At 45.6% G+C, this 72,089-nt stretch overlaps 2 protein-coding genes across 2 annotated transcripts; one reads left to right on the plus strand and one right to left on the minus strand.

The window, feature by feature from the left end:
- Window positions 1–12,850: 12,850 nt before the first annotated feature.
- Window positions 12,851–56,872, minus strand: LOC124722191. Its single transcript, XM_047247389.1, has 3 exons — window positions 56,714–56,872; window positions 54,934–55,458; window positions 12,851–13,264 (listed from the first exon to the last, which is right to left on the minus strand). The coding sequence occupies exons 1-3, from the start codon at window positions 56,870–56,872 to the stop codon at window positions 12,851–12,853; spliced, it is 1,098 nt and encodes a 365-aa protein (XP_047103345.1).
- A 1,170-nt stretch (window positions 56,873–58,042) lies between these two features.
- LOC124722192 (skin secretory protein xP2-like) lies at window positions 58,043–59,651 on the plus strand. The gene is made up of 2 exons (XM_047247390.1): window positions 58,043–58,114; window positions 59,316–59,651. Exons 1-2 carry the CDS (start codon window positions 58,043–58,045, stop codon window positions 59,649–59,651), a joined length of 408 nt encoding a protein of 135 aa, XP_047103346.1.
- The last annotated feature ends 12,438 nt before the right edge of the window (window positions 59,652–72,089 follow it).

Below are 72,089 nucleotides of genomic sequence, written 5' to 3' on the forward strand. Positions count from 1 at the left end.
CATGGTATGTATTCTGAACAGACGATAGCGAATGATTACATTCAAAATATCTAAGTGTCAACTGCAGTTTCACTCCTGAGGGTAAAATACCTCGCACGTGAATGTTCAATTTGGATCTCGTTAACTGTTTCAGCAATTTTAAGAATTTTTTTTAGTAATTAAGAAATAATTCGCGAATGCATCTCCGTATTCCACCGTTGTTTATTTTACAAGTGTTTTTGTTATCCCCATATAAGTTCTGTGTGAAATCCTTTTTCGCATAAAAAATCTGGGTATTGCTTCACGTCACGGCTCATCTCTAATGCAATAACCGGAACGACAAAATTACTGCTAGCTCGAATCACTTCAGGAGCTGAGGTATCGAAAACTGCTACCAACATTGTTAAACCTGAAACAGTAGCTCACGCCACGTCAGAAAGGGTGGCACCACTTCCCTGGCTTGTCACTGCTCCACTCCACTCCGTATGGAAGTTTCGAGGTAAACAGAACTCGATGGATGTCTGCCAAAACAGGACTCTTGCTGCCTTCACTGACACGTGGTTAATAGTTTCGGCTCTTTCGTAAATTAAAGAAATGACACAAAGAGTTTTTCACCATCTGAAAAAATGAAATTAATAAATGCCGTAGAATGAAATGACGAAATGTGGAAGTCTTGACGCAACACATTCGTTTTATAAATGCTTTGTATCTAAGTTTTTACTTCACAAATTACCTTTCAGTACGCGCCGCAGTGGCAACACCGGTTCCGTCAGATCTCCGAAGTTAAGCGCCGTCGGGCTTGGCTAGCACTTGGATGGATGAAAATCCGGTCTGCCGAGCGCTGTTGGCAAGCGGGGTGCACTCTGACCTTTTAAGGCCAATTGAGGAGCTACTTGATTGGAAAATAGCGGCTCCTGTCAAGAAAAATTGACAACGACAGGGAGGGCAGTGTGCTGACCACATGCTCCTTCGTATCGGCATACAGTGACGCCTGTGGGCTGAGGATGACACGGCTAGCGGTCTATACCGTTGGGCCTTCAAGGCCTTTCCGGACAGAGTATAGCTTTATGCACCTGAAGCGGCGTCTGATATCACTATTATCTTCCCCTATTGTGTTCCACTCACGAATGGTACATGTGCAGCCCCAGAATGATCTCTTATTACTCTGAAGATGCTCATTTCGCGAGATGTAAGTGGACCTCTTCATGATGCACAACATCTCCCCTGTAGCGCTTACCATTGAAGATTGATGTGCATGCCCTTAACCCTCTCTAGCTTACATAACGAGCCAGCGTCGAAACACGGCGCCCTTCTGTTAAACTTACCTGTTATGCTTCCAGACTGACCAGCAACACTCAAGGTCCAGTTGAACGAGTGATATGTAAACCTCTTCTTTCGTGTATGAAGGGCTTTCTGATGAATCTGAATCGCGCGACCGCTACGGTCGCAGGTTCGAATTCTGCCTCGGACATGGGTGTGTGTGATGTCCTTAGCTTAAATAGGTTTAATTAGTTCTAAGTTCTAGGGGACTGATGACCTCAGAAGTTAAGTCCCGTAGTGCTCAGAGCCATTTTGAGTCATCATTCCAGTTTAGCTCTTTGCGGGCGATTACTGCTAGGTATTTTTGGATTGTCGCTCGTCAATAGCGTACGGCTCCCTCCGTTCTTCCATGAGATATACAGCACGGCAGACAACGGTGCTCAGGTTGATACCATATCCCTCGACGTCAGGAAGGCATATGATACAGTCCCGCACTGTCGTTTAGTGAAAAAAAATACAAGGTTATCGAGTATCGGACCAGATTTGCTACTGGATTCAAGACTTTATTGCAGATAGAGCTCAAAATGTCGCTCTTAACTGTACAATATCGACAGATGTAAAGGTAATTTCAAGGGGACCTAAAGAAAGAGTGATAGAACTATTGTTGTTTACAGTGTCGATAAATGATGTAGTAGAAAGCATCGGATGCTCTTTAAGACTGTTCGCAAATGATGCGGTTGTCTATAACAAAATAGCAACGTCTGAATACATTATCGATTTGTACAATGACCAGCAGGGGATTGACAGATGGTGCAGGTTGGGGCAGTTGACCCTGACCGTAAATAAATATATCATATTGCGCATATGTAGGAAAAAGAAAGTCACAACTACACTATTGATGAGAAATTGTTGGAAACAGTATCTTCAGTAAAATATCTAGGAGTAACTACCCTGAGCGGCCTTCAGTGGAATGACCACATAAAACAAATAGTAGGAAAAGCAGACGGTAGACTCAGATTTACAGGAAGAATCTTAATGAAGTATAACTTGTCGACGAGGAAAGTGGCTTATAAGGCGCTTGTTCAATCGATTCTTGAGTGTTCTTCATCAATATGGGATCCTTACCAGGTAGGACTGTTAGAAGAGATAGAGAAGATCTAATGAAGAGCGACACGTTTCGTCACGGCATCGTTTAGTCGGCGCGAGAGCGCCATCGACATGCTCGACAAACTCCATTGGCAGACATTACGAGAGAGGCGTTGTGTATCACGGAGATGTTTTCCATTGAAATTTCGAGAGGGCACTTCCCGGGAAGAGATGGACAACATATTAATGCCTTGCACATACATCTTGGTAATGAGAACGAAGAGAAAATTTGAGAAATTAGAGCCAGTACAGACGATTACCGACACTCATTCTTCTTACGTGCCATTCGCAAATGTAACAGGGTAAGGATGAGTTGGGTTGTTTTGGGGGAAGAGACCAAACAGCGAGGTCATCGGTCTCATCGGATTAGGGAAGGATGGGGAAGGAAGTCGGCCTTGCCCTTTGAAAGGAACTATCCCAGCATTTGCCTGGAGCGATTTAGGGAAATCACGGAAAACCTAAATCAGGATGGCCGGACGCGGGATTGAACCGTCGTCCTCCCGAATACGAGTCCAGTGTGCTGCCACAGGGTAAGGAGGATCAGTTAGCTGTACCAGAAGTACTTCCGTCACACTCCATTAGGTGGCTTGCGGAGTATGATGCAGATGTTGTATAACAGAACAGTAACAGCTCTCTCCAGGTATTTGGGCAGAATATGATACATACTGACAGTCTGTACACTGAGCGCAGATCAACTGCTGGTCTTCCAGTGTTCGTTGCAGTATTTTGTTTTTGCAACCTTCTTGTAGACAACAGCATCACAAATGATCAGTCTCACAGAGATTCTGTCATTATCCAATTGGTCAGTAATGACAATACAAAGCTCCTTTAAACAAAAAGTTAATTTTACATTCTTGCGTTTCATCCAGTTAAGAACGACGAGTTGAGTTCTATCTGCTAGGAAGTCCCTATCGGGTCACGAATCTTTTCCGTTCTCAGTTAATCTTGTCTTTTATTCTCTGAACGACAGTGTACAACTATTCTGAATACTTTCTGCAAGGTACGAATAAGCATCATCCTGAACGCCGATGTCTACAGCGCTTTGCATCGCATCGACGAACAGGGCGATTTGAGATTCACGAAATACTTATTTTCAGAAAATGTGTGGCCGTTTTTATCAAGGAGATTTTTCCGTATACTAAGTGTCACGAATCATCATACTGTAAAGTACTGCATAATTATATTGTGGATTGAGTGTTACGTGACCCCACTTAGAGTACTCAAACGGTAAAATCTATGCGTGGCATATTTCCAAATAAAAACGATCGAAGTAGCTATACTGTAGTAATTATGTGAGATACACCAGCAGACACTATAGGCATGGATAATCGGTTCTGTCCTATTGCAGATCCGAAGATGGCAACATATGTTTGCCCAATCAGGTTGTCTGAATCTAATAAATGCTCTACTAACCATCTTGGCGTTGGAAAGTTTTTTCAGAGTCTGCAGAATACGAGAGAACTTTTCCGATCGACTTTCGTTCTTCTGTGAACGGCTGGCTATGCAGATGTCCCGAGAAAGAAGGATGAGCCAATTTTAGCACTTCCACGATATTACGGAACAAATCTCGATTGGAGAAATTAGATTCTTTATTATCTTAGGAATTGTCTTGTCGTTCCTAGGAAGCTGTGGGGGTGGGGTGGAGGGGGGGGGGGGAATCTTGATAATTCTAAAACGGAACGAACGAACGGGTTTTGGACGTTGTTCCTCGTGAAAGCGCATCAGCTGTGTTCACCAGCTCGATATCACGCTCAGGGGGAATGTGTAGCTTACTGTACAATATCTTGCCGAGTTACTCTGAAACACAACATCAACCAGTGATATACTCGTAGCTACGCAAGTATAGGAACGTCACATCACTCCATCCTCGGTCGGACGTTGCAGCTGCCATTGAGTGACTTACCTGTACGTCTGAGAGTGTTCCTCGATTATGCATTTCTAAAGATGGTCTGTGGGCCTTGAGTAAACCGGTATGTGATTCTTTTAGCCGGCATCGAAAACGACACTGGAAATGGTTGTTTGCGGTTACTTGGAGACCATCTGCAGTCATTCGTGGACTTCAAGTCCCAAAACAACGATGGAACTTTTATGGATGACAATGGGCCGTGTCACCGGCCCACAATTGTTCGTGATTAGTTTGAAGAACATTCTAGACAATTCGAGCGAATGATATGGCCACCCACTGAACATTTATGGGACATACCCGAGAGGTCAGTTGGTGCACAAAATCCTGCACCTGCAACACTTTCGCAGTTATGGACGACTATAGGGGCAGCATGGCTCCGTATTTATGCCGAGGACTGCCACCGACTTGTTGAGTCCATGTCAGGTCGAGTTGCTTCACTGAGTTTCGTCACCTCAGTGAAGAGTAGGCGGTGTTACGTTATGGGTTTATTTTTCGTTGTTAATGTGTGTTCCCCTTATTGTGCTTAAGCGAGCATTAAATGCATAAGGAGATGAAAACGTTTTACAGCTTTGTGGGCTGTGTACAGCGCAAGAGTACTTCGGGGACGATGATTGTTTTATCAACATGACGGAGCATCCTGTCAAGAAAGCAGCAGTTCTTGTAATTTTATAAACAGCCATATTCAAGATGAATACCGCCTGTGTTATAAGGTTTCCCAACCGAGCGAGGTGGCGCAGTGGTTAGCCCACTGGATTTGCATCCGAGAGGACGGCGGTTCAGATCCTTCTGTCCATGCAAGTTTAGGTTTCCCTTGATTTCTCTAAATCGTTCCAGGCAAATGCCGGGATGGTTCCTTAGAAAAGTGCACCGCCTATTTCCTTCCTCAACATTTCGAAATCGTGGTTTGTTCTCCGTCACTAATGACCGCCCTGTGGACGGGATTTTAATCTTCCTTTATTTTATAAGGTTTCACATGAGAGTTCGTTGAGAAGCTTAAAAAGCTCCTGCGCTCTTCAAATAAATATGTTAGTGATGAACCTTTCCCAATTACGTGGTTTTGATAGCACTAGATTCGCATTTAGAATGAGCTGAGCTTTGATGCCGGTTGCTCCAAATTTAAATTTTATGTAATTTCTTAAAAAATCACGTAACGTGAATTCCGTTATTATTCTTCTGAAACTGTAACGGGAAATTTGTTGTCTCATCTTAAACCAGTCCTAGGTTGTGTCTTATCACTACAGCTATACGATTACCCTGCAATTCGTTCATAAGTGTTTGGCAGAGCATCGAAGACACTGCATCCGAAATAAATCTCTACTGTCCCACTCTGGAATAGCGCGTATAGAAAACACCTAAGTCTTTTGATGAAAGCTCTGATTTTTCTTATTTTAAGTTGATGACCATTCCTCTGTATATAAGTAGGAGGCGAAGAAGCATTTTGGCAGTCGGAGGAGAAACTTGTTGGCTGAAATTTCGTGAAATGATTCTGTCTCTATAAAAAATATTTGTGGTTTTAATGATCTCCAATCAAATTAACTCATTCCCCTATATCGTGATAACACAAAATGGGACTGCCCTTCTTCTGTCAGTGGTACCTGATGTTGATTCCACAGCCCCCTGAAACACATCAAAAGAGAACAGAAAAGTGTAAACAGTTCCTTTATTGGAAGTTTTGCTCCTTCTAAGGGTCTACCAATGAAACGCAGTCCTTGGTTCGCCTCCCCTATAACTTTTTTCTGTGTTATCATACAAATTTTACACTAAAGCGCCAAAGAAACTGGTATACGGACGCGTATTCAAATACAGACATATGTAAACAGGCAGAATACGGCGCTGCGGTCGGCAACGCCCTGACAACGGATGTCTGGCACAATTGTTAGACCTGTTACTGCTGCTACAATGGCAGGTTATCAAGATTTAAGTGAAGTGGAACGTGGTGTTATAGTCGGCCCACGACCGATGGGACACAGCATCTCCGAGGTACCGATAAAGCGGGGATCTTCCCGTACGACCATTTCACGAGTGTACCGTGAATATCAGGAATCCGGTAAAACATCATATCTCCTACATCGCTGCGGCCGAAAAGAGATCCTGCAAGAACAGAACCAACGACGACTCAACAGAATCGTTCAACGTGACAGGAGTGCAACCCTTCCGCAAACTGCTGCAGATTTCAATGCTGGCCATCAGTAAGTGTCAGCGTGTGAACCATTCAACGAAACATCATCGATATGGGCTTTCGGTGCCGAAGGCCCGCTCGTGCACTCTTGATGGCTTCACGAAACGAAGCTCTTCGCCTCGTCTGGGTCCGTCAACACCGACATTGGGCTATTGATGACTGGAACATGTTACCTGGTCAGACGAGTCTCGTTTCAAATATTATCGAGCGGGTATGGAGACAACCTCATGAATCGATGGATACTGCATGTCAGCAGGGGTCTGTGCAAGCTGGTAGAGGCTCTGTATTCGTATGGGGCGTTTGCAGTTGGAGTGATATTGGACCCCTGATAGGTCTAGATACAAGTCTGACAGGTGACACGTACCTAAGCATCCTGTCTGATCACCTGCATCCATTCATGTCCATTGTGCATTCAGATGGACCTGGGCAATTCTAGCAGGAGGATGTGACACCTCACACCTCCAGAATAGCTACAGAATGGCTCTAGGGACACTCTTCTGCTGGTCATCAAACTCCCCAGACATGAACATTATTGAGCATATCTGGGATGAATTGCAACGTGCTGTTCCGAAGATATCTCAACCCCCTCATACTCTTACGGATTTATGGACAGCTCTGCAGGATTCATGGTGTCAGTTCCCTGCGGCACTTCTACAGACAATCGAGTTCACACCACGTCGTGTTGCGGCATTTCCGCGCGCTCGGGTGGCGGGACTACGCGATGTTAGCCAGGTGTACCAGTGTCTTTCGCTCTTCAGCGTAGTTCTTCTTTACTGTCATCCCTAAATATTTATCTGAATCTACAAACTCTAAATTTGTATACTTGATCGTGTAACAGACATTAAAGGCCATTATCTTAGTGGTAATATGGATAACTGAAACCGTTTATTGTTAAGGGTCAGTTGCCACTTCGCACACTATTCAAATATCTGGCCTAAATAATTTTAAAAATTTGTTTTGATCTTCTGTTGACTTCACTATTAGGTAAACGACGTCATTATCTGCAAACAATCTAAGATCTGCTCAGATTGTCAACTAAATTATTTATATACTTTAATAAGTGGAAATTTAAGTGGAAAAACTTCTGTCACACTACCTTGGGGAACGCCATATATAACTTCTGTTAAGTTATAAATAAGTTGAACATTTAACCCTGATCTTCCGTCCTTCTTAAAAGTTTTCATTTTCTGGCGTTATCCTACTTGATAAATATTTCAGCCAGACGAGAAAAGGTTATGAATGAAAACTGTTCTACTCTGGTTGAAGTGAACTTTTGTGTGCCATATGACTTCTCCCATTTGTGGGACTGCGAATGCTGTAGTTGTTGTGGTCTTCGGTCCAATGACAGATGAGAGACGACTCTGGATTGTCATGGTAGAGTTCCAAAGAGGACGACGAATATAAATTACTCTCCAGGTGATTGAACTGATAATGGCTAGTCAAGCTACTCTGGCACTGAAACTCTGCAGAATACAGTGGCTATCTAATTCAGTTAATGTACTGAATACTAATCACCCTTACTCCCTGAGGTATGATCTCAGTCGATATCACTTCCCCGTCTTCTTTGACTTGAATTTAAAATTTTGGAAATTTCCAGCGAGTCTGAGTTTCATGCCATATAATGCACTTGAAGAGGAGATGTATCGACGAAGGTCTAATCTCATCACATCCTCGTATAACTTGTAGGTAATATGGTTGATATGAAATTAACCTCCTATCACAAGGAAAAGCTACCTTCCAAAGAAAAATACGATGAAGGGGAACTTTTTTCAGTACTTTTGCTTTGCAAATTCACTATTATTTTAAAACAAAGTATTAAGCTTATCGAACTTTGGGCTGTTGGATAACTCACCGTGGCACCTTATACTTAATTATCCTATAACGACAATTTTAAGACATGTTTCCGGAAAGGCGAAGTTGGGACATTTCATTTCGGTCTTCGTACATTTACAAACTAGAGAGTAATGCTACTTGCGGTTCGAAACTGTAACATGGCTGATAGAGAGCTACCTGTCTGCTATGGCCATACGGGGGTTAGGTGATTTGGGTAGTAACCCTAACAAAACAGTTTAGAAGATTAAGCAAATAAAACTGCTAAAAATTATTTTTCGGACAAGGAGAAGTACAATAAACACGAGAAAAGTTCATATTACAGATGACACTAGTCTTAGAATAATTAAAACGTAGAGGGTTATTAACGCAGCGAAATAAATTATTTCGGAATAAGTGACTGTCGGATAAAAGAACATCGAAGATGCTGACAAGCGGAAACAAAAGACCGTTGCTGCAAGAGAGAAAATAAAGTTAAACCGTGTCAGTTTTAAAATTAAAATAACGTCCTGGTTTACTTTCATCTTCTTAGAAAAGCCGTCTACGAGGTTTTATTTCAGACAGACTTCGGTGAAATAACTGGCTAACGGCGAACACGCAGAGGATTTTATTAACGGCGAACCCGCAGAGGCTTTTGTTAAAAATAACCAAGTGCTATGTTTTAAGAAAGGAAGGAAGACTGGGGTTTAACGTCCCGTCGACACCGAGGTCACAAGCTTGGAATGATTCAAGGATGGGGAAGAGAGTCCTTTCAAAGGATCATCTCGGCTGTTGCCTTGAGCGATGTAGGAAAGTCACGGAAAACGTAAATCTGGACGGTCGGATGCGTATTTGAACTGTCGTTGCTAGCGAAAGCAGAGTAAATAAAGTTAAATAATTTAAAAAAAACGAGATAAATTCTGTGAACAAAATTACTGAAGTAATTACTGTAAGTGCTCTAACGATGCAGGAAGTCGATACGCTGCTAAGAAATGATAACAATTATACGATCGTAAAAATATATTGATGATGATGTCATTACTAAAATGTAATATGTCACCTTAAATATAAGTGCAGAACTCACAGGTGTCTATAGTTCGCATTTGTTCAGAAATAGAAAACACCGTGAAAACTATGCGGAATACAGTCTCACTTAAAGTCGTAATTATAAAATAGTGTTGCCTGAAACAAGCATTTGCAATAAAGCGATAATTGTTTTAAGATTCGTAAAATGAATTATGTAAGCAATAAAACTAACAATGCAATTTTCTCATTACAAAAACGTCAAAATGCGTAACTTCTTCTTCAAAATATTTGTCACCCTTGATTACGGCCGTTGTAAGGGAAGGAAGGCATCAGTAACCGACAGTAGTCTAGGACGGGAGAAGAAAAATACAGAATATATTTCCGACAGGAAATTTTAAATGATACCCGGGATTATCTGTACTCATCAAATTGGGTGGCTGAGCCATTTTATGTTTTCAGAAACTGAAAAGTGGGAAGTTTTCGAAAAGAATTTTTCCATAGAAGTGCATAATTCAGTCGGATATGCTACATCCCATGAAGCTCGATGAACGTCGTTCCAGCTGAAATAATGTGAAGCATCCCCCGAAAAAAAGTGTAAGCTCACAAAAATGGTGTTTTTTTTTTTTCGAGAAGAGACTACTCTGTATCAGATCACAACACCGTGATCAGTTTTTTGTGTATTCTTGAAAAGATTAAATCTGTATGGAAACAATTTTATTTGCATTTAATCATAGAAATACATCAATCTCTGGAATATTTTCCTCGAAGGCTGCTACCTTACTTGATCCCCCTAGATTGTCTAAGACTTTCAAGAAAAACGGAGCACCAACATGGCAAGAACGTTAGAAGAATTGCAAAAATGGTGTTCCGGGATACAAGCCGCTATGTGGCGTGAGATAGAACAGTATTTTATTGCTGTTTTTCAAAAAGAAATATAATTTAAGGAAAACCTGTCCTGTGAAAGAAAGTCTTTGACGCTTTAGTGCGTTATGTAGCGTAAAAAATTTTGTGGTTCATTAAAACAGAATATTATTCAGCCGTATTAGATTTGTTCTTGAAGATCCTATGTCTTCTGAGACGAAACTATAAGAGTTTGTCTGTTTCCTACGATCTTCGTTGATATGAGTAAAGGTACTAATGCGTTATCTACGACATTTCGAAATAAATTTTGAAATGATGTTGCTTTCCCTACTACTCTGTACTTACATTTTATAATATGAATTTTTGTTCTTTCTACATAAAAATGATTACTGTAACTTACGAAAAGGAGAAAAACGAATGACAAAAATATTTAGGAAAATATGCGTGTAGTTGTGGAACGTGTAACATAACTTAGCGTCGAAATTTATCGAATTTCGTTGTTAAACGATAATTAATTTCAATGACACTGGTGGAAAGAAACAATATTTATAATAATTTTGGGGAAAAGAAACCACTAGCCTCAACCAGATTGTGTAACGGTTTCACTCTTCCGACCTTATCTCATATTATATCAGCGGTAAATGGTGACTTAATTTTCGGTACTTTCCTCTATAACTTACTCAACTAGACATGGGTCAGCTCTAACCATTACAACCGAGAGGTTTACCCAGAAAGTAGTGCAATATGTTCCGAAAGATGAATCGGAAGTCTCAATGACCATATTTCACATCAAGTTTGAAGTGTTAAAATTATTTTAGCAGTTGTCTTCATTGTTTATAAATACGATCAATTATCCGGGGTTTCTAAAGCTAAAGTATGTTGAAATTGTAAAAACATCAAAATGCTCGCTCCAGATTATTTGCCACTTTGATGTGCAGTTTATTGTATTACCTCGGAATGTGGAAGATAAAGAGAAATTATGGTCAGAAATGTCATCTGATGTTATTAGACATTTTTTACAACTGAATCGTTGAATTTGTATTTAACAAACAGCGCATTACTTGTCATTACCGTATGTTGTATGTGAATAGGTATTGGCACCTTGTCAGTTTATTTGGATGTAAATCTGCAGCAGTCATGTAAACTTTTGAATACGAGAACGTGCAGGAAACTCTGTCCTGATTATGGAAATATATATTATTATAATTAGGTAGGGATTCGCTGCACATTCTCATATTCAAAACTCTATGTACACACAAACACACACGACATATATATATATATATAATATATATATATATATATATATATATATATATATATATATATCACTTGTAGTACGTGACAGGGAGGTGACATATGAAATACACATTTTTGTATGTTGTGCGTAAATCTTAGCAATAATCATAGCTCTTGTTGGCGTAAAATGCCACATGTAATATTTACATTTTACTTGCATATGCTTTAATGAAAATACTGCAGCTCTGTTTCGAAACGTAAATTCATTAGTGTAACGGAACAGCTTCTTTTCTGATTATGGCCCACTGTTAAGAATGTCATAAACTTTAGTTATTTTGTAAACAAAAAATAATTACCACTTTATCAAACACAGAAGGAGTAGCGTTTAGGAATGAAGTGTTTGATATTCTACAACGGAATTTTTCTCATTTATTGCACATAAAGTTGGGGAAGATCGTAATTAGTGCAATAAAAGAACTGGTAAATTTTTATACAAATTTTAGCATTTTATATACACAGACAAAGACTGCGTATGTAGTTCCCCCACAGGTTATAACAGAGCTGTAGTGTTAGATATACATACATACTCCGCGAATAGGTAATATTACAATTTATCGAAACAGCCGTAATTACGTGTGGCGCGAAAACGGATGCCATTTCAAATTGTAAGCGCGTAGCAACTTGCCGCTCCGCCACAAGGTTCCGAGACGATATTACAGGACACTGTTTAATTAACTTACCTTCTTAGTGACATTCACACACAGCTAAGATCTTACCAGCATCTGTGTCACCATGTACGAAAAATACACGACGATTGTGGTTAAGATAGGGGACGATTTGTATCGAAACTACGACCAGTCTGTTTACTAAATTTTTATTTACCCATTAGGTAGCTTTCGACCGAATTTCGGCCGCCCGTTACATGTTGATATTTACAGGAGTCTTACATCTGCTCCCCGGGAGCCGGGTGACGTCACATAATCCCGAAAGTAATGAGCAGCCAGCAATGTCTCAAAAGCTGGTTAATGGACGAAGGGAAGTTTTTTTTTAAAAAAAAAGCATTAAAAAACGACTGATCGCGGTTTCCACAGAAATCATTCACTATTGAGAGCTGTATATTTAAACATAACACTCTGGAGGGAATTTACGAAAGCGATATTTAATCGCAAAAATTATAAAACATTGGTTACTCTGTATTTACGCTGCGTCGTAATTTCTTGTTTTCCTTCGCGAAACGTATAGTGTAAGAGTAATTCTCAAATATTTATTTCTGCGGAACGCAGTGTGAAAATTGAGTATTATGGTTCGAACATCAGATAATAACACACCTTTTGAAGCAGGTAAAAAATATGCAATAAACAGGACAACATTACTGAGTAAGCAGAAACCCATTACGTACATGAAACAGACTACACACGTTATCGCATTGCGCTGTGAGGTGCTTACTAGAGAGCGAAGAAAGCTGCGGCGCTACTCGCTACGCGCGGCTTGGCGCGGCGGAGTCGGCGCGCGGGGCTGGTAGCACTTACCCTTCCGCGTTCGCACCCGCGAGTGAGGCCAGGCCGGCTGCGCCGACCATCGATCCCCGCCCCTCCCCACCCCGTCGCCGCCACCGACGCCGCCCCCGCCACCCTCGCCGCCCCCACCGCCCCGGGGCCACCGGCAGCCGCGCCGGCGCGTGGGCGCGTTCCCGCCGGCCCGGCGCACCATTCACGACTGCGCCGCCGCCTCCTCTTCCGTAATTGCGTTCGCCCGTCGCTTTGCGCGGAGCCGAGCTCTTCCACCTTGGCGGGCCTTCCGCTCCCGTGCAGCCTGCCCGCCGGACACCAGTTCCGTTTCCTGGCCCGCTCGGGGTCGCCCTAATTGCGATATTAGGCTCACCGAGGGTGAATCCGCCGACACCACGTGCAGTCCTCATTCTCCGTCCCGTCGAGCTTACCTCGTCAGTCACAATCGTTCGGCCCCCGAAGCCTGTCCCTCGATGTTTGTCGACATATTAATCTACGAGTACACTCTGCCGAGCGCTGAAAATTGTGGCAAAGAGTACTTCTATTGTACCATATATTAAAGTAAACCCCGTTCCATTGGCTGGCGGAGTGTCAGAAGATCCACGAGAACCGACTCGGAAAATGCTATACGAGGTGGTCAGAAACAGTCTGAAAAGCTTGTACGGGTGTTGCAGGGTAGGTTGTGGTGAGAAGTAACTGATAAATTGAAAAAAGCGATACATTGTGCCGTTTCCGAGTTAATTAGCACTGAAATTTGGCAATCGGATCGTTGCGCGCGCACATTCGACCAGCCGCCAGAGACACAGGCACTAGAGTATCGTATCGTACCCTGTGTATTAGTTATGAAGTTTTATAGCGTCTACGACATCACCCAACTTTGTAGATAACATTTGAACACACTTCTTGGATAGCGAAGGTTGACATTTCAGTTCTGTATACAGAACGTGTATAAGTGTTCCCAAAAACGTACATGCTGCAGTATAACACTCCTATGTCATAGACAATGTTTCTTCAGTATTTTATATTTAAAATACGAGTTTGGAAGGTAGGAGACAAGGTACTGGCGGAATTAAAGCGGCTGACTGTGAGCTGCAAGGACTTTGAACATGGCGTGCTCAGACAGCGTGTCCCGCGCCAGTGCGCTCAAATAAAATACGTCAACTTCTATATCTTTCTAAACTGTAGCGAGGCATGTCTTTCGTTTGAACTCTAAAAACAGTTTAGATATGTTAACCACATTTAGTACGAAGTAAAACGAACCAAACGTAAAGCAGCCAGTAACCACAATTTTCACTGTAAACACTTTAAATTTTATACATGTTACTTAGAAAATATCACAATAAGCATGATCGATATATAAAAAGAAAATAGACACTTCATCATGAAGCTGTGATTTGAAACTATGATACGCAAAAATCAGTTTTTATTGCTAATTAATTTCATTGGAGAATCGAATGAGAAGTATAGAAAACGCACAAAGTGAAGTGAAGAAAAAGCACAAAACCGAAAGAAGTCGTCTTTAATGCCTTAAAAGAAAAGGAGAATCTTACAGAGAAACCAATTCCAGGAGTTGGTGTAGCTTTGATTTATTAACAGACAGTATTTTTTTACAGCAAGAAAATCTGAAAACTAATTTTTCTGAAGTACTGGGATCAGCCAACGCGCGGCTGTGATGCGTACGTAGGATATAATAACCTCATCGCTATCCTCCTCTATTCGCGCGGTCTTGCGCTACGCTGCGTCCGTATTATTTAGACCGCTCACGTAGCACGGGGTACTATAACTGCGCTTCCACGCACATACCACGCAGTCTCTAGCCTTATGCTTACTGTTTATGACGTCATATATCGTGAACTATGCGTCGTACAATGATATAATTTTGTAGGCACACTCAGATGCATATTTAGATACTTTCTACAAAATGTGTCGCGAATGGAGTTAGTAGGGACAGAGTAATAAATTTAAACGTCATGCACTGTGTGACAGTTTCTCACGCAGCCCATTGTTCATGACGTCATATCTACTGAACTATGTCTCGCACAATGATATAGTCTTGCAGTTACAATCAGTTGCATATACGAATACAGTCTGCAAAATACACACATCAAAAAACGTTTGCGCCACCTCGGTTCCGAGAGTTCCAACACCTGTATAGAAAATTGGAATAGAAATCAACATGAACATCATTTCCGCCCTTTTTATTGCTCATGAAAACCACACATTGCATGTTGTACCGCTATACAGCGAGACCGTCAGAGGTGGTGCTCCAGATTGCTGTACACAACGGTACCTCTAATATCCAGTAGCACGTCTTCTTGCATTGATGCATGACTGTATTCATCGTGGCATACTATCCACAAGTTTATCAAGGCACTGTTGGTCCGGATTGTGCAACTCCTCAACGGCGATTTGGCGTAGATCCCTCAGAGTGGTTGGTGGGTCACGTTGCCCATAAACAGCCCTTTTCAATCTGTCCCAGGCATGTTCGATAGGGTTCATATCTGGAGAACATGCTGGCCACTCTAGTCGAGCGATGTCGTTACCCTGGAGGAAGTCATTCAGAAGATGTGCACGATGGGAGCGCGAATTGTCGTCCATGAAGACGAAACCCTCGCCAAAATGGTGTCGATATGGTGGCACCATCAGTCGGAGGATGGCATTCACGTATCGTACAGCCGTTCCGGCGCCTTCCATGACCACCAGCGGCGTACTTCGGCCCCTGATAATGCCAACCCAAAACATCAGGGAACCTCCACCTTGCTGCACTCGCTGGACGGTGTGTTTAAGGAGTTCAGCCTGACCGGGTTGCCTCCAAACACGTCTCCGACGATAGTCTGGTTGAAGGCATATGCGACACTCATCGGTTAAGAGAACGTGATGCCAATTCTGAGCTATCCATTCGGCATGTTGTTGGGCCCATCTGTACCACGCTGCATGGTGTCTTGGTTGCAAAGATGGACATCGTCATTGACGTCGGGAGTGAAGTTGCGCATCATGCGCCCTATTGCGCACAGTTTGAGTGGTAACACGACGTTCTGTGGCTGCACGAACTGCATTATTCAACATGGAGGCGTTGCTGTCAGGTTTCCTGCGAGCCATAATCCGTAGATAGCGGTCATCCACTGCAGTACTATCCCATGGGCGGCCTGAGCGAGGCATGTGATCGACAGTTTCTGTCTCTCTGTATCTCCTCCAAGTCCGAACAACATCGCTTTGGTTCACTTCGAGAGACCTGGACACTTCCCTTGTTGAGAGCCGTTCCTGGCACAAAGTAACAATGCGAACGCTATCGAACCGCGGTATTGACCGTCTAGGCATGGTTGAACAACAGACAACACGAGCCGCGTACCTCCTTCCTTGTGGAATGACTGGAACTGATCGGGTGTCCGACCCCCTCCGTCTGATAGGCGCTACTCATGCATAGTTGTTTACATCTTTGGGCGGATTTAGTGACATCTCTGAACAGTCAAAGGGTCTGCGTGTGTGATACAATATCTACAGTCAACGTCTGTCTTCAAGAGTTCTGTGAACCGGAGTGATGCAAAATTTCTTTTGATGTTGGGGTTGTTTGGTGAAGGAGACCAGACAGCGAGGCCTTCGGTCTCATCGGATTAGGGAAGGATGGGGAAGGAAGTCGGCCGTGCCCTTTCAAAGGAACCATCCCGGCATTTGCCTGGAGCGATTTAGGGAAATCACGGAAAACCTAAATCAGGATGGCCCGACGCGGGATTGAACCGTCCTCCTCTCGCATGCGAGTCCAGTGTCTAACTGCGCCACCTCTCTCGGTCTTCTTTTGATGTGTGTATATGCAACATACGGCCGGACGTTAAACTCCATTCTTCCTTCTTTTCCTTTTTCCATTTCCATCGCCTTCCGACCACATAATTAAGCATATTTCAACGCAAACACCGTCACGAGAAATCCACCAGTCTTGTGGCTATATGAGAAAAGCTAAACATATAATATCCATACAGATCTCCATACGATTTCTAACTGGTGCAACTTGCTTTACATGTTCACGAATATGAAAATGTGCAGCCGTGCGGTTCTAGGCGCTACAGTCTGCAACCACGTGACCGCTACGGTCGCAGGTTCAAATCCTGCCTCGGGCATGGATGTGTGTGATGTCCTTAGGTTAGTTAGGTTTAAGTAGTTCTAAGGGACTGATGACCACAGCAGTTAAGTCCCATAGTGCTCAGAACCTTTTTTTTTTTCGAAAATGTGCTCTGCACTAAACGCAAAAGCGTAACATTGTATTACTAAAATTCTATGTGCTGCAATTGAAGTCATTTAGTTCGCAAAAAAAACCTGGATGTAAAAATTTGTGCAGATATAAAATGGAATCATCACGTTGCCTCAATCATATATAACACAGGAGGTACACATGGGTTTGTTGGTACGATACTGGTGCAAAGGAGACTGCTTACATTTTTCGCTCATGTGACCTATTATACATATACATATATATAATGTGACCTATTATATATATATATATATATATATATATATATATATATATATATATATATATATATACGCGGACAGTTCGATCTGTGTCAAGTATGTTTGGTTCACGTCAGAGAAACAATAATATCCTGAAATACCTGCATGGGCAGACGCTTGAGGGAAGACATCCCTATCTATTGAAGGCCTACTTATAAGATTTCGAGAAGCTGTATACAGTGAGAAATCTACCACAGAGACATACGTCTTACTTTCTTAGGGACCGTGACTAGAAGATTACACCAACTATAACGCGCCAAGCACCATACGCGAATGGAAGAGGAAGAAACCTAAATATATGGTGTAATAGGTAGAACCTTCTGCCACGCACTTCACTGTGGATGTGGATGTAATACTGAGTATATTTTCAACAAATCGCCGAAACTATATTGTGCGTCCGAGTGGGAATTGGGGAAGGTGGAGAAGGAGTCGAGTGGTTCAGAATTGGCGCCATACTCAGCACTCCGGTGTTTTATTGGCCCTTGTCAGAAGCCCGATAATTGTCGTACGAAGAAGCGGCAGAGGACGGACTGGGTACCACATTTCAGCAATTTTCTGAAAACGTCTGAACTGTCTTTATGAGATCTCAGAGCCGGCCGCGGTGGCCGTGCGGTTCTAGGCGCTCCAGTCCGGAACCGCGCTGTTGCTACGGTCGCAGGTTCGAATCCTGCCTCGGACATGGATGTATGTGATGTCGTTAGGTTAGTTCGGTTTAAGTAGTTCTAAGTTCTAGGGGACTGATGACCACGGCAGTTGAGTCCCATAGTGCTCAGAGCCATTTGAACCAGTTGAAAATCTCAGAAGTAGCGCCCAGGCAACGGCTTATTGTCCTTAGAACTTCGTAGCAATCGAATAGACCCTAGTTACGTGGGGGTCAGTAACGCTACAGATTTAACTGTGATGGTAAATCTTTAGTTTTACAGTAACTGTTCAAGAAACTTCAACAATTGCATGACTAATTTGGAGTAAATAAATTTGTTTGCTTCGCCTGTTTCAAAGGAGGGAGGGAGGTGGTCCCTTTGCCTGTCTCCTGCAGGCGCCTATAGCCTGTTAAAAATTATATTCGAAGTCTCCTGCTGAAGTTGGAGAGCAGTCCATTCGTATCGGCTTCCCATTAGGTGACTCCTGAAGAAGGTTCTCTCATGGGAATTAACGCTAGCTTGGTGAGAACTAATGGCTTCGACATTGGAATCTATCCTGATTGGTTCCCTTAACCCGCAGTGTAACGTAATTGAGGATTACCACTTCACCATTCCTCAGTAAAGTCGTTTTTGCAGCCATAATAGACGTTATTAATGGCTCTGAGCACTATGTAACTTAACATCTGAGGTCATCAGTCCCCTAGAACTTAGAACTACTTAAACCTTACTAACCTTAGCACATCACACACATCCACGCCCGAGGCAAGATTCGAACCTGCGACCGTAGCTGTCGGGCGATTCCAGACTGAAGCGCCTAGGACCGCTCGGCCACTGCGACCGGCAGACGTTATGAATCACCATTATAGTACAGTGGTAGTATTTACCTATTGCAGTTACATACGAGTATCTATCGACAGGTAGAGTTTGCTACATGGGGACAAACAATCCCTGAAAGGATAAAGAGCACAAAATATGTTAACATATGACAGGAAATGCGTTCTGAGGAAGGTACACCCATGTGAAGGCGAAGATCTTGGACAGTGATCCCAGTATAGGCACAAGACATTTGGACCGCCGTCCGGGGGTAAGAAAGACGACCGTGTGGAACATTCTCCATGACAACTGCCACTGTCCCACGCCACTTGCAACACGTGCAGGCCTTATTACCTACGGAATTGATGATGACGACGATGATGGTGATCGTGATTATGATGATGGTGATGACGACGATTAGTGTCTATGGCGCTAAAAGGCGAGATTACCAGCGCCCTTACTTGAAATAAATACAGATGACTGTGGTTAAAATTTATTAAAAATTAAAAATAAATTTTAAAACCAAGTTGCATTCTGTCCCAAGTACAGAAAATGAAAATGTGACATAATGAGATTCGTAAAAGCCCCACCATAAAAGCCATTAAAAGGGCACAGATGACTGTGGATGGGCTGCCTCTCATCAAACGTGAGGCCCAGTTATATCACCTTTTCCTTCAAAATGAGAACATTATATCGCCCAGTTTCAAAGATGATGAATTAAAATGAGAGCAAAACAAACAGTTACCTCCAAAGAGAATTTAAAATACGCCGTGTTCGACTATTTCTCCAACCGCCTGATCGCCGAATGAAATTGCCGAGTAGCCGTCGCAAGGTTGGAGGACGCAAAGAAGATGGCGAAGGCATCCATAAACAAGAAATACTGTACAAGACTTCGCATCACGACGTAATACTGTTTATAACTATGGCGAACGCCGTTATACTCAAACCGCTATGTTCGGAGGTTCGAATCCTGCCTCAGGCATGAATGTGTGTGATGTCCTTAGGTTCGTTAGGTTGAAGTAGTTGTAAGTTCTAGGGGACTGATGACCTCAGATGTTAAGCCTCATAGTGCTCAGAGCCATTTGAACCAATTTCAGATAGGACTTTCTCAGTCTTGTATCTACAATACCTTTCCGAGAAGGAGGACCGTATGAAAGTGGGGAGACGTTCTAAGAACCCTACCACAACAAAGGTCAAAATTCAATAACGATTGAGGTGTTGCTCACACTGCTAAATACTGCATTTTCGGGCAACAACAAAGTTATTATGTGGCAGGTGTCATTAGAGCACAGTTAATAAAGTCATTTCATGTAATAATGAATAAACTAGGCATTCATCTTTTCGTGTTTCCTACGCTGGTCTCGTTGTAAAATCATGGCTCAATCGTCGAAAATCTAGGTGGTGATGATTCCAAGCTCGGATGCAAAAAGGGCTAGGTTTTATTCTGCTATATTCAAAAGTTTTGTAGATGCGCTTCACAAACCATTCTTGAAGATTAAACCTTTCAAAGTTAGCACAATAGTGATGTAAAAAAAATAATAATAATCAGCACTCCGAATTTAAGTTACACTTCCTTTTAATTGCTTTTATTGCAATATCACGTAACACACAAAACATCACTTCACAATACAAAACACACTTGAAAAAATCTTCCTCACTGTTAAAGTTCACATTTTATAAGCTCACTACAATATGCGTCTTTCCATCATGACGTCCAAGACTTGACTTTTTCAAGGTCCGACTCTCTACAACTAACTAATAATCGCTTACGCGCCCAAAAATCAGAGTTACAAGTACGTCAAAGATCATAGTGATAAAAGAAAGAATACACATAAGAATAATATCATTGCAATATAAACATATCGATGTATCAAAGTACCTCTACATTAATGAAATCAAATTTGAATGTTTTCTCAGAAATATGTCAACTACTTTACAGAAACAGATTAGAATATTGCTGGTATCGAGAGGTTGAGTTAAGGTGCCGTAATGGTTGCGTAATTCAAGTACCATTACAACGTCCACGGAATTTTCGCTGGTAGAGCTGCGACAAAATATTGTACCGCCAGGTAGTATAGTAGACCTTTTCCGAACGAAGAAGGCAGCGACAAGATGTTGCTTACGTAGGAAAACTTGCTGAATCGCTGCTGTGAGCAACAATAGATTATCGAGTGTGGTGTGACACCTTCTGAATTGGCACTGGGAGCGACTTCTCAGTGAGCTAGTTTCGAGAACCCGCAGTAGGCACCCGTTGACCATGGCTCAAGTGTCTTCCAACGCAGCTTGTGAGACTAACGCCTCTATAGCTAGTGGGGGTAGTGCGATCCTTCCCTAAAGTCGTGATTAAAACACATTCTTTCTACGATGTGAGAAATATTCCTGTCACTAAGATTTCATTAAAGAACCGAAGGTCGACATCCTTCAACTGTAAGTTCAACTTTTGAACGTTACAACTGCTGTTACGTTATCAAGTCGTGATCAGGCGCAGTATCACGACCTACTGACAATAGAGAACCCAGCTTCCAAAGAGAGGAAGTCTGGTTGTATTCTTCCATGTTGATGGAATGGAAATGAAATCCAACCATCTTCGGTGTCCCCGATAACGCCGGAAAGCTGGTACCTGTCTAGAATGAACCGTAATTTTCTTATACGATTCAGCCACTCTGTACAATGTTTCTCGGCGATGCAAGGAGAGACCCCTGGTCTTGTTCAGCCGCTGGTGCGGGTGTGAGCTAAACCTGGAAATCCTCCTGATGGTTTCCCATACTTCGCTAGCACGTGTCGACCTATTGATGGAGTATAAGGATTCTTGCCAAGACATTTGCTTTAGCCTCTCGAATTACCCTCCTCACCTCTTCCCTCATTTTCCGAAAGGTTGTAAGATTCGCATCTGCAGATCACCAATTGAATCTCTCCATAAATGTCCTCCTGTCCTTCACCAACAACCACATTCTACCAACGGACAGGGTGCCTCCTAGATTTTACATTTGACTTCGGAGTGTTTGTATCAGCGGTGCGGTGCGGTAATGTGATCCCCCCCTTATTGGACCACTTCGCACTGCTGGAAAACAGCTAACTCCCTGTAAAGCATTCTCTTAGCCTTTCTAAACAGCCGTCTTGGTGGCTTCCTTTCGTGAACTGCTCCACCTTGCTGATGGATCCACGATAGGGTAGTGGTTGCTGCCATGAAGAGTCTGCAAGGGGAGGCGATCAGATGGAGACGTCTATGGCTGTAGACGAACCTGTAGTGGTGCTGAAATGTTCATCAGTATAATATTTTATGCGAGGTCGTCAAGTATTCGAAACCAGGTGTACTGTGTGTATGAAAATCTCCTAAAAGGAGAAAGGGACAGCAGGACAATTCATCTAGAAGTGGTTTGAGGAATTCACTCTCAATGGCCTCATCTGATGGTGGGTACACAGAGAATGAGTCAGTACCCTAACAACACTCGCTTGTGGCGTTGGGGTTAAGGGCACAATTGAGGAGTGGAATATGTCCTTGATCAACGCCGCTACCCCACCTCTCGCCCTGATACAAGTATGGTCATCTTTCCTGTGGCCGTGATACTTCAAGTACAGATGTGTCAGTGGTTTTAAAATGGCCTGTCCTGCCGAGGAGTCTCAGTTCCTCCAGATCAGTCGTGTATCCATTCATAGTCCACTGAAGTATCGGGACCATTTTAGTGGCGCAGTTTTAATTTAGCGCAATTTGTACGCCATGTTGATCCGTCAACTGTACCATAATTACACCTGCATGCGTCCAGGACAGCTTTTGAGCCGTACATTGTGGCCCTTTCCCTTTTCGTTTGAGGATGCAGGGGAAAGCGAAAGTTGAGAGAACTGCTTTTGGGGTACCTTTTTCTATGCGTATTGTTAAAGTGTTACTCTGATCTTATGGATTGCTATATCATTGCTATGTTTGATATAGCATGTACAGGTACTGGTTATGGATAATTGTTCACTTGACTACGTCTGCATCGATGCGTCTTCCTTTGGGACAGTTTTTTCCACCAAGCATGCAGAGGAAGTGGCAAAGGCAAGCGGTTTTGTCGTCTTATATTCTTTTTCGGCTTCCGCATAAGTGATCCCCATTATCACTTTGATTTTTGAAATTTTTGTTTCGTCAGAGAAAATTGGGCAGCCTCGGCACCAGACAGGGTGTATTTCAGAGCAGTTAATGCATACTGGAAGTTGTCTGTTGTAGATTTATTGGTGATAGCGCTTTAAAAATGTGAATCTTTAATTGAATGTATTAAATGATCCTATATACGTGACATAAATTAATCTTTACCAACCGAAACAGTGCTAAAGAAGTTCTTTCTACTAGAAAATTAAACAAGGATCTCATTTAACTCAGTTCATTACACAGCTACAGCCAGGGCTGTACACATTCCGCTTTTAACCTTCCCATATTTACCTGTTAGCCAGGCAGGCAAGCTGCAGCACGTTACCAGCAGAACGGGCAGGCTGCTTTACTCCCATCCAAGCCAAGCTATGCTCAACCCAAGCAAGCTCAATGAATATTATTTGCTTGCCCGTCTTCCCGTTGTGCTACGCTACGTGGAAGTTCATTCTGTACGCTTTCATTTTAGTGCTGTGAATATGGTTCGGATGTGCATGGAAAGTCTTTTTTTTTTTTACCCAAGTATCACAAGACGAGGTTCAATAAAATACATATTCATTCTGGGTCATTGTAGGCAAGAAAATGTTGGATAAAATATGTCAGTTTCTTCCTTTTCGGTGTATTTCGGGCTTCTTCATTTATTTCGATAAGAACGGTTTTCTTTGCTTCACCCTCTTCGACGAGGACTGGCTATTCTCAATTCGAACCGACATTAGGCCACCCATAATACATGTTTTCTTTAGCAAGCAAAACCATTTCTAAAAGTCGAGATCCTTTGCACTTAAGAACTTTAAAATGTCTATTATACTGCAACACCAAATGAAGTAAGATTATGGAAGTCTAGTTTCTATAACCTTAGTGTGTTTCAGCCAAATATGATCTCAGTTTTATCAGTTTTAATTCCTTTTCCACGGTGTGTATTGTGGGTTCGCCAAAATAGTTCATTCTTAATTCCCCAAGTGCATTTTAGCAAACAATGTTAAACTAAAAAGTACATTTCAAAGAGGAGAAGCTTTTCTTTTATATTAAGCGTTCTTTGCATTACGTTGCATACTACCAGAATGTGGTTTTCGATGTCCACTGTGCGACTGAGTTAGCGCTGTCGGGCGGGGCCGGCACTTGGGTGGGTGACTCACCGGGCCACCATGCGCTGTTGTCATTTTTCAGGGTGCACTCAGCCTCGTGATGCCAATTAAGGAGCTGCTCGACCGAATAGTAACGGTTACGATCAAAGAAAACCATCATAACGACTGGGAGATCGGTGTGCTGACCACACGCCCCGCCTATCCGCATCCTCAACTGAGGATGACATGGCGGTCGGATGGTGCCGACGGGCCACTTGAGGCCTGAAGACGGAGTGCTTTGTCAGCCTCTAAGTCTTCGTCCTCTTTCAAAATACAGGGTGTAACAAAAATGTACTCCACAAATGAGAGGACGCATTCCTGACATGTAGACGAATGAATTATGTTATGTGAACATGGGCGTCGAAACGCTTTGTTTCCATGTTACAACTCATTTTCTGCAATCTCATTAACCATGGGGAATACATATGAACATAACACACCAGCATACCACATGCAACTCTTTATCACAGGAGATGTTCAATATGCACTCCGTGGGCATTAATATATACATCAACCCGCCATCGTGGTGAATCTCGGATACGCTGATGTATCCCTGGGGTATTGGATATGGTTCCGCAGCCTTCCATAATACTGGCAGGGAGACTCTGAACATCTTGTACTGGGGTCCATACGCAAGAGCTTTCAAATGATCCCACATATAAAAATCCAGTGGGTTTAGTCCTGGAGAGCATGGGGGCCAGGCAATTGGTCCATCTATACCCATCCATCTGTACCGAATCTGTTATGTAGAAGTAGTGTCTAGGAAACCTGCATATTCGGTTCAATAGACAAACAATCAAACATGTCATATTAATAAATTTTATTACAATAAGAAAAGATACAATACTTAACTTTGACAGTTACACAGATGTGTCGCAAGCAAAGGGCGACATACGATATAGTCAATCTTCTTCAGTATAGACAATCTCAAGTTTGTGCTACATACAGAATACAAGCGAAATGACTATCGTTGACGCTGCTATCCAAGTCGCTAATCTTGTAGCTGCTATTGAACTGGGGCGTTTCCAGTCGGTCGCGGCGCTTATGTCCTCTTCATATAGGGGCAGCTGCTGTCGCGTTGTCGTCCTGGAGGGAGGTCCGGTCAGAGTGCGACTGGCTGACTTCTTCTCACAGCCGTCTCATCTCTTTCGTTCCTGACTGGCGTGCCGGCGCTCGACTTTACGCCGTAACACATTAACTCTGAAATGAGGAGGTGCTCCATCGTGCATGAAGTACACGTTTTGTTGCACAGCTAAAGGCACAGCTGCAAACAGATCAGCTAGATCATTCTGTACGAAATTATGATAACTTTCTTCGTTGAGCCTGGGTGGAAGAACCTGAGGTTCTAAAACAGTCACCAACAATACGGGCCCAAACATTGACAGAAAATCATAGTTGATGACTTACTTCAATAGTTGCGTGAGGATTGACATCTGTCCATATATGCAAATTGTGAAAATTTACAATCTGATCTCGTTGAAACGACGTCTCATCTGTGAACAGCACCGCTGCACTAAAATTAGGTTTGACACTATGTTGAATAAACCACGCACAGAAGAGTACCCGTGCAGGCAAATCAGATGCTGATAATGCCTGCACGTACTGTAAATGGTATGGGTACAGCTGCTCCTCGTGTTAACACTCCCCAGACAGTCACGTAGTTAACACTCGGTGTTGTAGTTACATATTTTGTACTGATACAAAGGTCGTCGTCAACTGGATGAAGAATTTCTGCTTTCCGTTACGGTGTCCTCGTCCTTCTGGGCCTCCACGTTCCCTAAGTCGATGATCAATAGCTTCAAAAGTTTTACTGTCGGGGCACCTTCGTCATGGTAATCTCTCCCGGTGTAAACGTTGAGCGCAAGCGCCATTGCCGTCAGCTAATCCATGCATCAAATGGGCATCTGACATGTCTGTATTTGCGTACACTGCTACTGCATGACCCAGGTCTGTGATTAACTCTACTTAGTAACCTTTGTGCTTGAAAATGTCTTACTGATCGCTGTAGCAGTTGATGCTACCAGTAAACAAGCAATAACGTACCTCACGTGCATCAGGGACATGTAACACAAAACACTGGCGGTGCACAACGTCACGGAGGGTGCATGATCCCCAGGTCCTAACGTGTTCTTGTGTGTTTCCCATGATTAATGAGTTCGAGACAATGAGAAGTAACATGGAAACAAAGCGTTTCCAGATCCATGTTTATATAACATAAATTCTTCGTCTACGTCTGAGAAATGCGTCCTGCGATTTTTGGCGTATATTTTTGTTACGCCCTGTACTTTTGGAATGATCAAATTGCTGGTGAAACTTACAAACATATCGTAACATACTCGAGGTTCTCGTCTGGTGTGAGACCTTCCCGGGGGGTCCACTGAGGGCCGAGCCGCACAGTAACCCTGGTTTCTGTGTGGGGCTGCGGTGGAGTGAGTGGACTGCTGTAGCCTGTTGTAGGGTTTTCTACCACTGCGGGCTATGGCGGGGACAGAGCCTCTCCGTCGTTTCTGGGTCCCCAGTTTCATACAATACAATACTCGAGGTACCGGAATGAGTGTTTAGTAACTTTATACGCAGTTTGCATTTCGAGACCCCTACCGATTTATCTGAATCTCCCTCATAAACACACGAAAATTTTCCCCCTGCTGACTTTGGCTCTTACTCGTATATATTTCCCAATTCTTAATTTCTCTTCAATCTCCTTCGAGTTTGATTTGTACATTTTGCTGCTCCCACCGCTACGATATATGGGTTGCATTGAAGCTACCTACACAAACATGTATCTGGCTATTATTTAGTCACTTTGAATTGAAATCGCAACCTGTTGTCAGGTGCAGCAGGCACTATTTTTTTTATTTTATCAGCTTTTGGGGCATGTCCATGCAGACATATTAACAATGGAATGTCATTTATGACGATCCGAACATAAGGACAACACAACACCCAGTCCGCGAGGGGAGAAAAGCTCCGAGAAGCCCGGGACTCGAACCCGGTCCCCTTCGTTTAGCAAGCCGTCTCGCCGACAGTGCAGCCACCGAGGTGGACATACACATGAACTTTTGTGTCTCCGCTGCGGCAGGCTGAGCTGCTTTAATGGTTGCTGCGGAGATAGGAGTAGACAGGCTGGAAGGAGAATTTGCCTGCTCTCTCCCTCTCAATGTCTACGTTCATGTACTGGCCAATAACAGCTGACCTGTGTTAGCACGGTCGCGTTCTTTACTCTCACTTCTAAGTTATTTATGCTAACCACATGTACCGAGCGAGGTGGCGCAGTGGTTAGCACACTGGACTCGCATTCGGGAGGACGACGGTTCAATCCCGTCTCCAGCCATCCTGATTTAGGTTTTCCGTGATTTCCCTAAATCGTTTCAGGCAAATACCGGGATGGTTCCTTTGAAAGGGCACGGCCGATTTCCTTCCCAATCCTTCCCTAACCCGAGCTTGCGCTCCGTCTCTAATGACCTCGTTGTCGACGGGACGTTAAACACTAACCACCCCCCTCCTAACCACATGTAGTTTTCTTTACATTTTGTTAAGCATATGGGGTTATTTGCGGACATTAATCCAGTGGCGCTATCTCACAATCTTCAAAGGCACCCTAAACTTTTCTGTGCTCGTTCCACTCTCTCAGATATTATCTTAAAGACACATATATTTCGATGCGTTCTGACCGCTTGCAGATCCATGTACCACAGGAGTTTTTCCAAGACTCTGCCAAAACGGCATGCATCCCGAGACCACGCACAGCTTGTTAGAAGCAGTCTCTGTTGTCCCAGCACAATCTGGAGATACATTCTGTGCTGTGACTTTTAGTGTGGCCAGTGCCAAGTCGCTTTCCTCGAAGCACTGTCCAGTCTGACCGCCCAGAAACGTTCTTGACACGAGTGGAAGTGGCCCAGTGGACCTTCCGCGAATTCATGGAGGCTTCTTATTTAGGTGTGCATGCAATTCAGTATAGGAGATTGTAAACTACATAGTTAAATACTGGCAATCAATGGTACTGATTCATATTTAATTTATTGGTGAGGATTATTTTATTCTGACTTGGGTTGTCTTTTTATTTCGGGTATGTATCAGTTACGGCACTGTTTGGGAAAAATATTGCTGGAGACGGCAGCCATTGCCAGATTCATGGGCTGCCTTTTCACATTTCGCGGAAGTAACATCACTTCCACAACTAAGCGTTATGTGGAAAGCGCTGGCATTTGTAGCACCTCGTGGGGTTAGGTGTGTAAGTCCTAACTCTGCGACGGAGGAAGCCTCTCATGATGTGTTCAGGTTGTGCTGGAGGACTGCAGGTCGCAATGGAGCTGGCAGTCTTCTCAATCTCTCCATGACTGCTTCGCATACTTTGTTCGCATCTACTATCCTGTGTGATGCCCAGTCTTGTTTCAGTTCTGAGATGTCTATGCCCATAATGTCATGGCTTGTGACTTCACCCTTGTTTGAGTTGAGAGAGTTTTGTATCTCAACAGATAAGTCATAGTCACCCAATTTTTGTGTCTTCCTAAGGAGCTTCACCTGCTTTCACCCTTTAGTTTAAACCAACAAGGAACCATTTCGTAATCACTGAACAGACTTTAAGGTAACACCAAGTCTAATCCCTAATGAATTTAGAAGGAGGAAACTTTCTGAAACGTCCCCTGGTTCCTCTTGGTCCATAAAATATTTGTCAGCGTCTTGCCAACTGTGGGAGGTGTTTGCCTTCGACATGTGAAACGTAACAGCCGATGGTGGTTTGTTCAGGTCGCCTTTCTGGAGTTGTTATTATGAGCCAGGCAGTGAAATAGCCGCTCAACGGACAAATTTGAATGGTGAAGTTATAAAGCCTCCAGCACTCCTTGTTAAATCACCAGCTCGTCAGTCGCTCTGAAATCGTCAAGGCCGTCAAAGCTGCACCAACGTGTGGGCTGTTTTTCCACATGAGATAGGCCCTTCTCGTCATAAACTTACCTTTCTACAGATTCCATCTTCTCAACTCTGGTTAGGCCCTTGATAAACAACTCATTGGGGTGACAAACTGTGGAAGAGCAATGTTTTCCTTTCATGTTTTTGTAGAGTTGTGTTTGACTTTGTGCGGACTCCAGTGTGCGACTGTTGTTCCATTGAATTTTAAGTCTTCTTTCGTCTAAAGCTAGGTGCCATCTGTAATATAATGTACATATTTCTGATAGGCATCAATGAACTTTTGTTTAAAATTTTATTATAAATACGATTTTTTGTGTTTAATAACCCTGCAAGGAAGAAGGTAACTTACCCCTTGCAAGCCACGACAAATTGGAAACTCAGTCTCGATAAAATGTGCAGGACACAAATCTCTCCTGCCAGTGGACAAAGGACTGAATTTCGTATGTAAGGGACAAAGGATATTTATGAATATTTACTGCCGGTGCGCGTGAATTAATTTCACCGCAACACCTTCAAGGAGAGCAGTTTTCTCCAAGATTCCACCGTCTCCTCATCTCCATACAGCCTTGTTACTATAAAAAGTTCAAAGCAATCAATGGAAAGATGTGGATTTACCACCACCGTAAATGACCTCTGGGTTTTTTGGGACTGCCACAGTGTGGTGGCAAGAGAATATGCTTGTAATCCGAAAAACGTCAGAGGAGCATACTACCGATATGTCATGACGGACTTACTGCAGGTTGTCAAGACGAAGCATCGCGGGAAGCAGTCCAAGGGGGTATTTTTGAACCACGACGACGTGCCCAGCTCATTCTGCACAGGACACTCACATTGCTGCCTGTTAGCGCTATCAAATTTTCCCGTACCCGCGTATTCTTATGACGTGACACCTAATAAATTTCTCCTCTTTGCTCAGACTAAGAAAGTATTGCGAGGCCGGCATTTCCAGAATGACGACTAGGTGATTTTTCTAGCTGGAACGTTTCCTGACCACCAAGTCGTCCTCTGTTGAGAAAGATGTGTCGCATTGAGTGAGAATATGTAGAGGAGGAGTAACATATTCACCAATTCTCGTAGTCACAGCTTGATGTTTGGAGGTGATAGCTACTACTGAGTTTATATCATTCGTAGACTTAGAGATATCTATTGACAGTATTGACTGGTATAATGTCTTTGAAATTCTGAAGGTAGCGAGGGTAAAACACAGGGAGTGAAAGGCTGCTTACAACTTGTACAGGAATCAGACGGCAGTTATAAGAGTCAAGGGGCATGAAAGAGAAGCAGTGTTTGAGAAGGGAGTGAGACAGGGTTGGTGCCTATCCCCGTTCTGTACATTGAGAAAACGGTAAAGGAAACCAAAGAAAAATCTGGAGTAGGAATTAAAGTTCAGGGAGAAGAAATAAAAACTTTAAGGTTTGCCGATGACACTGAAGTTCTGTTAGGGACAGCAAAGGACTTGGAAGAACAGCTAAATGGAGTGGCTAGCGTCTTCAACGAAGGATACAGGATGAACATCAACAAAAGCAAAAGGAGAATGATGGAATGTAGTCGAATTAAATCAGGTGATGCTGAAGGAATTACATTAGGACACGAGACATTAAAAGTAGTAGACGAATTTCGCTATTTGAGAAGCAAAATAAATGATAATGGTCGAAGTAGAAACGATATAAAATGTAGACTGGCAACGGCAAGAAAAGTGTTTCCGGAGAACAGAAATTTGTTAACATGTACGTGTTGGTAAGTCTTTTCTGAAGGTATTTGTCTTGAGTGTAGCCATGTATGGGACTGAAATTTGGACAATAAACAGATCAGACAAGAACAGAGACTTTTGCACGGTGGTGTTACAGAAATATTCTGAAAATTAGATCGGTAGATTACGTAACTAATAAGGAGGTACTGAATAGATTTGGGGAGACAAGAAATTTGTGGCACAGTTAGACTAAAAAAGGGATCAGTTGACAGGACACATTCTGAAACATCAAGAGATCACCAGTTAAGTACTGGTGAGAAGTGTTGGCATTAAAAATCGTGGCGGGAGACCAAGAGACGAATATTGTAAGCAGATTCAAAAGGATGTAGGTTGCAATAGTTATTCCGAGATGAAGAGGCTTACACAGGATAGAGTAGCATGGAGAGCTGGATCAAACCAACCTTCGGATAGAAGACCACAGCAACAACAACTACTACTACTACCACTCGTGTTAAAAATTTCTGTATGTTTAAGTATTAGATATGAAGCAACTTCACTTTACTATTGTCTCATGTTTTCTGAATTTTATACTTTGTTATATGGGGCATTTGGCGAAGCCGTTTAAAATAAAATAAATAAAACAGTTCAGTACGGCGAACTGTCCTGTGCGAGTTGTGGCTTAGGAATTCTAGGGACTGGGAGGTTTTAATTAATTAAAGACAGTAAAGCTTGCGTATTTCTGACTGCGTAATACAATTATTACAATGGTAGAGCTATTCGAAAGCGCAGGAAATCCAGTTACACAGAATGATTCGCGTAAGTCGGTACACATCTTTTGTTTCACGAACGGCCCAGAATATCGAAACTAGGTTTTCATAAAATAATAGTACCAGATAGACACGTAATTCTGTTATGTGGTTAATGTTAGTAAGATATGTTGGTATAGCTTAACGAATAGCACGCTAGCTTGCGAGATAGAGAAATGAGTCTAAGTGCTTTTTATAGGCTATTTTTCATGCTACTTTAGCAAATACTAAAATGATTCGCAATCTCCGATTCAGAAACACAAGTAGTTAAAATACAATAACAAACAGAACGAAATTTAAACGATTCACAGAAGGGTGGCACACACGTCTTCCCTGCTTTCGGTTAACTGACGACAGTGCAAATTTAAAATAAAAAATTAATTTCCCATATTAAAACAGCGAACTCCACACTCTGGGATAAACAGTAGGAAAGCGAACGAAGGTTAGCAGAGTGTCATTGTGGGGTCTGACGGGAGCTTCGTTCAAATAAGCATGAGCATTGCTGGAACTGACGACATTGACATAACTTCCTCGGAAACGCTGACACCAACACCCGGCGTTCGGAGTATGACATCATTCCCGCAATTTCCTCCCCCTCCTCCTCACCCCTACTGCGAATGGCATTTTGCGGAAACGCCAAGGGCCTGACGGCACCAGTGACATGGAAACTCGATCCCCCTTTACTTTATTATAGCTCGATTTCATGCGCACTGTCAATTACCGTCTGTAGGTCCATCCAGCCACCATGAGCAGCAGCAGGGGTCAGCTGGGAAGAAGAACACTATCAGCAAGTATTCGTTTGTCTTTAATTAATATTATTATTATTATTATTAGTAGTATTATTATTGTGTATGTTTTCACTATACTTAGGGCTTTCTTCTTGTTACAGATGAGAGCACACAGAAGTTCCTGCCTGAACCACAGCAGAAGCAACAGCTGTCACTGTCCACAGGATGTCTTCCAGATCTTTCTGACCTGATGTCATGCGCCTATGTCACAGCACAACCGCAGCAGCAACATACAATAAGTTTATTTTTGTTGTATCAGTGTTATTTCTTTCGCCATGAAAGTTATTGTAGGGTGGAAGCAGATAAGAACATTCTCTTTGTAGAAATTTTTTTGTTTACTTACAAACACACACACACACACACACATATACACACATATACACTCCTGGAAATTGAAATAAGAACACCGTGAATTCATTGTCCCAGGAAGGGGAAACTTTATTGACACATTCCTGGGGTCAGATACATCACATGATCACACTGACAGAACCACAGGCACATAGACACAGGCAACAGAGCATGCACAATGTCGGCACTAGTACAGTGTATATCCACCTTTCGCAGCAATGCAGGCTGCTATTCTCCCATGGAGACGATCGTAGAGATGCTGGATGTAGTCCTGTGGAACGGCTTGCCATGCCATTTCCACCTGGCGCCTCAGTTGGACCAGCGTTCGTGCTGGACGTGCAGACCGCGTGAGACGACGCTTCATCCAGTCCCAAACATGCTCAATGGGGGACAGATCCGGAGATCTTGCTGGCCAGGGTAGTTGACTTACACCTTCTAGAGCACGTTGGGTGGCACGGGATACATGCGGACGTGCACTGTCCTGTTGGAACAGCAAGTTCCCTTGCCGGTCTAGGAATGGTAGAACGATGGGTTCGATGACGGTTTGGATGTACCGTGCACTATTCAGTGTCCCCTCGACGATCACCAGTGGTGTATGGCCAGTGTAGGAGATCGCTCCCCACACCATGATGCCGGGTGTTGGCCCTGTGTGCCTCGGTCGTATGCAGTCCTCATTGTGGCGCTCACCTGCACGGCGCCAAACACGCATACGACCATCATTGGCACCAAGGCAGAAGCGACTCTCATCGCTGAAGACGACACGTCTCCATTCGTCCCTCCATTCACGCCTGTCACGACACCACTGGAGGCGGGCTGCACGATGTTGGGGCGTGAGCGGAAGACGGCCTAACGGTGTGCGGGACCGTAGCCCAGCTTCATGGAGACGGTTGCGAATGGTCCTCGCCGATACCCCAGGAGCAACAGTGTCCCTAATTTGCTGGGAAGTGGCGGTGCGGTCCCCTACGGCACTGCGTAGGATCCTACGGTCTTGGCGTGCATCCGTGCGTCGCTGCGGTCCGGTCCCAGGTCGACGGGCACGTGCACCTTCCGCCGACCACTGGCGACAACATCGATGTACTGTGGAGACCTCACGCCCCACGTGTTGAGCAATTCGGCGGTACGTCCACCCGGCCTCCTGCATGCCCACTATACGCCCTCGCTCAAAGTCCGTCAACTGCACATACGGTTCACGTCCACGCTGTCGCGGCATGCTACCAGTGTTAAAGACTGCGATGGAGCTCCGTATGCCACGGCAAACTGGCTGACACTGACGGCGGCGGTGCACAAATGCTGCGCAGCTAGCGCCATTCGACGGCCAACACCGCGGTTCCTGGTGTGTCCGCTGTGCCGTGCGTGTGATCATTGCTTGCACAGCCCTCTCGCAGTGTCCGGAGCAAGTATGGTGGGTCTGACACACCGGTGTCAATGTGTTCTTTTTTCCATTTCCAGGAGTGTATATATATATATATATATATATATATATATATATATATATATGTGTGTGTGTGTGTTTGTTGTAAGTGAACAAAAAAATTTCTACAATGAGAATGTTCTTATCTGCTTCCACCCTACAATAACTTTCACGGCGAAAGAAATAACACTAATACAACAAAAAGCAGATAAGAACATTCTCTTTGTAGAAATTTTTTTGTTTACTTACAAACACACACACATATGTATGTGTGTGTGTGTGTGTGTGTGTGTGTGTGTGTGTGTGTTTGTAAGTAAACAAAAAAATTTCTACAAAGTGAATGTTCTTATCTGCTTCCACCCTACAGTGTATGTGTGTGTGTGTGTGTGTGTGTGTGTGTGTGTTAAGTGTGGTTTTTTTGTTTACTTACAAACACACACACACAGAGATATATACATATATATATATATATATATATATATATATATATATATATATATTAATTTATGGTTTATTATCATTAAAATAGACTTTAAAACTTATATAGAGTACTTTTCTAATAATTACTCTTTTTTCGAAAAGAGAATGCTTACATGCACTGATACATTACACTTACGCAATTCATTGTTTTTAATACAAGGCTAGCTGAATGTGTATGCAGAGATACATCATACTAATGCTAGGATAAAGAGTAGATATACGATATTTACATGGCTAACAGAAAGGGACTGCTGAGATACGTTGTACGAATACTACCACTGTTGATGTCTATGTACAATACTTGCAGTGCATGGAACAGCAACCACATGTGAAGAAGAGCAAAATGCGCATACTGATATTCAGACTCATAAACACTATGTGATGAAAAGTATCCGTACACCTGGCTGAAAATGACTTACAAGTTCGTGGCGCCCTTCATCGGTAATGCTGGAATTCAATACGGTGTTGTCCCAGACTTAGCCTTGATGACACCTTCCACTCTCGGAGGCATACGTTCAATCAGGTGCTGGAAGGTTTCTTGGGGAATGTCAGCCGCAGACCATTCTTTACGGAGTGCTGCCACTGAGGAGAGGTATCAATGTCGGTCGGTGAGGCCTGGCACGAAGTCGGCGTTCCAAAACGTCCCAAAGGTGTTCTGTAGGGTTCAGGACAGGACTCTGTGAGGGCCAGTCCATTACAGGGATATTATTGTCGTGTAACCACTCCGCCACAGGCCGTGCATTATGAACAGGTGCTCGATCGTGTTGAAAGATGCAATCGCCATTCCCGAATTGCTCTTCAACAGTGGGAAGCAAGAAGGTGCTTAAAACATCAGTGTAGGCCTGTGCTGTGATCGGTCCACGCAAAACAACAAGGGGTGCGAGCCCCCTCCATGAAAAACACGACCACACCATAACACCACCGCCTCCGAATTTTACCGTTGGCACTACACACGCTGGCAGATGACGTTCACCGGACGTTCGCCATACCCACACCCTGCCTTCGGATCGCCGTGATTCGTCACTCCACACAAAGCTTTTCCACCGATCAATCGCCCAATATTTACGCTCCTTACGCCGTACCGGCGTTATGTGTGTCTTATGAGTATCCGCTCGACCATGAAATCCGAGTTTTCTCTCCTCCCACCTAACTGTCGAAGTACTTGCAGTGGATCCTGATGCAGTTTGGAATTCCTGTGTGATGAGGTGGATAAATGTCTGCCTATTACACATTTCGACCTTCTTCAACTGTCGGCGGTCTCTGTCAGTCAATAGACAAGGTCGGCCTGTGCTGTACTTGTCCCTTCACGATTCCACTTCACTATCACATTGGAAACAGTGGACCTAGGAATGTTTAGGAGTGTGGGAATCTCGCGCACAGATGTGTGACATAAGTGACATCCAATCACCTGACCACGTTCGAAGTCCGTGAATTGCGCGGAGAACCCCATTCTGCTCTCTCACGATGTCTGATGACTACTGAGGTCGCTGATATGGAGTACCTGGCAGTAGATGGCAGCACAATGCCACTAATATGAAAAACGTATGTTTTTGGGGGTTGTCCGGATACTTTTTATCACATAGTGTATACAAATACACACAGGGTGCACTGTAGAAGTGATATATATACAATTTGCAAACACTCATAGTGTGCAATCATTCACATACATGCACACATACACACAACTATGCCAAACGCCTCATCTGTCTACTCGATACACACAGAAACATAGTCACAAACAAACAGAAACACACTCGATCAGTCTTGAGTGAATGGTTTGAGAACCAGTGAGTTCTGATTCCATCCACACAGATGAAGTGCTTATTGTCATGGTGTGAAAGGCCAGCTTTCGGATGCAGTTCAGTAGGCTACTCATTATCTCACAACCGAAAGACTACTTGGCACCCCGTATGTGGAGACACATTAGCACCATGCAGCCCTTCTTACAGTGCGAGATCGTAAGAATCTGTGAGCTCTCACCATGCACACCCTCAGCCCATCATTGGGTGGCACCTACATCTATATGGAGTGTAGACATTTTGGAAACCGGCCCCACAAATTCCATAATCTGCAAGCCATTTGCCTCATCTTTCATCAAGCTGATAACATTCTTGTTCTATATCATCATGCTGTTTGGATCATCAGCTGCTTATCCAGATGTGTAGAATTGCTCAGGCTTGTACCTAATTACCAGGGGTGTTCAATAAAAAACGCAACACGTTTTTATCGGCCAGTTTCGGTAGAAAAAATGCGAAATTTATTTTTATACGTCGTGGAATAGTTCAGCTTCAGTGGGTACTATACATAGCCCTCAAAATGGCTTTGAAGGTATTCATAGGAACTTGCAGAATTTCTAGATATCCAGAAGGCGTCTGACATGGTTCCCCATTGCAAGCTGCTAACGAAGGTACGAGCATATGAAATAAGTTCACAGGTATGTGAGTGCCTCGAATACTTCTGAAATTATAGAACCCATTTCGTTCTCCTCGACGGCAAGTGTCCATCAGAGACAAGGTATTGTCAGAAGTGCATACATATTATGAAGATCTCGACTCGAAACAACCTAATTCGGGGCACTGTCGGGCTCACATCCACAAAGTATTCGCTCTTCTGCAATAGCATCGTGCTTTTCTACTGCCGAATATGCTTCCCCAGTCTGGTACAGGTCATCTCGTGCCAGACAAGTAGACATTGCTCTCAACGAAACCTGCAGGTTGATCATAGGTTGCTTAAGACCTACCCCAACTGATAAGCTCTACTACCTGGCTGGAACAGCGCCACCATGGGTACGCAGAGCAGTGGCTGCCAACAAGGAGAGACTGAAAGTGGAACAGAACAGTGCCCATCCACAGCATGGACGTAATCCACCACAGCAACGGCTGAGCTCGCGAAAGAGCTTCCTGAGGACATCTGAGAAACTTACCGTTTTACCAGAGAAGGCAAGGCTGGAGTTATTGAAGAAGTCGACACCTCACCTGCACGGATGGATGCCAGAAGTTGAAGAGCTACCGTCTGCACACCGTTCCTCACAAGCGTCTTCTAACCAAACTGCGTGCCTACGGAGTATCGCCTCAGTTGAGATCACAGTTCGTAGTAATAGAGGCAAAGCCATCGAGTAAAACAGAAGTAATATCCGATGTTCCCCAAGGAAGTGTTATAGGCCCTCTACTGTTTATGATCCATATTAACGACATAGGAGACAATCTGAATAGCCCTCTTAGATAGTTTGCAGATGATGCTGTCATTTACCGACTTGTAAAGTTATCAGATGAACAAAACAATTTGCAAAATGATTTAGATAAGATATCTGTGTGGTGCGAATAGTGGCAATTGACCCTGTATAAAGAAAAGTGTGAAGTTATTCACATGAGTACTAAAAGAAATCCGCTAAATTGCGATTTCGCGATAAGCCGCACAAAGCTGAAGGCTGTAAATTCAACTAAATGCTTAGGGATTACAATTACAAATAACCTAAACTGGAACGGTCACATAGATAATGTTGTGGATCGAGCAAACCAAAGACTGCGATTCATTGGCAGAACGCTTAGAAGGTGCAACAGGTCTACTAAAGAGACTGCTTACACCACGCTTGTCCGCCCTATTCTGGAGTATTGCTGTGCGATGTGGTATCCGCATCAGGTGGGACTGACGGATGACATCGAAAAAGGACAAAGAAGGGCAGCTCGTTTTGTATTGTCGCGAAATAGGGGAGATAGTGTCACAGACATGATACGTGAATTGGAGTGACAATCATTAAAAAAAAGCGTTTTTCGTTGCGACGGGATGTTCTCATGAAATTTCAATCAGCAATTTTCTCCTCCGATTGCGACAACATTCTGTTGGGGCCCACCTACATAGGGAAAAATGATCATCACGATAAAATAAGAGAAATCAGGGCTCACACAGAAAAATTTAAGTGCTCGTTTTTCTCGCGTGCCGTTCGAGAGTGGAACGGTAGAGAGATAGCTTGAAGGTGGTTCATTGAACCCTCTGCCAGGCACTTTATTGTGAATAGCAGAGTAATCACGCAGATGTATATGTAGATGACGTGGTCATGTGTTCGAGCGTCACCTGTCATGTCTGTGAACCCGTATAATCATTCATCCTACGAAGGCAGCGGGAAGCGGCAGCGTGTGGGACATAAGCTCCTGACAGATGTCCGTCAACTTGGGTGCCAGTAAATACTGAAAAGTTCTATAAAACTCCACAGGGAGCCCGTAGGAGCCAGGACATTTGTTCAACGCTCCTTTACCAAAGGCGTCGATAATTTCGTCTTCCTTAATTTCGTTCAATAATTCGGTTTGTAAGACCTGTGGAACAGTGCCATAAACCAATCTTGAGACTTCTGTCACCGTCATCGAGCCCGAACATTGAGCAGAATAAAGTCGGGCGTAATGGTCGAAGAAGGTTACGTTAATACTCCGTTGTGTGGTGAGGCGACAGCCGTCCACAATGATGGTGGCCTGTAACAGCTCCCGTCTTCTCTGTTTACGTTCTCGAATAAGGTGGTACGTGGTAGGTCGTTCCGTTGCTGGTCTGTCACATGTTCGCGCTCTGATGATCGTCCCTTCGAAGTGTCGGCGAATACGGGTACGATCTGTACCTTCGCACAGCGCACTGCTATCTGTCGTGCGAGTGTAGGTGGCACATTCGTGAAGGACGGTGAAATCAAAATCGAGGGTGCGCCACCTCGGAGCGCTGATTTCACGTCCATACGTAATCAAGGTTCTCCGTAGAGCAGGCTTGGCGCAGTTTGACCGTCAACTGATCGATGTAGGATACGTTGGGAGGCCGCGAACACACGATCTCCATGTGTCCCCTACGGTGCGCAGGCAATCCGGAAAAGCGAGATGAGTGAGGTTTAACTTCCAGGGATGACGGCTGCGCCACACCCGTTGGCGACGAAGGGTGACGGCACATATATAGGCCACGTGATCAGAAAAGGGGACTGGCCACATCTCTGGGTTGGTCACTGTCACCGTGAGAGAACAGGAGACGTAAATCCTATCGATGTGACTAGACGAGTGACTGGCGAAATGAGTGAATCGATTTCCTTGGACATTTGGACATATTCCCATGTAACTACCAGCCGGATATCGCTGATGAGTGTTCGAAGCACGATGAATGTCGTAGCAGTTGATCTTTAGGTGCCTGGGTGCTACTGAAATTGCCCCCTAGCACCAAGTCATCGTGCCTGCCCTGAAAAAGTGGTACTACTCCTTCCGTGAAGAAGAGCGATCGTTCGCGACGGCGATTCCTTCCAGGAAGGGCGTACACGCTGATAAACTGGACGCCTAGCTCCATTACGCCATTCCTCTGGCATCGGGGAGACATCGTACTTCGTCCGCCTCGAGGGCCTCCCTGAGGAGAACTGTGACAACTGTTAGTTGGCGAGGCGTGGGAAATAGTCGACGAAGGCCTCTTGGAGAAGGACAATGTCAATGTCTGCTGCACTGAGCATGTCTTGCGCAGTAACAACTTACTACGTATCCGAATTGTGTTAACTCCTTTGGTCGTTAAGCGATAGGTCTGTAGATAGTCTCCTGTAATGGGAGCCACCGTCAGAGTAGCTCTAAATGTTGAGCCCTGTCATCTGTAGGCCCCGTTCACGCCGTCATCTTCTGCTGCTCGGGAGGAGGGGCCTAGATGTGTGGTGAGAAACACCTCTCCTCATCCACCATAGCGAGCGCAGAATCGTCTTCAGTGTCGTCTGTCCAAGGTCCTTAAGTTAACTGTGGCTGCGGTAGAACACCTGCGTCCTGAGTGACCAAGAGAGAATCTGCAGTTGTTTCTGGCTGTGTACAGATGGCGGGCACTGTTCTTGTGACCTGTTTGTCCGAGAGAGTGGAAACGGCTGTGTCGAAGTCAGAGAAAGCCACCGGAGAGGACAACCCTGTGTCATCCATGTTTCGGTCGTCAACCGGAGAAGACAGCAGCAAGAGGTAATCTTTGAGGATGTACGACTCTCTTTTTATGTTTCCTCGGTCACCTCTGTTTTTGGACGTGTCCGAAAGAGTGTATGGTTCCCGCACCGCATCCCCATCGGGGGTAAAAAAAGAGGTCGATACCACGCCAGTGTCGAGTTCCATTCTTTGGTCCGAATCTCCCTGTAGAGTCAATGGGCGAACTCCTTCAGGGTCTGTCAACTCTGTAATGGTGTTGGTCAATCCTGGACGTGCTACGGGTGTGCAGTCTTTTAACAGGACGTTGAGGACCGGGTACGTCTCGAAGGTGTTCCATTTTTCGGTCACGTGACTAATTACCGTCTCATATGATTGGCAAGCTGCGGTGACTGCATCCGGCGGCACTTCGAGTGCGAGTTCGAAAACACATAGTGTGCGTAATCCTAGTCCTACATGGTCATAGTTAACCGATCCGATGTGACCATCGGAGTGTTTGAGTGTTCACACTTCTGCTCACAACAGCGTGGCATAACTCGTCATCGACCATCTTGACGTAGACGACGGTACTTGTGATGGATAGGTTGATACAGACAACGTGCTGTGGTGCTATGTGAACTTCGTCACGGATGAAGCGTTCGATTTCAAAGGCTCGTAGTCTTGAGTGGTCAGGCCAGAAGCTAATATACACTACTGGCCATTAAAATTGCCACACCAAGAAGAAATGCAGATGATAAACGGGTATTCATTGGACAAATGTATTATACTAGAACTGACATGTGATTACATTTTCACGCAATTTGGGTGCATAGATCCAGAGAAATCAGTACCCAGAACAACCACCTCTGGCCGTAATAACGCCCTTGATACGCATGGGCATTGAGTCAAACACAGCTTGGATGGCGTGTAAGGTATAGCTGCCCATGCAGCTTCAACACGATACCACAGTTCATCAAGAGTAGCGACTGGCGTATTGTGACGAGCCAGTTGCTTGGCCCCCATTGACCAGACGTTTTCTATTGGTGAGAGATCTGGAGAATGTGCTGGCCAAGGTAGCAGTCGAACATTTTCTGAATCCAGAAAGGCCCGTACAGGACCTGCAACATTCGGTCGTGCATTATGCTGCTGAAATGTAGGGTTTCGCAGGGATCGAATGAAGGGTAGAGCTACGGGTCGCAACACATCTGAAATGTAACGTCCACTGTTCAAAGTGCCGTCAGTGCGAACAAGAGGTGACCGAGACGTGTAAGCAATGGCACCCCATACCATCACGCAGGGTGATACTCCAGTATGGCGATGACGAATACACCCTTCCAATGTGCGTTCACCTCGATGCCGCCGAACACGGATGCGACCATCATGATGATGTAAACAGAACCTTGATTCATCCGAAAAAATGACGTTTTGCCATTCGTGCACCCAGGTTCGTCGTTGAGTACACCATCGCAGGCGGTCCTGTCTGTGATGCAGCGTGAAGGGTAACCGCAGCCATGGTCTCCGAGCTGATAGTCCATGCTGCTACAAACGTCGTCGAACTGTTCGTGCAGATGGTTGTTGTCTTGCAAACGTCCCCATCTGTTGACTCAGGGATCGAGAGGTGGCTGCACGATCCGTTACAGCCATGCGGATAAGATGCCTGGCATCTCGACTGCTGGCGATACGAGGCCGTTGGGATCCAGCATGGCGTTCCCTATTACCCTCCTGAACCCACCGATTCCATATTCTGCTAACAGTCATTGGATCGCGTCAACCATGTCTCTATTGCAGTGACTGTGTTACTCCGAAATACGAAGCAATGTTTTTTTGGACATACATACATTTCTAAAGGAACAGGCACTACGGCGACTACAGTTGCGAATATGGACTACCATCAGCTGCATACACTTCATGTATTTTATGATGGCTGTAGTCGCCACAGTGCGTGTTCCTTGCGACATGCACGCATGTCCGAAGGAGCTCTACATCGTAATGTAGAATAACACAGGCACTGCAATATCGCATTTATCCACTGATACCGTCCAAACAACTTTAAAATGAAATGTCTTCCCTGTACAGAAATATACACAATGGGTGTACGAGGACGGGATGGAGACATATGGCTGACGATGTATGCAACTTTGAGTCTGCCCATCAGACGTGCTCGGAGAGCCAAATGGTAAGGCGACCAATCGCGATAAGCAGGAAATTCGGGTTCGAGTCCCGGTGCGGCACACATTTTCATTTGCGTCATTCCATTTACAGCTGATTGTACTCCATATTCTTAACTGGGCGTGTTTTCATATCCTTCTTCTTGAGTCCACTCGCAACAAGCACAATCCCAAGCCAGATCGTACTGTGTAAAACATTGATGCAAGATCTCAAAAAATACAAACAAAGCAGTCAACATCAACTTAGAAAGTACTAGTAGACCCCGCAAAGGAGGAAATTACCTGACTGTAACGCCACTGATGTTGGAATATAAGCAGATTATCACGACAGGAATAAACAAACACTACAATCTGCTTTGCAGCATTCTCACTATAGCCCGATCTGCAGGCTCTTGAAACAAATTGCTCTACTGAATATGGATGTATCAAATGATACTTTTTACTAGAACTCTGCTTATGCGCCGGCTGGAGTGGCCGTGCGGTTCTAGGCGCTACAGTCTGGAACCGAGCGACCGCTACGGTCGCAGGTTCGCCTCGGGCATGGATGTGTGTGATGTCCTTAGGTTAGTTAGGTTTAATTAGTTCTAAGTTCTAGGGGACTGATGACCTCAGAAGTTAAGTCGCATAGTGCTCAGAGCCATTTGAACCATTCTGCTTATGCAAAAGCTACTACAGGAAATAAATGTGCGGACACCATTTCACAGAGCTAAACAATATATTCTCTATTATCACGAGTTCTGGCGGCGGAAATTTACGCGAGGAGGCCGCCTCTCACAAGGATGTGTACTAAGATTTACGCAAAAACTAAAACCTAGAGTAATTTTCTAAACACTAGTCGAAAAATGGTTCAAATGGCTCTGAGCACTATGATACTTAACTTGTAAGGTCATCAATCCCCTAGAACGTGGAACTACTTAAACCTAACGAACCTAAGGACATCACACACATCCATGCCCGAGGCAGGATTCGAACCTGCGACCGTAGCTGTCGCACGGCTCCAGACTGTAGCGCCTAGAAACGCTCGGCCACTCCGGCCGGCAAACGCTAGTCGACACAGTATATAAATATGACATATTTCGTATACAATGGAAAAGAAATTCACTTGTGTACAACTACACTACTGATGACAAACCGCTGGAAACAGTATCTACCTCAAAACACCTAGGAGTAACCATCCAGAGCGATGTCAAGCGTAACGTTCAAATGGTTCAAATGGCTCGGAGCACTATGGGACTTAACTTCTAAGGTCATCAGTCTCCTAAAACTTAGAACCATTTAAACCTAACTAACCTAAGGACATCACACACATCCATGCCCGAGGCAGGATTCGAACGTGCGACCGTAGCGGTCATGCGGTTCCAGACTGTAGCGGCTTTAACCAAGCGTAACGGCCACATAAAACAAGTACTAGGAGAAGCGGATGCCAGACCAAGATTCATAGGAAGAATCTTAAGGAAATGTAACTCATTTACGAAGGAAGTGGTTTACAAGGCGCTTGTTCGACCGATTCTTGTGGATTATACATCAGTTTGGGCTCCTTACCGGGTAGTATTGTTAGAAGAGATAGATAACATCTAATGAAGAGCAGCACGTTTCGTCACGGAATCGTTTAGTCGGCAAGAGAGCATTACCGAGATACTCAACGGACTTCACTGGCTGACGTTACAAGAGAAGCGTTGTGCATCACGGTGTTGCTTACTACTGAAATTTCGAGACAGCAGTTTCCGGGAAGAGTCAGACAACGTATTACTTTCTCCCACATACATTTCGCGTAACGATGACGACGAGAAAATTCGAGAAATTAGAGCCAGTACGGAGGCTTATCGGCAATCATTCCCCCCCCCCCCCTCCCCCCCGAGTGGAACAGGCTGGTGGGGATCAGTTGGTGGTAACAGAAGTACCCTCCGCCACGCATTATTAGGTGGTTTGCGGAGTGTGATGTACACCTTGATGAATACGAAAAAGGTAATAAGAAAATTCACTTAAAATATGAGAGGGAAGACTATGTAGGTTGTCTCCCTTTCCTATGCGTTTCGTGCACTTGTTACGTAGCTCCTTGGGTTGCGCTTCGTCATCGGAAAGCTGAGAGAAGCCTGCGACGGTAAAGACGGCACTGTTATGACTTTCAACCAGAGTCACACTGCCTGTTTCTTCAGGAATGTGCCGTGCGGCGTAGTCGTGTGGTCTCAGGCGCCTTGCCACGGTTCGCGCGGCTAGCCCCGTCGGAGGTCATCAATGGTGGAAAAGGCCCTCCCTATTGGCCTTGCGGTCTAACGCGCGGCTTTCCGGGCGGGAAGCAGCGCCGGTCCCCGGGACAAATCCGTCCGGCGGATTTGTGTCGAGGTCCAGTGAGCCGGCCAGTCTGTGGATTGTTTTTAGGCGGTTTTCCCTCTTCTCGGCAAATGCGGGCTGGTTCCCCTTATTCCGCCTCAGCTACACTATGTCGGCGATTGCTGCGCGAACAAGTTCTCCACGTACGCGTACACCACCATTACTCTACCACGCAAACATAGGGGCTACACTTGTCTGGTGTGAGACGTTCCCTGGGGGGTCTACCGGGGACAGAACCGCACAATAACCCTGGGTTCGGTGTGGGGCGGCGGAGGGGTGAAGTGGACTGCGGTAGTCGTCGTGGGGTTGCGGACCACTGCGACTGCGGCGGGGACGGAGCCTCTTCGTCCTTTCTAGGTGCCCAGTTGACATAACGTGGTGGAAAAACGGCGTCCTTTCTTGGTTCTCATCAGCTTTGGGAATAGAAAGAAGCCGCAGGGGGCCACGTCTGCCGAATACGGTGGTTGAGGCAACATAATGGTTTTGTTTTCTGCCAAAAAATCACGAACAAATATTGTTGCTTCAGCGGGATCATTACCGTGATGCAATTTCCACGAGTGGATCTGATAAAATTCTGGTCGTTTTCTAGGGATTGCTTCACGCAAACAGATCACAACTTCCAGGTAGTATTCCTTATCGACCGTATGGCCACAGGGCAGGAACGCATGACGCACTGCCGCACTGTAATCGAAGGAGCCAATGAGAAGAACATTCTCATATGGTAGAATTGTCGAATTTTTTTCGGTCTTGGTTCTTCAAGCAGTTTCCATGGAACAACTGTGCCTTGGTTTCCACGTCGTACCGATGTATCCATGTTTCAGCATCTGTTATAACCTCTAGAACTTCTGGATCGTTGCCGAATTCATTCAGCAATTTCTGAGCCACGTCTAAAGGACGTCGTTTTTGTTCGAAATTCAACAATTTCAGAACAAACTTTGCTGCTACACGTTTCATGCACAAAACAACGAGAGAAAATTTATTGGCATGAGCCAAAGGATATGCCCAAGCCATCAGGAACCTGTCTTACTGTGATTGAGTGATTTTCCAGACCATTTTCTATACTTCTTCCACATTGTCGTCAGCAATTCATGTACTAGGGCGTACAGGGCGGCCGCCGTCTTCAATATTTTGTCGACACTCCTTGACGCGTTTTATGCCACTCGTAAAGTCTTGTCTTACTCATAGTAGAGTCGCTGAAAGCCACAGTCAACATTTCGAATGTGGTGCTGCATTTTATTCTATTTTTCAAGCAAAATTTCATGTAAATTCTTTGATCCATGTTTTTCTAAAGTAAAAATCTGCCGAGCACTCGAAAACACGTATATCCTTTTCGATTGTCAACAATAAAATAAATATTCAAAACATCTGAAAATGCAAACATACATCAGGTACATGTGTACCAACAAGATAAAAAAAACTGAAAATTGGATGCATGAAGCTGATGAAATTAGAAAATTCACGATACTTTTTGATCGCATGTCGTACTAAACACACACAACAGCCACGACGGTGGACGGGAAACCGCTGCCGCATGTCCGCTCGCTAACCAACTGACACTCACTGATTGCTATAATTGGTAGTAAAGAGCGCGTGTTAACAGCAGGCGGGGTGTGCGGAAGCCAATGAATCCTGTGAACTTTGTTAAGTTGCTGCGTGGAAAGCGATGTCGAATTTACACCGTGGACAATGCAGATGTAATTGCAGTTACCGTGCGTGCTGCAATATATTACTGCGATGTGCGCTTCATGCAGGGAGCATTATATGGCTGGCTGCCGGCCTGTGAGCGAGCGAGGTGGCAAAGTGGTTCGCAAACTGCCCTCGCCATCGAGAGGACGACGGTACAAACTCCCGTCTGACAACTCAGATTTAGGTTTTCCGTGATTCCTCTAAATCGCTCAAGGGAAATGTCGGGGTGGGTACTATGCCGATCTTCTTCCCCATCTTTCTCTAATTCATGCTAGTCCTCGTCTCTGACGACCTCGTTGTCGACGGGACGTTAAACTCTAGTCTACATCTACACACATACTCCGCAAGGCACCGTAAGATGCGTGATGGAAGGTACTCTCTACCACTAGTAATAGTTTCCTTTCCTGTTCCACTCGCAGACAGAACGAGAGAGAAACGACTGTGTACATGCCTCCGTATGATTCCCAATTTCTCGTATCTTATCTTCGTGGTCTTTACTCGAAATGTGTGTTGGTGGCAGTAGGATCGTTCAGCAGTCAGTTTGAAGTGCTGCTTCTCTAAATTTTCACAGTAGTGTTTCTCGAAAAGACTTGGGTGTTGTTCGAACCTGTCGGTTCTTTCCTTTTCTGTCCGCTTGTGCACATCGAGGAACAGCGCTCGCCTGTCCCGTTCCTCGTTTGTGTTCTGCAGCGTGCATGTCGCGGAACTCGGGTGCGATTCTTGTGTTCGTGTATTACAGAATCTTTAAGGTGTAGACCAGAGTGCAGCTCGATTTTGGAACAAATATTCACGATATTTTTTTATAAAGTTACAAACAAATTACAAAACAGCCTTCAGACTACGGATAGAAAAAACGACCGGATGAAAAAAATAACGACGTTTGAATTCTGAATAACCGGCATTTATCGGTATTTGTTTGGTCTCGATCATAACAGGCGAGCCGTGCAGGGAACCGTGAGCCCTGAGACGCCTGGTCACCGTTTGCGCAGTCCCCCCCCCCCCCCTCCCCAACGCGGAGGTTCGGGTCCTCCCCTCCCTCGGGCATGGGTGTGTGTTGTCCTCCTTAGCGTAAGTTAGTTTAAGTTAGATTAAGTGGTGTGTAAGCCTAGGGACCGATGACCTCAGCAGTTTTTACTAATAACGGAGTAAAACACCGAAATATCAACTAGCCATAGCAGCAGGAATAAAAATTTTAGTTTCGAAAAAGTCTTTTTTAACAAAAAAGTATTTCTTATTCGTAAAATTTGCCTCGTTTCGAAAAAGTGTATTATTGTAGGCAACGGGGAAAAGCGGTCAATGATATTTTAATAACAATGACGACAGAAACTAGCAACAAATACACGGAGTAAGAATTGGTACAGCACTGCTGAGACACTAATGTCCCTGCTGACCGAGTGTCGTGGCTTAAGCTACGCGTGTGCGTGCAAGAGTTGGCCCCACGTGATCTATACGGTAATTACTCCCTTTCGCCACCAGCCATCCGCTGCATTACAGAATAGCACCAAACCTAGCCTGGAAATATTTTTAAGAAGTGAGTCGCAATGAAGAACACCCATCAAAAAAAGTTTTGCATCACCTTGGTTCCTAGAGTTCTGGAACCTGTACAGAAAATTGGAATAGAGATCAACATAGACATCACTTCCGTCCTTTTTATTGCTCATGAAAAACACACATTGCATGTTGTACCACCATACAGCGAACCCTTCAGAGGTGGTGGTCCAGATTGCTGTACACATCGGTACCTCTAATACCCAGTAGCACGTCCTCTTCCATTGATGCATAACTGTATTCATCGTGGCATACTATCCACAAGTTTATCAAGGCACTGTTGGTCCGGATTGTGCAACTCCTCAACGGCGATTTGGCGTAGATCCCTCAGAGTGGTTGGTGGGTCACGTTGCCCATAAACAGCCCTTTTCAATCTGTCCCAGGCATGTTCGATAGGGTTCATATCTGGAGAACATGCTGGCCACTCTAGTCGAGCGATGTCGTTACCCTGGAGGAAGTCATTCAGAAGATGTGCACGATGGGAGCGCGAATTGTCGTCCATGAAGACGAAACCCTCGCCAAAATGGTGTCGATATGGTGGCACCATCAGTCGGAGGATGGCATTCACGTATCGTACAGCCGTTCCGGCGCCTTCCATGACCACCAGCGGCGTACTTCGGCCCCTGATAATGCCAACCCAAAACATCAGGGAACCTCCACCTTGCTGCACTCGCTGGACGGTGTGTTTAAGGAGTTCAGCCTGACCGGGTTGCCTCCAAACACGTCTCCGACGATAGTCTGGTTGAAGGCATATGCGACACTCATCGGTTAAGAGAACGTGATGCCAATTCTGAGCTATCCATTCGGCATGTTGTTGGGCCCATCTGTACCACGCTGCATGGTGTCGTGGTTGCAAAGATGGACATCGTCATTGACGTCGGGAGTGAAGTTGCGCATCATGCGCCCTATTGCGCACAGTGTGAGTGGTAACACGACGTTCTGTGGCTGCACGAACTGCATTATTCAACATGGAGGCGTTGCTGTCAGGTTTCCTGCGAGCCATAATCCGTAGGTAGCGGTCATCCACTGCAGTACTATCCCTTGGGCGGCCTGAGCGAGGCATGTGATCGACAGTTTCTGTCTCTCTGTATCTCCTCCAAGTCCGAACAACATCGCTTTGGTTCACTTCGAGAGACCTGGACACTTCCCTTGTTGAGAGCCGTTCCTGGCACAAAGTAACAATGCGAACGCGACCGAATAGCGGTATTGGCAGTCTAGGCATGATTGAACTACAAACAACACGACCCCTGTACCTCCTTCCTGGTGGAATGACTGGGACTGATCGGCTGTCAGACCTCTTCTGTCTAATAGGCGGTGCTCATGCAGAGTTGTTTACATCTTTAGGCGGGTTTAGTAACATCTCTGAACAGTCAAAGGGACTGTGTGTGTGATAGAATATCCACAGTCAACGTCTATCTTCAGAAGTTATGGGAACCGGGGAGATGCAAAACGTTTTTTGATGTGTGTGTAATGTTATATTTGATTTAAGATATTATAGAATTGTGTGCCACTTCTATGACATAATAAAATAAGAAGGAAATAACAGTAACAATAAAAATTAAAAACTTAATAATTCATTCATGGTATACAATAAAAATAGAAAGTAGCTGAGCTGCTGTGTGTGTCTACATAATATGCCTTTATCTGCTTGTAGCCCTTGAAATCAGAAAAAAGCACAAAAAATAGAGTTCTTGGTTCTCAGTTTTCACCCTTTATAACCGACTATTCGTAATGCCCAAATGTTGGTATGAGCCCCGATTATAACATGAATTTTGAGCAGTGTATCAAAAAATTAGAATGAGTAGGAGAATACTGGTGATTTCTCGTAATTCAACCACTTATTATTTTTCGAGAAAAGCACCAAGCGGTGGAAAGACTAAGTTTTCTTTTATTTGCCCCTTTAATTTAATATTTTGATTGTACATACCTTGGAACTGAGTCAAAATTTTTCAATTTTGATTTCTGCATTTGTTACAGGAAATAATTGAAATAAGAAACCGAAAATCAGTCATTTCAGAAACTGGTTATTCTGACCAGTTTCAACGGCCATGTTAAACTGGCGTTGTTTCAGCGCCATCCCTACTTTAGACCTCTGAACCTTAAGATGATGTGCATTTTTCAAGTAGAACTCTTGCACCTCAGAGGATACTACACGACACCGACGACAGGCATTCGCGGAGAGCGGGGGCGGTTGGTAGGAGGTCTGAACGCTACAATTTTGAACCTAGAACAAAATTTCAAAAATTTCAAAATTTCAAAAACAAAATCCCAGAGCGTCGCTCTCACCGCGTGAGCCAGGCTCCGGATACAGACGCTCCACAGATTGTAATAATACTTAGAAAATGTACACTACTGGCCATTCAAATTGCTACACCACGAAGATGACGTGCTACAGACGCGAAATTTAATCGACAGGAAGAAGATGCTGTGATATGCAAATGATTAGCTTTACAGAGCATTCACACAGGGTTGGATGCGGTGGCGACACCTACAATTTCTCATACACAAACAGCAGTTGACCGGAGTTGCCTGGTGAAACGTTGTTGTGATGCCTCGTGTAAGAAGGAGAAATGCGTACCATCACGTTTCCGACTTTGATAAAGGTCGGATTGTAGCCTACCGCGATTGCGGTTTGTCGTATCATCGCGACAATGACTGTTAGCAGAATATGGAATCGGTGGGTTGAGGAGGGTAATACAGAACGCCGTGCTGGATCCCAACGGCCTCGTATCACTGGAAGTCGAGATGACAGGCATCTTATCCGCATGGCTGTAACGGATCGTGCAGCCACCTCTCGATCCCTGAGTCAACAAATGGGGACGTTTGCAAGACAACAACCATCTGCACAAACAGTTCGACGACGTTTGCAGCAGCATGGACTATCAGCTCGGAGACCATGGCTGCGGTTACCCTTGCCGGTGCATCGCAGACAGGAGCGCCTGCGATGGTGTACTCAACGACGAACCTGGGTGCGCGACTGACTGATTTCTCGGGATCTATGCACCCAAATTTGCAAGAAAATGTAATGACATGTCAGTTCTAGTATAATATATTTGTCCAATGAATACCCGTTTATCAAATGCATTTCTTCTTGGTGTAGCAATTTTAATGGCCGCTAGTGTATTTTTTGTGCAAACATACACTTTTTTGAGTGGAACAATGTCTATTGACATCAACATACTAAAAGTACAGTAAATTAGAGTAACTGTAGTGTCTGTTACAGGTTACTAGTGCGAATCGTTTACGAAATTTTGTATTTTGAACAATTTCCACACCGACACTTGCTTTTGCCAATCACCCTCCGAAATGGCTAAGTACGATGTTGTTATGTACGCTAACAGTGGGCTTACGTGTTCCTTGAGTGCACTGCGACTTGCTAGTCAGTTAATGTGTGACATTCCAAGCAGTAGTTAGTGAGTGGACGATGCGATTTACCAACGCAGAAAAAGCAGACATGCTCACGGTGTATGGAGACAGTAGGTAGAATGCAGTTCGTTCTTGAACAGTATATGCGGCAAGATATCCCAGAAGACGGCAACCATCTCGGCAGTTATTTATCAGCGTCTTCAACCTGTTACGTGAAAGTGATAGGGCAACACCTAGACAGCGTAACAGAAAGAAACCACGACGACAGAAGAGGAAGGAATTAATGTTGCCGGCCTGTGTCGCCGAGCGGTTCTAGGCGCTTCAGTCTGGAACCGCGAAACCGCTACGGTCGCATGTTCGAATCCTGCCTCGGACATGGATGAGTGTGATGTCCATAGGTTAGTTAGGTTCAAGTAGTTCTAAGTTCTAGGGGACTGATGACCTCAGCTGTTAAGTCCCATAGTGCTCAGAGCCATTTTTTGATTTAATGTTCTTACTGCTGTTGCAGTTGATTCGCACGTTAGCTCCCGCGCAATTGCACGAGGAAGTGGCATGTGTCATTCAAGTGTTCTGTCCATTCTCCATCGACATACGTTCCATCCATATCACGTCTCTCCTTATCAAGAGCTACGTGAAACGATAATGAGAATCTTGTTAACTTCTGTATATGGGCATTAAGACAGGATGGTGATGAAGCCACATTTACCAATCACGGTAAGGTACACTGCCGTAACATGCACTATTGGTCTGTTGACAATTAGCGTGTCTTCGTTAGGTGGAACGTCAGCGTCCATGGAGTGTACACTTGTGTTGTGGAATAGCGAACCTATAGCTCATAGGCCCGTTTTTCCTAGAAAAAACTCTGAATGTAGCACAAGTATTGCAGCCACCTAACATATTATCTTCTATGGATGCTAGAAGACGTTCCTCTGCAGACTAGGAGGAACCTGTTGTTCCAACATGGTGACCGTCCAGCCCATAGTGCACGAAATACTACAGCATGTCTTCACGAATACTATCCAAATTGTTCTATTTGACACAGAGGACCTGTACCTTCACCGGCTTGTTACCCGGATTTGAAACCTGTAGACATTTTTCCCTGGGAAAATTGAAGTACGCTGTGTACGAGGACATACCAACTAGACTCAATGACGCGTAACAACGTATTACTGCAGCGTTCTCGGACATCTTCGCTGAAATGCTAGCACGTGTGCAGCAGTCGTTCCATGTCAGACTGGAAGCGTGTACTACCGCTGCCTGTGGTCTTTTTGAACACAACCTGCGACTGTCAATTGTCTCGTTATTGGTCATAATCCACGTAACTAGTGTATGCACTTGTGTTTTTCTTGAATGTGTGCTACCACATGTATTTTATAAGTGTCGGTGTGGGAACTTTTCAAAATACGATATCTCATAAACTACTCGCATTAGAATCCTCCAACAGAGACCACTGACATCCTAATTTACCCTAATATTAGTCTGCTAACGTCAATAGGCGTTGTTCCATTTAAGAAAGTGTATCTTTGCACAGAAAATAAACTGCATGAGTATTGTTACAAGCTGTTGATTGGCTAACAATACGATGCGCTGACAGTCAATTCTTTCTGTAAAAATCGCACTTTCGGTCTCAGCAATATTTGTAGTGCAAAGTTTAGGTGATTTACCTTGTATATGGAGCGTGAACGGTGTCAGACGTTGAGTGATGACTGTGAAGGACAGGGAGATGTTGCATGCCCGTGTGAGAGAGCGTTATCAGAACCTTACAGTGCCTTAAAGAGAGCTCAGTATGGGCCTCCATTTGGCCGGCTGGTCTAATCCTATAATATCCAAGTATATGGGGCATTTGGATGTAGCTGTGGCGAATTGTTGGACTGTATGAGAAATTGAGGGCTGGCGTACTCGTCGTGAAGGTTCTGGCAGACCACGTTTGACCACCGTAAGGGAGGATCATCGTATTGTGCAACGAGCACAATCGCTTCACATCTACGCCTGCTATTCGAGAACAAGTAATGTATTTCTACGACATTCTGAGTCATCCCACATCTTTGGTCATAAACCAGCAGCAGCCTTACTAGGTGATTATCCTCCCATGCTTAGGTTGCCGTTTACACCACAACACCACTCTAAACAGTTGCATTTAGAGTGCTGCTGCGATTTGGAAGCAAGGACTCCTGAGGGATGGCCTCGCGCTCTTGTTCAGCGATGATTCACGGTTCTGCACTACCTCAGGTGACCATCATCGGTGAGTACGGTGGCGACCTGGGGAAAGGTCCCATTTTTGCGTTGTTTTGGAGTAGAACAGTGGTGTTGCTCCTGGAGTCACTGTGCCGGGAGCCATCGGGTACGACTTCAGGTCGGAGCTGATTGGGATTGTCGGAGCTCTGACGGCACAGAGGTTCTTACGGACATCGTTCATTTTCATGTGTTACCTCACATTGGACAGTTACATGGTGCCATTTTTCAACAGGAAATTACTCGTAAATACATGTTCCATGTGTCTATGAACTGTGTGATGTTGAGTTACTCCTGTGGCCAGTAAGATCCAAAAGTCTGTCCCCAATAGAGCATATGTGAGGCTAGCTCCGACACCAACTCTGTCCCACTGATGAATTCTTCTCGGGTTATCAGCCGAGTGGTGGCGTCTTGTCGCAACGTTTCATTGAGTTTCGTACCCATCATCTTCTGGCGAAGTGTCGGGATGCTTCTCTCTGCTCTCTGGTATCGACAACCTCCCCTGAGGTGGTCTACAATATCGGAGTCTGTTGTCTGTTGACATTTACTCCACAAATGTAAGATAAAATTGACTGGGATTTAAAGGATTAGCTAAAACTTGTCTGAGCTCGACAGGATAAAATACTGTGGGTTCTAGGAAACTAGCGGCGCGAGGAAGAGGAATGTTTGTTCTTCTTCTTCTGCTTAACTCTTGGAATAGCAGCGATTACGCGTTGCCAGCCATACTCGGTAAAAATAGGGAAGCGGTTTATAAGGTCCAAGTTCCTCTTAGGAACGACGGCGGTTAGATATGCAATTGCCCAACCGAAATCATAAGGCTTGTGGAGTAGCGGTGGTTTAGGTATATTGGAGCCGGTAAAAGGGTAGGGGGTATTGTGATGCGCGTGCATCTTGACACGCAATGATTTTGCGACCATCTTCAGTAGTCCCGGCGCAGTCATCTCTGTCTCTGCTGGCGGCGTATTGACTACGTCTTCTGTGTCTTGTTCTTAGATGGGCGCAGCAGTTGTGTCTTCATCTTCCAGCAGCGGCTGTTCCGAATTGTCCTCGGGAGGGCGGGCGGACGTTTCGATGCCTCTGGCCACGTCATCCCGTGTTGGTGGTGGAGCTGGCTCGGAATCTAGTTACCACAGGCCCTCCCCTTTCGAGGAGGGGACAGACATCTCTATCGCTACCTCCGCGGGCACCTCCACAGCACCCTGCGTTACCGCAGCAGCCGGGAGAGCGTCCATCTGCGTGGCGATGGTGGCAGTAGTAACGTCTCGCCCCTTGCGAGACTTGCAGGCCAGCAACTCGCGGAGCTGCGCGAGCTGAAGGTGCATCTCGTCCACCTCAGGCCGAAGTGCAGCCCTCTCCTCTGCCATGGCACATTTGAGAGCGGCAACTGCGTTGGCGACAGCATCTTCCATGTTGCGAATGCTGTCGGGACTGCAGCAGCACGGTCCTCCACTCGCGCCAACACCAGCAGAAGTGCCAATGGCATTATATGCAGGCGGAGCGTTTACCGCGTCTTGGTCCATTGTCACCTCCTCTTGCGTGGTGATTCGCCGTCGGCGTGTGTGCCACCCCCTCTCGCGGCCACAGCGCGTGAGATAACTGCAGCCACGGTAGTTGGCGGCGTGGGAGCCGCCACAGTTGGAACGTGTCGCGGCGGCGTCCCTAGGCTTCGTGCACTCGCGTGTGAAGCGCGACTTTGCACACTTTAAACACGCGAGTGCGCTAGTGCATTCCGCGGCGAAGTGCCCCAGCTTCTGACAGCGGAAGAGCACTGTACAGTCTTCTTCTTCTTCTTCTGCTTGCTGTCCAGCCCGAGTACTTGGCCCAGGAGGCTGACGATCGGGGCAACTTGTTCTCCTCGTGTTCCCTTCGGGCGTCTAGGCATGTTGGCGCCGCGAGCGAGAGTAGCAGCGAGCAGCAGCGATGTGACCCAAATGAATCAGCAGCAGAAGTCATCGGGATGCTGTCTCTGCTCCTTTTTGACTTTCCTCTCTGTGAGGAAGTTCGAGTGGAAGTTTGTGGCCTGTTGGCCTTTACTCCCCTAAGAATCTTGATGAAACTTGTTTTTTGGACTATTTGATTATATCTGGAACTGGCAAGGAGTGCCGAAAATCTATATCCTTGAATGAAATTTTCACTCTACAGCGGAGTGTGCGCTGATATGAAACTTCCTGGCAGATTAAAACTGTGTGCCGGACCGAGACTCGAACTCGGTACCTTTGCCTTTCGCAGGCAAGTGCTCTACCGCAAAGTGTCTCCGCAATATCCTTTCTTTCAGGAGTGCTAGTTCTGCAAGGTTCGCAGGAGAGCTTCTGTAAAGTTTGGAAGGTAGGAGACGAGATACTGGCAGAAGTAAAGCTGTGAGGACGGGGCGTGAGTCGTGCTTGGGTAGCTCAGTCGGTAGAGCACTTGCCCGCGAAAGGCAAAGGTCCCGAGTTGGAGTCTCGGTCCGGCACACGGTTTTAATCTGCCAGGAAGTTTCATCTATATCCTGTTCTTGTCGATGTGACGTTTTTTTTTTTTCGTCTTACTAGTGACTGAGGACTGTTCCTCTGTGTTGGCTTGATACGTAACGTATTCTGCCTTCAGTTGTTCTCCGTAAACCAGAGAAGTGGTTACACAATGCATCTGCAGGGTAGTGAAGATAGGGTAGGAATTAATCAGCTCATAATCCTCCCTAGAAAGTCCTGTAAGGCCTTCTGGATAGCTAACTGGTTGATGTGGGAGTCGCGGGTTTGGATGGTTTGGTGGGACAAAAGGATAGGGATTTTCGTGGTAGGGGTATGTACTGTCGCGAAGCGAACAAGCAACCTTCTTCAGTACAGCACTTGCGCTGTACATGTCCGGAAGCGGGAGGAATGGTACTTCTTCCCACTCTTCTTCCGCTTGTGCAGCTGCTTCGGTGTCCTTTTGCTGTGTCGCCTCCCCTTCGGCAGGCTCGCCTGTTTACGTGGCCACCGTTGCGAACTCCTTCGCTCGTGCAGGAGTCGTGTGGGTGGCGATGTCTTCTCTGGTGGCGGAGTCTTCTTTGGCTGAGCGAAGTTCCTGCGTCAGCACAGCAATCTGACGCCGAGCCTCGCCCAGTTCCGCCAACATGGCCGCCCTCTCTTCCGCCATGGCGGATTTGAAGGCGGACATGGCTTCTTGTACAGCGTCCTTTAGACGCCTGGAGACTACGTCTTCTGTACAAGAGATCACCTCGTCATGTGTTGTGACCACTTGCTTCTGCGTCGTCTTCTTATCCGGTCCGCGCCAATTCCTCTTGTAGGCGCAGTAACGGGCGTTCGCCTCGTGTGCGCCGCCACAGTTGACGCAGGTACAAAGAGTATCCTTCTCCTTCTTGCAGTGGCGCGAGTCACGTGCTTGTGCACGCTTCAAACACGCGACTGCGCCGCTGCAGTTCTTGGCGACGTGGCCAAGCTTTTGGCACCGAAAGCACTGCGCTACAGTCTTCTTCTTCCTGTTGCCGGACGTTCCTGCTAGCGTGAGCAGCAACTCCGCTAGGGCTGCAGCTTTGCGTCCTCTTCCGCGTCCCGACATCTCGAGCAGCAACAGCGTTAACAGCGATGCGTACCTCCCCGCAGCCTGAGCGGGAATGATCGGAATGAAGTGTTCTGCATATCTATATAGCTGCTTGGTCGTCGTCTGCTACTGTAGGTCGGCCAATCACGTTCCTCCGGAAGGGGGTACCGTGTAGGTAGTGGTGTGTGGTGGGGGGGGGGGGAGGGGGAGGGGCGGCACGATGTTGCCCGGCTTCGACACCCGGCGGCTATCCAATTTGTCTGTGGACGCAGCTGCCTTCAGGTCGGAGCGTTCCTAACGTATTTTGTCAGTTGTGGTATTCCACGCTGCACTGAGCTGAAAACTGCTATCCCTGTTTACTAAATTGTTGTGCAAACGTATCTCCACTGCCTCTTTGAAGATCGTGTCCCAGAAACCGTTAGCGCTGCACAGCTTCATCGTTTTTTTCGAATTCGAAGGTGTGTCCCTCGATAATGCCACGTTCTGCTAGCTGTCCTAGTCGTACGTTCATGATGTGTTCAGTACAGCGCTGGGGGATACATCGTTGTGCCTGCCCGATATTTCCATCCCACATTCGCACTCAGTACTGTAAATGCCCGGCGTCTGTTACCCCAGCTGGTCTTTGGTTGAGCCAAGTATATCTTTTAAAGGAAGCACGAAATAACGCCCACCTTTCGACCCCCGAAAAAAGTCAAAGATATACTTGAAAGCAAACATTATTGTCGCTTCCTAAAAAAGCAAAGTTGTGGTGTTGGGGGCCACGACATGGAGGAGGAACCGAAACGAGATGATCGCTCCGGCGAGACGCAGGGTATGGCAGATGACGGTCCAGGGGAGGTACTGAAGAGGACAGGGAGGAGGTACCCTCGGGACTCTGGTCCTTGGTACCCGTGGGTCGCGACATCCAAGCGCATGTCGCAGCCGTCACGACAGTTGACGCGCCAGCAGTCGCACCAGCCGCGCCGACTACAGAAGCTGCCACACCCTCGCCAACGTCTAGTCTGGCAACACCGGTCAAGACTGCAGAGGTCGACCAAACCTCACGGAAGCGCCCAGCCGCGGCCGTAGAGGACACTCCCTCCCCCCAGGCAAGTTCCGGTCGCGCCAGGCGGAAGAAGAGGAGGGTGCGTCGAAGGACGACTGCATCGCCGAGAAAACCCGATGAAGAAGGCTTCATCGCGCCCTCCCGGCGCCACACAGCGAGAGCCACGGCGTTCGAACTGGTGATGCCGGAACAAATCCAGGCGGCAAACCGGTATGCAGATCTGCCGGAAGTAGCCGATGCTGACGTGGACTTGACCACACCGACTACGGCGACGAAACCTCCACGTCGCCCGCCGCTGATCACCGTCCAGTGGCGCGAGGGCTATAGTGAGCTGAGAGAGAAGCTCTACTCGGTCGTAAAAGCGCGAATGATGATGGCGGGGACCGACACGTACAAGGTTAGAGCAGAATGCATAGAGGACCACGCGAAACTCATGCAGCTCTGCGAAACCGAGAAGTGGAACGCAGAGCACTGAACAGATGAAGCAGTTGAAGGTCGTCTTTCGCCACCTGCCGCTGAAGACGGAACCGGCGTTTCTACAGCGGAAGCTGGAGGAACTGGACTTCCAGACCCGCCATGTCGGCCTGATGAGGTCGCCCAGGACCCACAGGGACATTCCCTTGTTCCTGGTGGTATTGGTTGACAACGTTGACAACTGCAAAATTTTTCAGGTTGACAACATTGCCGACTTCGACGTAAAAGTCGAACCACTCCGTGCGAAGGGCAGACGATCCCAGTGCTTCAACTGCCAGAGCAGGGATCACAAAATATTGCAGGATTCCTGAGCGCTGCTGCCAGTGTGCCGAGGAGCACCAATCGCGGGACTGCCCGAAGAAGAAAGAAGACCGGCCGAAGTGCTGCAACTGCAACGGAGACCACGTCACCTGCTATCGAGGATGCGCCGCATTCGAGCGCGGGAAGTGCGCCAGCCGCGTAAACCCGAGTCACAGCTTCGCGGACGTCGCTTAGGGGAAGCCGGCCGCCCCCTTTTAGAGATCAGAGCCGCTCGCAGGGGAGGCCGCACCGGCACCGCAGCCGTCGCGGCTGCCCTCGCCCGCGGCACCGCCTGCAGTTGGGGAGGCAGGCTTGCCGGCGCCCGCGGCTGCGAGGCGGGTTGCCGCCAGCGCAGGGCGTTCCCAGCACGCCGCTCCGCTGCCGACTACGGGAAACGTCGCGGTGGAGTCAAACCTTCCCGAAACAGCGAAGGAAGACACCACCGAGCTGGTCGCGCTTCTGCGGTCGCTCAACCAGCTGATGACTCAGCTGCCGGTGCTCGTGGGAGCAGTGACGGCGGCCCTCCAGGCCATCGCCGGGAGAGGCCAGCCTTAAGGTGGATAACGACCATATTTATGGGTTAACCATTTGCACGTTCAACACTAGGGGCCCCCACCCCCAGCAGAGCAAATTTCACCAGTTCCTACGGGACGAGGCGGTCGACATCTGCCTTGTGCAAGACACCTTCCTCAAACCCGGGGTCGACGTGCGAGCAGCTAATTTTTGCTGCTACCGAGATGACAGAGCCACCCACGAGGGCAGCACTGCCATCTACGTGAAGAAGTCACTGCGCCACCACCGGGTTCAACTGCCACCGCTTAATGCGCTGGAGGCCACAGGAGTGGCCGTCAACACCACCGCCGGAAAGATTATTTTCGTGTCTGTGTACCGGCAGCCTGGCAGACCGCTAGACGAAACCGACTTTGACGCCCTGCTGTCGTTGGAGGGGCGAGCTTTCATTGCCAGGGATTTCAGTGGGAAACACAACGAATGGAACTCGTGAACTGTCAACTGCAGTGGGCGCTGCCTCTCCCGCGCTGTTCACCGTAACGACGCGATCACCATGGGGCTGTTTGAGCCCACGATCTCCCCTGTACGGGGACAACCGGATGTGCTCGATACTGCTCTTCTCAAGGCCATCGGGCAGTTCGCGACCGCCGAGACGTGAAACGTCCTGTCCTCCGACCACGTATCGGTCATTTTTGCCTCGACGTGGTCGGAGCTTCTCTTCCAGAGAGCCGTCTGTGCTATCGCAGGCTAAACGTCGAGCGCTTTAGGACGAAAGCCCTCGAACTGCTCGAGGATCCCCAGTGGTAGTGGCAGACCCCGCCCTAGCATTCTTCACCCGAAGAAGTCACGCCGAGACATCGCCAAGGGCCATGAGAGTTCTCGCGACAGCTTCCGCGCCCTATTCTGGACGCCATCACCGAGAAGAACCGACTGTTTCGCGAATGGCAGCTCACTCACCAACCAGACACGAGGCGCCGCTTAAACCGCATCAGACGGGAAATTAAGGCAGCAGTCGAGCAACACCGGAACCAGGAATGGGCAGACCTTGTGTCTACCCTCAATCCTGATGTTGGTAGCGCATGGAGGGTGGTAAAATCCTTCCCACGCCGGCGACAGGGAATACCACCCTGACAGGTCGGAAATGACTTCTCCAGTGATCCGAACGTGAAAGCCAGCGTTCTGGCTGACGCATTCGCAGCGAGCTTCACAACGGTGGCCGACGTCATTGACGTGGAGCACATACGGCGGGTCCACGAGCAACTACCAACTTTCCGCGCCGCAAGGGAGGAAGGCGACGTTATCGAGCCGATAACGGAGGAAGACGTTGCTGTGCAGCTTCACTCCCTGAACCCCAAGAAGGCTGGGGGCAGAGATGGCGTCACAAACCTCCTGCTGAAGAACCTTCCGCCGGGACTATACCGACAACTTGCCGATGTTTTCAACGAGATCCTCCGAACAGTTGTCTATCCCTCTGCGTGGAAACATTCGGAGGTTGCGGCTATTCTAAAATCGGCCAAGGACCCACGCCAGGCATCCAGCTACCCACCCATCAACTTGCTCCCGTCTCTCTCGAAGGTTTTCGAGAGGTTGTACACGAGAAGATTGATGCGGCACGTCACCCAGGAGAGCATCATCCCGGACGAACAGTTCGGGTTTCGGGAAGAACGTGCCACTTCCCACCAGCTCTTACGGTTGGTAGAACCGGCGATGAGGGCACTGGAAACAAGGAAATACCTTGGGGCAGTGTTTCTCGACGTCTCCCGAGCATTTGACTCGGAGTGGCACGACGGTCTCGAGTTCAAACTTTTTGAACAAGGGATATCGACGTCCCACATGATGCTACTGCGGTAGTACCTGAGTGAGCGAACCTTCCACGTGCTGGCCGACGACGGTACGTCCACAGACCGGCAGATACGTGCAGGAGTGCCGCAGGGGTCGATACTCGATCCTTCACTGTACTCCCTGTACACTGCCGACGCCTCGAAAGTGGCAGGAGTTGAACTGGCGCTGTAGGCGAATGATACGACCCTGTTCACTCGCAGCATGAACGCCCAAGTGCTGAGAAACCGCCTCCAACGCGGGTGGGACGCCTTTTGCTCATTGGTAATAAAATGGCGGCTGAAATTCAACACCACGAAGAGCCAGGCAGTTGTCTTCATCCGAAGACTTCTGCCGCCAGGGCTTACGCCAGCCGAAATCCTGGGAGAACCTATCCCATGGAGTGGGACGGCAAAATACCTAGAGGTCACCCTAGGCCGCAGGCTCACCTGGAAGCATGACATCTCTGATGTCAAAGGGAGAGCAATAGGACGCCTTCACGCCCTATATCCGCTGCTAAACCCGCAGTTGTCATTGCCACCGCAACACGGCATCATTCTATACCTAACATTGGTCCGCCCACTGCTAGAGTATGCGGCCATGGTCTGGAGGAAAGCCGCAGATGCTCACATTATGACTCTGCAGCGGATACAGAACCGCGCCCTGAAGACTGCTATGCATCTTCCGAGGCGCTTCTCGACGCGCCAACTCCACGAGGACACCGGGATCCTGCCTCTCCGAGATAGGATTCACGCCATCGTCAAGAAGTTCTACGAGAAAGCGGGACACTCCCGCAACCGGCTCATCCGAGGACTGGGCCAACAACTTCATCACAGGCCAACCACGCGTTGGCCTCACCTGCTGAGGGATTACGTTTTACTAATCCCCCATTAGATTGTGCCTTTCTCTCTTTCAGGCTCCACCAGCAACGACAAATAAACAAGAATGGTAAGATCTATTCTCTCCCCCCTAGGAACCGCAGTAATGACAAATTTTTGTCTAGACTGCACCATGTCGAGCCAAGGACAGGCTCGTCTTTTCAGCGTCAGCGTCACCCGACACTTCGCCAGAAGATGATGGGTACGAGACTCATTGAAACGTTGCGACAAGACGACGCCAACACTCGGCTGATAACCCGAGAAGAATTCATCAGTGGAATACGCCGAGAAAGACTGCAATCGCATGTAACTCTGTCCCAGTGCTAGTATTCATAATATGCAGGAGCAGTTACAACAGCTGTGGGTTACTTTGTCTCTGGAGAGGATACAAAGGCCTCATGCCCCACTTTCCCAGCCAAATCAGTGCACGCGTGGGGAGGCCAGAGGGGGTGCAAAGTCATACTAATAAATGGGATCATACCGAACAGTTCTTTGTAAATTTAGCTCAAATTTGTATCTACTGAAATAACGTTACGTACGCTTTCAGCCTGTGAAGATTCATATCGTTTCCTCCTTCCGTTTCGTGTGCTTCCCCTTTTTACCAAGCAGTGTATGGTCACGTCTGCCTCCGTAGCTGTGTGGTCATCGTAGACGGCTACTATATGGAGGATCCTCGTTTGATTCCCGGTACTGCCGAGGATTTTTCGTTGTGAGACGACTGGTGCAGGGTATACTCAGAAATGTGATGACAACTGAGGAGCTACTTGACCGATCAGTAACGGCTCCACGGTCTGGAAAGTCTGCCAGGAGAGCAATGTGCGACTACATGCCACTCCTTACCGCAGCCACGTGACGCCACAAGACTGAGGACGATATGGCGGTCGGTGACATCCCTTGGGCCTTCACGGTCTGGCAAGGTGTACGTGTTTAGTGTATTCGCAAATCGATATTGTAACTCTACAAGAGGTTTCAACTAGAAATAGGTTTCAGCTAAAGAAGTGTAAAAGATACTAGGCTATCGATCGACATTCAGTGTCGATGTAGAATCAAAGTGAAGCGATTAAAAGGACATGGTAACAAAAAGCTCTGAGACTTCGTGACAGGGCATCTCACAGTAGGAATCTCATGAAGAAGGTGAAATGATGTCTATACACCAGGCACCCTTAGTAGTGGATCAAACTGCATATGAGGCCACTTTTGACCCCATCCACGTGTGCATCGGCAGGGTCCAGGATAAAATTCCCATTGTTGCCCTTATGTAGACAGTGAAATCACTTGGCCTTGGCCCCAACTCAATCATACTTACTCTTCAAAATGTAAACAATAACAACTAGTACGTCAATAAACTGTCCACTTGACTGAGCTGCTTATATAAACAATGACATCACTTATATAAAACAGAATGGTCACTTATACTCTTATCGTTTATTTATTTAAGATCGGGATGTTTGTCTCCTTTCAGGCTGCCACCTCCCTCTACTCGCCCCGCTACCCACACTCCTCTAGCCCAAATGGGTGATACAAATAAATGGCATGGCAGACTGAATTACTATGATTTATGATGTCAAACGCTTTGACAGAAGAGTGTTTGTGTGAGAGATGATTGGGCTTCATTCCTATAAATTATGCTGCAGTAAGTTATTCCACTTATCTTAATTAACATGATTTATCTCCACTATCAAAATACGGCTGCCTCTATATTTCCGTCATTCTTATATTAGTTATATTATGACCCAAAAGATGGCATCAGCCCCTTGGACAGTACAGTGTCCGCTGGGGTGAAGAAAGTTCAGATGGTTCAAATGGCTCTGAGCACTATGGGACTTAACTGCTGAGGTCATCAGTCTCCTAGAACTTGGAACTACTTAAACCTAACTAACCTAAGGACATCACACACATCCATGACCGAGACAGGATTCGAACCTGCGACCGTAGCGGTCACGCGGTTCCAGACTTTAGCGCCTAGAACCGCTTGGCCACTGCGGCCGGCCGTGAAGAAAGTCATGGGAAGCGTTGCACATACACAGACAGCGGTAGTATCCCGTACACAAAGCATAAAAGGGCGGTGCGTTGGGGGAGATGTCATTTGTACTCAGGTGATTCATGTGAAGAGATTTCAGACGTGAGTATAGTCGCACGACTGGAGTTAACAGACCTTCAACGCGGAACGGTAGTCGGATCGAGACGCGTGGGACACTCCATTTCGGAAATCGTTATTGGATCCAATATTCCGAGATCCACAGACTGTGCCGAGAATACCATGTTTGCATTACCTCTCATCACGGCCAACGCAGTGGCCGACGGCCTTCACTCAACGACCGAGAGCACCGGCGTTTCCGTAATGTTGTCCGTGGTAAGACACATGCAACACTGCGTGAAACAACAGCTGACATAAACGTGGGATATACAACGAACATATCCGTTAGGATGGTGCGGCGAAATATGGCGTCGATGGGCTATGGTAGCAGATGACCAACGCGAGTATCGTATAGGTTGGACGCTAGACGACTGGAAAACCGTGGCCTGGTCAGATGAGCGACGATTTCTGTTGGTAAGAGCTGATGATATGGTTCGAGTGTGGCACAGACTCCCACGAAGGAATGCACCCAAGACATTGTGCAAGCTGGTTGTGGCTCCATAATGGTGTGGTCTATGTTTACATGGAATGGACTGGGTCCTCTGGTCCAACTGAACCGATCATTGACTGTAAATGGTTATGTTCGGCTACTTGAAGACCATTTGCAGCCATTCATGGACTTCATGTTCCCAAGAAATAATAGACTTGTTATGGCGGTCAAAGCGCCACGTCAGCAGGCCACAATTATTCGCGGTTGGTTTGAAGAACATTCTGGACAATTCGAGCGAATGATCTGGCCACCCAGATCACTCGACATGAATGCCATCGAATATTTATGGGGCAGAATCGAGTGTTCAGTTTATGCGCAAAATTCTGCGCCAGCAACACTTTCCCAAGAATGGACTGCTACAGACGCAGCATGGCTCACTATTTCTGCAGCGGACTTCCAAAGCCTTGTTGCCATGCCACGTCGAGTTATTACTCTATGCAGGGCAAAAGAAAGGTATCCCATGGCTTTTGTTACCTTACTTTATATGGTGCACTATCCTGTCGGCTGAATTACTACAACTGAATGATGTCTTGGCTGTTAAATGGCATTTTCTGAAATGTATGACCACCATTCATCACAATTTGGGGGTTATTTGTTGCAGTTTTTTGCTGATTTTCTTTCAGTATTCCAAGTACCCAGTTTTTAAATTCGTCGTCCAAACTCACTCACAAATACGAGGCTTTAAATGTTTAACGGTTATCACAGTGCAGTATTTAAACAAATTACACTGACATCCTATGATTATAGCTTTTAATGTTGTTAGTTGAAGAACTCATCCATTGCAGGTCAAACACATGCTATCGAAAATATGTGTAAACAAGTTCTCCACCACTTCTGCTTCTACCATTACCACCACTATGATAGGAATAAGACAGGTATGCATTTTACTCCAAATAAACAAAATCGAAGGAGGCTTCCTACGGTCATGCCTGTGTCTGCCAGTGCTCCTTCTGGGCTCCACTATTGTTCTGTTGTTCAGAAAGGGCTTCCTGATAATCAAATCTATATTCAATGTTAAAAAAGTCTCTTCTTCAGAAACGTTTTTCATTCCATTACTAGTCTACATTCTATATCCTCCCTACTTCGGCCATCATTAATTATTATGTCGGCCGATGTCGCGTTGGTCATCTGCTGCCATAGCCCATCGACGCCATATTTCGCCGCACTATCCTAACGGATACGTTCGTTGTATATCCCACGTTTATGTCTGCTGTTGTTTCACGCAGTGTTGCATGTCTCTTACCACGGACAACATTACGGAAACGCCGGTGCTCTCGGTCGTTGAGTGAAGGCCGTCGGCCACTGCGTTGGCCGTGATGAGAGGTAATGCAAACATGGTATTCTCGGCACAGTCTGTGGATCTTGGAATATTGGATCCAATAACGATTTCCGAAATGGAGTGTCCCACGCGTCTCGATCCGACTACCGTTCCGCGTTGAAGGTCTGTTAACTCCAGTCGTGCGACTATACTCACGTCTGAAATCTCTTCACATGAATCACCTGAGTACAAATGACATCTCCCCCATCGCACCGCCCTTTTATGCTTTGTGTACGGGATACTACCGCTATCTGTGTATGTGCAACGCTTCCCATGACTTTCTTCACTGCCGGCCGCAGTGGCCGAGCGCTTCTAGGCGCTAAAGTCTGGAACCGAGCGACCGCTACGGTCGCAGGTTCGAATCCTGTCTCGGGCATGGATGTGTGTGATGTCCTTAGGTTAGTTAGGTTTAAATAGTTCCAAGTTCTAGGAGACTGATGACGTCAGCAGTAAGTCCCATAGTGCTCAGAGCCATTTGAACCATGTTTTCGAACCTGCGACCGTAGCGGTCGCGCGGTTGTAGACTGTAGCGCCTAGAACCGCCCGGCCACTGCTGCCAGCTACTCCTGCATTACCCCTATTTGATTTTATATTTATAATCCTGTAATCGCCTGAGCAGAAATGCTGTTCCTCCTGCCACCGAATTTCACTGATTTCCGTTATACATAACTTTTGCCTGTCTATTTTCTTTTTGAAAGTTTCTAACCTACCTGCTTGGTTAAGGGATATAACATTCCACACTTCGTTCCGTAGAGCGGTATTTTTGTTTGGGCGACATCCTCCTGTGTAGTCCCCGCCTGGAGGTACGAATGGGGGATTATCCTACCTCCAGAATATTTTACCCAAGAGGATGCTTTCATCATTTAACCACACAGTAGAGCTGCATGCCCTTGGAAAAACTACGGCTGTAGTTTGCCTTTGCAATACCAGTACATCAAGGCCATTTTGGGTGACGTTACGAGGCTATATCGGTCAATCGTCTAGACTGCTGCCCCTGCAACTACTGAAAAGTCTGCTGCCCGTCTTCAGGAACTATACGCTTGTTTGACTTCTCAACAGATAGCCCTCCGTCGTGGTTGCACCAACGGTACGGCTATCTGTATCGGTGAGGCACGCAAGCCTCACCACCACGTCAAGGTCCATTGTTCATGGGGCACAAGTCATTTTTATTCGCATCGCAAATTCACGAGTAAACATGGCTACATGATGAAGATTAATATGTTTCTTTCTTTTCTGCTTTATTATTACTGGTATTATTACTAAGCACACAGATGTGGGTGAGTAATTTGCTCCCACTACCTTTTACATATAACAATAATAGAATTTCTTCTACAGAACAGAAAGTGTTATCAAGGAGAAACTTTTTCGTTTTGGTTTCAAATTTTACTTCATTTTCTGTCAGGCATTTAATAGACTATGATTGGGAAAGTGATGAAAAAATTTTGTTGCAGCATTGTACACCTCTTTTTGTGGTAAAGGTAACCTTAATGTGGAGTGAAGAATGTCATTTTCCTTCTTTTATTGTAATTATATCCATCGTTGTTCCTTTTGAGCTGCAGTGGATTATTTACAACAAACTTTATGAGGGGACAAATGTACTGTGAAGCAACAGACAGAAACCAAAACTCCTCAAACACATATATACAAGATGATCGTTGGTGAGCACCACATATTCTTACAGCACGTTTTTGAGCCTTGAAGACTTTCTTTTTTAAAGATGGGTTGCCCCAAAACATTATCCCATATGACACCACTGAATGAAAATATACAACATATGTCAACCTACTCATTTGTCTCTTCCCAAGATCTGCAATGATTCGAAGTGCAAATGTGGCTGAACTAAGTTGTTTTAGGAGTTTTAAAATGTACTTTCACTAGTTGAAATGTCCGCCTGCTTAGCTGGGTGGTAACGTGCTCGCCATCCATGCAAGCGGGCACGGGTTCGATTCCCGGCCGTCTTGGAAATTTTCTCCGCTAGTGGGCTGGGTGTTGCGTTGTCCTCATCGTCATTTCATCATCATCGCCGGCGCACAAGTTTCTCAATGTGGCGTCGAATGAAATAAGACTTGCACTTGGTGGCCGAACGTCCCCGAATAGGGGCCTCCCGGCCAACGATGCCATACGCTCATTTCCATTTTTACCAGTTGAAATTCTCATCTGTATCGACAAATAAGAATTTTGAGGCTTATACCCTACTCGTTAATTCCTCGCCATGTGTTAAACCAATCACTGGTGTAGTGCTCCTTAGATATTCAGAACTGAATATGTTGTGTCTTCTTAAAGATGAAGGAGAGTCCATTTGTGGAAAACCAATCAATGACTCTTCGAAGAATGTTGTTCACCGTCTCTTCTTTTTCTGTATGTATTTTGGATTTATTACAGTACTCATGTCATCTGCAAAAAGAACTAGTTGATCTTGTTGCATATTAGATGGAAGATCATTTAAGTATATGAGGAGCAATAGTGGACCTAAGATTGAGCCTCGGAGAGCCCCATAAGTGATTTCTCCATAATTAGAGGACTACATGGTGAGATATGACCTTAGCTACTGGTTGACTATAACATCAGTCCCACTGAACTTCAATTTATCTGGGAGAATGCTGTGATTCACACAGTCAAATGACATAGGCAGATTGTACAAAATACCGACTGCGGCTGTTTTATTATTTAAGGTATGTAAGATTTGATGAATGAACATGTAAATGCCATTGTCAGCAAAGCAACTCTTCTGAAATACAAATTGTGATTTGTTGAGGTTATTACTGTTGCTCAAGCGAGACACTATTCTAGAATACAGAACCTTCTCAAAAATTTTGAAAAACTATGTCAGCAGTGAAACAGTTCGATATTTAATGTCGGAAACAATAATTAACTCCCATCTCATAGCATTGAGAACAATAGAACTCTGCTTCGAATCATGATGCGTACCACAGGCCGCTGCAGGGGCTAGCCGCAGTCAACAGTTTTAAAACACGAACTGGAAGAATTTTATATAGCATGTATTTGTGTCATTGGGGGTATTTCCAGAAAGAAGACGTTAAAGGAATTCCACAATCGTGACATATTTTCTCCCCAGTAACACCTATACAGTACACATTTTTACGTTGACTGCACTGTAATCAAACGATTAATAATTTCTGTCCCAATATCATTGCGGTAGCGCATTCCACACTGACAAGAATGCTGTGGCCTCGAACTCTGTCAGGTGTAACTCATTTTTTCTTCAACACGCTTACTGTGCAGTACATATTAAAGAGAATCCCACAGTATAGAGCTTTTCTCTCTCTCTCTCTCTCTCTCTCTCTCTCTCACACACACACACACACACACACACACACACACACACACACGCACGCACGCAACACGTGCCATAATCTTGGGTTGTTAAGTTTAGACAAATGATGAAAATCCTGTAGAGTAACGACACAAGGATTGTAACGACCACCATCAAGTCATGGGTCTCCGATAGAGACGCCAGCTGGACTTTTCCTGGGCTTTCTAAGACTCATTTTGGGAAATGTACCTGACATCATCAGCATTATACATGGGCCTGTCACATTAATGTGACCACCACCCATTCTCGAGAAAATACGTGAGACATATTGGAAATTATCCACGACGAAGTTGGCCCCTGCGCACCAGACGCGCGGCAGTTGCCATCAGCTATGTGGTGTGTTTCTCTTCTTCGTATGGTGCCGATACAAACCGAAGCTGTAAATGAACTAAAAACTTGATGTGATAAAAGTAGACCGGGAGACACCAGCACATGACGCTGACTGTATGTTACCTATATTGTTTTGCTCACAGCGTTACCTACATTACTGAATTTATTCATTGAGTTATTTATGACCTGTTCACTTAAGAATTCTTTTATGGTCAAAGAAAGCAGCTGTACATGGAGGAGACAACGATACTTTAGCCTTTAATATATTCTTCCACAGGAAAGCGTACGAAAAAAATAAACAGATGAACAAAACTGTTGTGTTACTATCTAATAACTAAAACGAACGTGAAATTCATTCGCTATGAATACGTTCTGCTACAGAGAAGCGTACGACATTAAAGGAAAACTGATGTTTAAAGATCTAAAAACTGGAGTTGGGGTTCAGATCACAGTTGTAAATTTCTTCAAACCTTTCTCGTTTTCTCTCAATGCTCTGAAAAAGCATGCACGGCATGTTACAATGTCCTCCCTCTCAGCCAGGAACGATCTATTTATACATTTTTTTTAAAACGAAGTAAACCTTTCCGTTTTTCTTCTCGACAGAACACAACTACGCTATTTGCATGTGAGCGTACTCTTCGATAACGTATATTTGTTCGAAGATTATCGATCTCAGCAGACGCTGAGAATACGCTGAAGTGGTAACGCGCTATTAACGCACTATGACTAATGTGACTGTAGAATGCCGAGCAACGTGCCGTATACTGCCGGTATTGTCGGGCGCCTTCTGTCCATAAACAAAGCTTACCGTGTTCTGCAATTGGCAGTTATAATGTGAATTAACCTTAGAATTATAATTAACCTGAGAACTAACAAATCGAAAAGAAACCCTGTAGAAAGGCGAGGTGAGGCAGTGAGCAAACAAGCACACACAGAGAAACACCAGCGAGACTGGTGCTCTACTAGGTGCGGTAGGTACGCAAGGGGTAAGGGGTCGGGGCCCACGCCTTCCAGTCCTTCTCCACGGGGAAGGCCTCTGTACTTCTCTATGCTCTACGATTGATCGCTGTTGGCGTGTATGGCGTGAAACATCTGAAAGCAAACAAGGAGGGACTGTTATGGTCTGGAGAATGTTTACGTAGCATTCCATGGGCTATCTCGTCAACGTGGAAAGCACAATGGGTCAACGTCAATACGCATCCATCCTTGGGGGCCATGTCCTCTCATAAGCGTAGTTTTTTTTCCCTCGTCATTATAGCCTCTACAAGCAGAACAATGAACAGGTATCACAGTTCGTAGTGTACGTGTGGCTTTTGAAAAGCACTAGCATGATAAGGATTTAATTTCACTTTGCCCCGATTCCGAGAGTAGCTTCAGTCATGATGAAAAGAAAACCAACAAAATTTCGGACTTTATCTGGTTCTTTTTAAATTCTTTCGGATACTAAGCCGTTAATAGAAAGAGTTAAGGTTACCAGAAATGTAGAACATTAAATGATGTATCGATTTAATAGCAATACTTTGTTAGCTGATTAAAGTTTCCTATAGAAAACTTACATCAAATGGTTCAAATGGCAAACCAAGCTGATAACCAAACATCGCCATAAGTCACTTGTCAGGAAAGAACATGCTTAACAATAAGCGTCAGCTTTCTACTTTCTACTGAATGTGTTTTCCCAATATTCATTTTTTAAATTTTTCTTACTGGCAAATAAGACTTCACGTACGCATTATTGGAATAATAGTTTCATAAACTATGAAAGTTACGAGAGCTTAAATAGTAATTTATAAAAAAACGTTAAGCCCGAAACTCATCAAAAAGTTATTTCTTTGAAGTCTTGCGGCGCGAGGAAATTGCGGCCTGCAAACAGGGCGACATCGAAGAAAAAGAAAAATACCAAGAAATTCTGAGACGATGGGGAAACCTAACAGAACTCAAGTCGCTCGCAACTCACTCTTTTAGTTAATGAACAACACTTTTACGTGACCGAGTAGCGAAATACAAAATGTAAGAGGAAAGGGAGTAAATAATTTCACCTCTGTTCGCGACGCGCTTAGCACGAAAAAGATCATAATCCTCTTGGTGTGGATGCAGAGCCAGAAATCTACTGCAATAAGTCTCTCTAAACGACGTTCCGAAACTTGTTGTTCTCTGTTAATATGTAGAGATAGCTGAGTA

The sequence above is a fragment of the Schistocerca piceifrons genome, chromosome X (assembly GCF_021461385.2).
Source record: "Schistocerca piceifrons isolate TAMUIC-IGC-003096 chromosome X, iqSchPice1.1, whole genome shotgun sequence".
NCBI classification, from domain to species: Eukaryota; Metazoa; Arthropoda; class Insecta; order Orthoptera; family Acrididae; genus Schistocerca; species Schistocerca piceifrons.

Coding starts and splice junctions, on each gene's coding strand:
- LOC124722191 (XM_047247389.1), bottom strand. CDS start 56,872: ATGGCGGAAGAGAGGGCGGCCATGTTGGCGGAACTGGGCGAGGCTCGG. Junction 55,459..56,713: donor GAGCGAAGGAGTTCGCAACG/GTGGCCACGTAA, acceptor GCGTGTTTAAAG/TGTGCAAAGTCGCGCTTCAC. Junction 13,265..54,933: donor CTGTGGAGGTGCCCGCGGAG/GTAGCGATAGAG, acceptor TATCGCAATTAG/GGCGACCCCGAGCGGGCCAG.
- LOC124722192 (XM_047247390.1), top strand. CDS start 58,043: ATGGAGGAGGAACCGAAACGAGATGATCGCTCCGGCGAGACGCAGGGT. Junction 58,115..59,315: donor CAGATGACGGTCCAGGGGAG/GTACTGAAGAGG, acceptor GCCCCCTTTTAG/AGATCAGAGCCGCTCGCAGG.